The 72,089-nt window shown below is 52.0% G+C and overlaps 2 protein-coding genes across 2 annotated transcripts; both read right to left on the reverse strand.

Moving 5' to 3' along the window:
- Positions 1-4,229: 4,229 nt before the first annotated feature.
- Positions 4,230-18,713, reverse strand: LOC137313284 (zinc finger protein 436-like). The gene is made up of 2 exons (XM_067979409.1): positions 18,474-18,713; positions 4,230-6,138 (listed from the first exon to the last, which is right to left on the reverse strand). Exons 1-2 carry the CDS (start codon positions 18,503-18,505, stop codon positions 4,575-4,577), a joined length of 1,596 nt encoding a protein of 531 aa, XP_067835510.1. The 5' UTR covers positions 18,506-18,713; the 3' UTR covers positions 4,230-4,574.
- A 9,870-nt stretch (positions 18,714-28,583) lies between these two features.
- Positions 28,584-42,437, reverse strand: LOC137313283 (nuclear factor of activated T-cells, cytoplasmic 4-like). The gene is made up of 7 exons (XM_067979408.1): positions 42,229-42,437; positions 39,707-39,879; positions 38,875-39,015; positions 36,017-36,072; positions 31,818-31,944; positions 29,690-31,114; positions 28,584-28,994 (listed from the first exon to the last, which is right to left on the reverse strand). Exons 1-7 carry the CDS (start codon positions 42,390-42,392, stop codon positions 28,918-28,920), a joined length of 2,163 nt encoding a protein of 720 aa, XP_067835509.1. The 5' UTR covers positions 42,393-42,437; the 3' UTR covers positions 28,584-28,917.
- Positions 42,438-72,089: the final 29,652 nt, after the last annotated feature.

Here is a 72,089-nt window from a genome sequence, read left to right on the forward strand (position 1 = left end):
ACCTCGGGCAGGAATCGGGGCAGCCCGTTTACCGCGCACTGCGCCCGGTTTTCCGACCCGCTGACATCAAACTCGGGCGGAGTGCAAACCGGACGGGGGTGGGGGGGAGATGAGGAGACATTTTCTTTTTTTACGCAGCGAGTTGTGATGATCTGGAACGCGCTGCCTGAAAGGGCGGTGGAAGCAGATCCAATAATAACTTTCAAAAGGGGAATTGGATAAATACTTGAAAGGGAAAGAATTACAGGGCTTTGGGGAAAGAGCAGGGGGGCAGTGGGACTAATCGGACAGCTCTTTCAGAGAGCCGGCACAGGCACGATGGGCCGAATGGCCTCCTCCTGTGCTGTAAGATCCTACGATTCTTTGATAAAGATGGATGGGATGTGATCCAAACTGTGAAGGGTTTCGATAAAGTAAATAAGGAGAAACCGTTTCCACTGGCAAGAGGGTCGATTAACCAGAGGACACATTTCAGATAACTGGCAAAAGAACCAGAGGGGAGATGATTTTAACGCAGCGAGTTGTGATGATCTGGAATGCGCTGTTTGAAAGGGCGGTGGAAGCAGATCCAACAATAACTTTCAAAGGGGAATTGGATAAATACTTGAAAAGGAGAGATTTTCAGGGCTGCGGGGAAAGAGCAGGGGGGCAGTGGGACTAATTGGACAGCTCCTTCAGAGAGCCGGCACGGGAAGGATGGGCCGAATGGCCTCCTCCTGCGCTGTACGATGCTATGATCCCGCTGTCGCCCATTTTCCGAGGCCAGTTTATACCCCAGAGGACGTGAAGGGCCAAAGGGAAAAGATCCATACGTGGACGGCAAGATATCGGTGGGACGTTTCGAAGGGGAGATGGTGGTCTCGAGGGGAATTTATGATTTCCTGGGGAACTGATGATTTTTTTTTTAAAAGCTAAAGATGATGCATTCTGGTTAAACTAAGAATAAATAGATTTTTAATATTAATGAAAATAAAGTGACGTTTGGATTTTCACCAGTCAAACCTGGCCAACACTCCCCTCAGCAGCCACTCTCCCATATTCAACCCCCCCTCCCCCCCCCGGCTAGTCTCTACGTCAGCCCCGGTTCACATAGGCACGCTACCCACCTCCCCCTTCTGGACCCAGCACACACACACACACACACACCCCTTCCCAATCTCCACCCTTTCACCCAGACACCCTCTTCTCCCATTTCATCGTAATCATCACGCTCTCCTCCCACCCCCACCACAAGTTAATGCTGTCTCCCCTCCCACCCCCAGTTAATGCTGTCTCCCCTCCCACCCCCACCCCCCAGTTAATGCTGTCTCCCCTCCCACCCCCACCACAAGTTAATGCTGTCTCCCCTCCCACCCCCAGTTAATGCTGTCTCCCCTCCCACCCCCACCCCCCAGTTAATGCTGTCTCCCCTCCCACCCCCACCACAAGTTAATGCTGTCTCCCCTCCCACCCCCAGTTAATGCTGTCTCCCCTCCCACCCCCACCCCCCAGTTAATGCTGTCTCCCCTCCCACCCCCACCCCCCAGTTAATGCTGTCTCCCCTCCCACCCCTCCCCCAGTTAATGCTGTCTCCCCTCCCACCCCCACCCCCCAGTTAATGCTGTCTCCCCTCCCACCCCTCCCCCAGTTAATGCTGTCTCCCCTCCCACCCCTCCCCCAGTTAATGCTGTCTCCCCTCCAACCCCCCAGTTAATGCTGTCTCCCCTCCCACCCCTCCCCCAGTTAATGCTGTCTCCCCTCCCACACCCCCAGTTAATGCTGTCTCCCCTCCCACTCCCCAGTTAATGCTGTCTCCCCTCCCACCCCCCAGTTAATGCTGTCTCCCCTCCCACCCCCCCCCACAAGTTAATGCTGTCCCCCCTCCCACCCCCCAGTTAACGCTATCTCCCCACCACCGCCCCCCCCCAGTTAATGCTGTCTCCCCTCCCACCCCCCAGTTAATGCTGTCTCCCCTCCCACCCCTCCCCCAGTTAATGCTGTCTCCCCTCCCACCCCCCCCAGTTAATGCTCCCCTCCCACCCCCCCCAGTTAATGCTGTCTCCCTTCCCACCCCCCAGTTAATGCTGTCTCCCCTCCCACCCCCCAGTTAATGCTGTCTCCCCTCCCACCCCCCCCAGTTAATGCTGTCTCCCCTCCCACCCCCCCAGTTAATGCTGTCTCCCTTCCCACCCCCCAGTTAATGCTGTCTCCCCTCCCACACCCCCAGTTAATGCTGTCTCCCCTCCCACCCCCCCCAGTTAATGCTGTCTCCCCTCCCACCCCCCCCAGTTAATGCTGTCTCCCTTCCCACCCCCCAGTTAATGCTATCTCCCCTCCCACCTCCCCAATTAATGCTGTCTCCCCTCCCATCCCCCAGTTAATGCTGTCTCCCCTCCCACACCCCCAGTTAATGCTGTCTCCCCTCCCACACCCCCAGTTAATGCTGTCTCCCCTCCCACACCCCCAGTTAATGCTGTCTCCCCTCCCACACCCCCAGTTAATGCTGTCTCCCCTCCCACACCCCCAGTTAATGCTATCTCCCCTCCCACCTCCCCAATTAATGCTGTCTCCCCTCCCACCCCCCAGTTAATGCTGTCTCCCCTCCCACACCCCCAGTTAATGCTGTCTCCCCTCCCTTCCCCTAGATAATGCTGTCTCCCCTCCCTCCCCCCAGTTAATGCTGTCTCCCCTCCCACACCCCCAGTTAATGCTGTCTCCCCTCCCACACCCCCAGTTAATGCTGTCTCCCCTCCCTCCCCCCAGTTAATGCTGTCTCCCCTTCCACCCCTCCCCAGTTAATGCTGTCTCCCCTCCCACCCCCCAGTTAATGCTGTCTCCCCTCCCACCCCCCATCGTAGTTAATGCAACTCTCTCCCCTCCCCCCCGTAGTTAATGCAACTCTCTCCCCTCCCACCCCTCCCTCGTAGTTAACCCCCCCCTCGTAGTTAATGCAATTCTCTCCCCTCCCACCACCCCCCCCCGTAGTTAATGCAATTCTCTCCCCTCCCACCCCCCCCCGTAGTTAATGCAATTCTCTCCCCTCCCACCCCCCTCGTAGTTAATGCAACTCTCTCCCCTCCCACCCCCACTAGTTAATGCAACTCTCTCCCCTCCCACCCCCCCTCGTAGTTAATGCAATTCTCTCCCCTCCCACCCCCCCCGTAGTTAATGCAATTCTCTCCCCTCCCACCCCCCCTCGTAGTTAATGCAACTCTCTCCCCTCCCACCCCCACTAGTTAATGCAACTCTCTCCCCTCCCACCCCCCCCCCGTAGTTAATGCAACTCTCTCCCCTCCCACCCCCCCCCGTAGTTAATGCAACTCTCTCCCCTCCCACCCCCCCATAGTTAATGCAATTCTCTCCCCTCCCTCCCCCCCCCGTAGTTAATGCAACTCTCTCCCCTCCCACCCCCCTCGTAGTTAATGCAACTCTCTCCCCTCCCACCCCACCATAGTTAATGCAATTCTCTCCCCTCCCTCCCCCCCCCTGTAGTTAATGCAACTCTCTCCCCTCTCACCACCCCCCCCGTAGTTAATGCAACTCTCTCCCCTTCCACCCCCCCCCCCTGTAGTTAATGCAACTCTCTCCCCTTCCACCCCCCCCTGTAGTTAATGCAACTCTCTCCCCTCCCACCCACCCCCTGTAGTTAATGCAACTCTCTCCCCTTCCACCACCCCCCCCTGTAGTTAATGCAACTCTCTCCCCTTCCACCACCCCCCCTGTAGTTAATGCAACTCTCTCCCCTCCCACCCCCCCTCGTAGTTAATGCAACTCTCTCCCCTCCCACCCCCCCTCGTAGTTAATGCAACTCTCTCCCCTCCCACCAACCCCCCTGTAGTTAATGCAACTCTCTCCCCTCCCACCACCCCCCCCTGTAGTTAATGCAACTCTCTCCCCTCTCACCACCCCCCCTGTAGTTAATGCAACTCTCTCCCCTCCCACCCCCCACTGTAGTTAATGCAACTCTCTCCCCTCCCACCCCCCCTCGTAGTTAATGCAAGTCTCTCCCCTCCCACCAACCCCCCTGTAGTTAATGCAACTCTCTCCCCTCCCACCCCCCCTCGTAGTTAATGCAACTCTCTCCCCTCCCACCAACCCCCCTGTAGTTAATGCAACTCTCTCCCCTCCCACCACCCCCCCCTGTAGTTAATGCAACTCTCTCCCCTTCCACCACCCCCCACTGTAGTTAATGCAACTCTCCCCTCCCATCCATTTATCTCCCCTCCCATCCATTTCCCTCCCCTGTCATCCAATCCCCTCCATTGCCATTCAGTTCCCTCAATCGGCATCCATTCCCCTCTATTGCCATCAATTCCCCCTCCTTTCCTCTCCCTTCCCCACCTGCACCTACCCGAGTCCACGGGCCACGACCCAGCAATAATGTCCTTGACCTGAACCCTGGGAAGTGGCACTGAAAGGCACCCCTCCCGGTGGACTAGCAGGTGGCCTGGGGCAGAACGAGGGTGGTGGGAGAAGGGGGTCGGGCGGGTCGTTTGAGAGAGGGGTCGGTGGGGGGGGGGGTGGGGGGCGGTGGTGGTGGAGGGCCATGGTTCGGGACAACGGCCGTCGGGTATGGAGTCTAACCCGCTGCGCGGTCACGGGTGAACCCGCTGGTGTTTGAGGAGGTGGGAGGACTGGCTGAAGGCCTTGCCGCAGACGGGGCAGGCGAAGGGCCGCTCGCCGGTGTGGACCCGCTGGTGCCGCCGCAGGTTGGAGGAGACGGTGAAGCGCTTGCCGCACAGCGGGCAGGCGAAGGGCCGCTCGCCGGTGTGGACCCGCCGGTGGGTCAGCAGGCAGTCAGCCCCGCTGAAGGCCTTGCCGCAGTCGGCGCAGGCGAAGGGCCGCTCGCCGGTGTGGACCCGCTGGTGGGTCAGCAGGCTGGAGGAGACGGTGAAGCCTTTGCCGCACAGCGGGCAGACGAAGGGCCGCTCGCCGGTGTGGAGCAGCCGGTGGGCCAGCAGGTGGGCTGACTCGCCGAAGCCCCTGCCGCAGTCGGAGCAGACGTAGGGCCGCTCGCCGGTGTGGACCCGCTGGTGCCGCAGCAGCTTGGAGCTCTGGCCGAAGCGCTTGCCGCACAGGGCGCAGGCGAAGGGCCGCTCGCCGGTGTGGGTGCGGCCGTGCACCTTGAGCTCGCCGGCGCTCTTGAAGCGCTTGCCGCACTCGGCGCAGCCGAAGGCCCGCTCCTCGGTGTGGACCCGCCGGTGGGTCAGCAGGTGGGAGGAGCTGGCGAAGGCCTTGCCGCACTCGGCACAGGCGAACGGCCGCTCGCCCGAGTGCACCCGCCGGTGAATCTCCAGCTCCGACGGGTAGATGAAGCCCCGGCCGCACTCACCACACTTGTAGGGCAGGCCGGCCGGCGTGTGGCTGCTGCACCGGTGCCGGGCCAGGCTGGACGGGCGGCTGAAGGCCAGGCCGCAGACGGGGCAGGCGTGCGGCCTCTCGCCGCTGTGGACCAGGCGGTGGGCCTTCAGCCCGTGCGGTTGGCCGAAGCGCTTGCCGCAGTCGGCGCACTCAAAGACCCTGGCGTGGGCTTCCCGGTGCTTCTCCAGCCACAGCCAGGTCTTGAACCTCTTCCCGCAGACGGGGCAGTCGAACGCCCTCCCTCCCGCCCGATATTCGGCTCCGGCCGTCTTCCCTCCCGTCCGATATTCGGCTCCGGCCGTCTTCCCTCCCGTCCGATATTCGGCTCCGGCCGTCTTCCCTCCCGTCCGATATTCAGCTCCGGCCGTCTTCCCGCCCACCCGATATTTGGCTCCGCCCGTCTTCCCTCCCATCCGATATTCGGCTCCGGCCGTCTTCCCTCCCGCCCGATATTTGGCTCCGCTCGTCTTCCCGCCCGCCCGATATTCGGCTCCGGCCGTCTTCCCTCCCGTCCGATATTCGGCTCCGGCCGTCTTCCCTCCCGTCCGATATTCGGCTCCGGCCATCTTCCCTCCCGTCCGATATTCGGCTCCGCCCGTCTTCCCTCCCGCCCGATATTTGGCTCCGGCCGTCTTCCCTCCCATCCGATATTCGGCTCCGGCCGTCTTCCCTCCCGCCCGATATTCGGCTCCGGCCATCTTCCCGCCCGCCCGATATTCAGCTCCGGGCGAATCGAGCAGCTCCTTGGGCTCTTGAAGTGACGACTCGTCCGGGCTTCCCGCCTCCCCGTCGAACACCCTGTGAAAGGAGACGACAAAAGAACAAACGCAAACATGATTGCTATAACTGCAGGGAGAGAAATCCAGAACAGCCGTGGGGGCCGATAATCAGAGGGGTAGGAGGAGGGGGAGCGTAAGTACCAGGTGAAGAAAGAAAGGACTTGCATTTCTATAGAGCCTTTCGCCACCTCAGGTCATCTCAAAGCACTTTACAGCCAATTAAGTACTTTTTGAAGTGTAGCCACTGTTGTAAGGTAGGAAACATGGCAGCCAGTTTGTGCTCAGCAAGATCCCACAAACAGTAACGTGATCAATGACCAGTTCATTTGTTTTTAGTTGTTGGTTAAGGGATCAGTATTGTCCGAGGCCCCCCTGCTCTTCTTCCAGTAGTGACCGTGGGTTCTTTTACATTTACTTGAGAGGGGCAGATGGGACCTCGGTTTTAACGTCTCATCCGAAAGACGGCACCTCCGGCAGTGCAGTGCTCCCTCAGTACTGCCCTGGATTCTGTGCTTAAGTCTCTGGAGTGGGACTTCAACCCACAACTCAGAAGCGAGAGAGCTACCAACTGAGCCGTGGCTGATACCTTAATGTTAAGGTTAGGGTTGGGGTTAAATTTAAATTTAAGGTTGGGGTTAGGATTAAGGGTGGGGTTAAGATTATGGTTGGGGTTAGGGTTACAGTTGTGGTTGGAGTTAGGATTACAGTTGTGGTTAGGATTAAGGTTGGGGTTAAGATTATGGTTGGGGTTAGGGTTACAGTTGTGGTTGGAGTTAGGATTACGGTTGGGGTTAGGATTACGGTTGAGGTTAGGATTACGGTTGAGGTTAGGATTACGGTTGGGGTTAGGATTATGGTTGAGGTTAGGATTACGGTCGGGGTTAGGATTATGGTTGAGGTTAGGATTACGGTCGGGGTTAGGATTATGGTTGGGGTTAGGATTATGGTTGAGGTTAGGATTACGGTCGGGGTTAGGATTATGGTTGGGGTTAGGATTATGGTTGAGGTTAGGATTACGGTTGGGGTTAGGATTATGGTTGAGGTTAGGATTATGGTTGAGGTTAGGATTACGGTTGGGGTTAGGATTACGGTTGAGGTTAGGATTATGGTTGAGGTTAGGATTATGGTTGAGGTTAGGATTATGGTTGAGGTTAGGATTATGGTTGAGGTTAGGATTATGGTTGAGGTTAGGATTATGGTTGAGGTTAGGATTACGGTCGGGGTTAGGATTACGGTTGGGGTTAGGATTACAGTTGGGGTTAGGATTACAGTTGTGGTTAGGATTATGGTTGAGGTTAGGGTTAGGATTACGGTTGAGGTTAGGGTTAGGATTACGGTTGAGGTTAGGATTACGGTTGAGGTTAGGGTTAGGATTACGGTTGGGGTTAGGGTTAGGATTACAGTTGAGGTTAGGATTACGGTTGGGGTTAGGATTACAGTTGAGGTTAGGATTACGGTTGGGGTTAGGATTACGGTTGAGGTTAGGGTTAGGATTACGGTTGAGGTTAGGGTTAGGATTACGGTTGAGGTTAGGGTTAGGATTACGGTTGGGGTTAGGATTACGGTTGAGGTTAGGGTTAGGATTACGGTTGGGGTTAGGGTTAGGATTACGGTTGAGGTTAGGATTACGGTTGGGGTTAGGATTACGGTTGAGGTTAGGGTTAGGATTACGGTTGAGGTTAGGGCTAGGATTACGGTTGAGGTTAGGGTTAGGATTACGGTTGAGGTTAGGGTTAGGATTACGGTTGGGGTTAGGATTACGGTTGGGGTTAGGATTACAGTTGGGGTTAGGATTACGGTTGAGGTTAGGGTTAGGATTACGGTTGAGGTTAGGGCTAGGATTACGGTTGAGGTTAGGGTTAGGATTACGGTTGAGGTTAGGGTTAGGATTACGGTTGAGGTTAGGGTTAGGATTACGGTTGAGGTTAGGGTTAGGATTACGGTTGAGGTTAGGGTTAGGATTACGGTTGAGGTTAGGCTCGGGACTGCAGGCAGGGTCACCTCTTATTCTCATCTATTGCACGAGTTTCAGTTGCAAAGGGCCCTGCCACTTCTATTGGTCTCATGATTTCTATTGCTTCTTGTCCTGTTTCTCGTGCCAATGTCTTTTCTTGGTAGCTTTTTTTTAAATCCCTGGCTGGGGTTGTGGTAGTGGGGTCGGTCCATCAGGTTATGGCTCCCTACATTGGGATTGTTTGCTCATCAGTTTCTGTTTATTGAGTGTTGTGGGTTGGAGTTGGGGGCATAATCTGCATCCTTCAACCGGGTAGGGGGGGGGGGTGGAACTGGTTCAGGTTAGGATCATGGTTGGGGTGGGAGTTTCGGTTTGGGGGCACTTTTAGGTTAGGGTTTTGGGCTAAAGTCCGCATCCAGATCAGGGTCCGGGGGTAGTTAGGATTAGGGCTGGTGGTGAGAGATGGTAGGGTTAGAGTCCGGGGTTCGGGTTTAGAGGATTAGAGTTAGAGATTAGGGGTCAGGGGTTGGGATTAGGGTTTAGGTTTAGGGTTAAGGTTACAGTTGGGATTAGGGTTAGCCTTAAATTTAAAATTAGGATTAAGATTAGGGTTAAAGTTAAGGTTAGGTTTGGGGGTCAGGTGTTAAGGTTATATTCAGGGTTAGGATCATGGTTAGGGTTTAGTTTAAATTTATGATTACATAGAATGTACAGCTCAGAAACAGGCCATTCGGCCCAGCTGGTCCATGCCGGTGTTTATGCTCCACACGAGCCTCCTCCCTCCCTACTTCATCTCACCCTATCAGCATCTCCTTCTATTCCTTTCTTCCTCATGTGTTTATCGAGCTTCCCCTTAAATCCATCTACACTATTCGCCTCAACTACTCCTTGTGGGAGCGAGTTCCACATTCTCACCGCTCTCTGGGTAAAGAAGTTTCTCCTGAATTCCCGATTGGATTTATTAGTGACTATCTTATATTTATGACCTCCAGTTCTGGTCTCCCCCCACAAGTGGAAACATTTTCTCTTCGTCTACCCTATCGAACCCTTTCATTATCTTAAAGACCTCGATCAGGTCACTCCCTCAGACTTCTTCTACTCCTGCTCCTATTTCTTATGTTCTTATGTTTTCTTTTCTACAGAAAAGAGCCGCAGCCTATTCAGCCTTTCCTGATAAATATGACCTCTCAGTTCTGGTATCATCCTCGAAAACCTTTTTTGCACCTTCTCCAGTGCCTCTATATCAATTTTATCTTATGGAGACCAGAACTGTGCACAATACTCCAAGAGTGGCCTAACCAAGGTTCTGTACAAGTTTAACATAACTTCTCTGCTTTTCAATTCTATCCCTTTAGAAATGAACCCCAGTGCTTGGCTTGCTTTTCCTTTGGCCTTAATAACCTGCGTCGCTACTTTTAGTGATTTGTGTATCTGTACCCCCAGAACAATTGGATGAGAACAGATCTGGCCTGGGTAAATTGGAATCAAAGAAAGGCAGGCAAAACTGTAATTGAACAGTGGGCAGCCTCTGAGGAGGAGAAGGTTCGGGTACAGTCTAGGCACGTTCCCACGAGTCAGAAAGGCAGGGCAACTAAAGCCAGAGCTCCCTGGATGACAAAAGAGATAGTGAGTAAGGTGAAACGGAAAAAAGGGGTGTATGACAGATGTCAGGTTGATAACACAAGTGAGAACCAGGCAGAATATAGAAAGTTCAGCGGGGAAGTGAAAAAGGAAATCAGAGGAGCAAAGAGAGAGTATGAGAATAGACTGGCAGCCAACATAAAAGGGAATCCAAAAGTCTTCTACAGGCATGTAAACAGTAAACGGGTAGTAAGAGGAGGGGTGGGGCCGATTAGGGACCATAAAGGAGATCTACTCATGGAGGCAGAGGGGATGGCTGAGGTACTATATGAGTACTTTGCTTCTGTCTTTACCAACGAAGAAGATGCTGCCGCGCTCTCAGTAAAGGAAGATATAGTTGAGATACTGGATGGGCTAAAAATTGAGAAAGAAGAGGTACTAGAAAGGCTGGCTGTACTCAAAGTAGATAAGTCACCCGGTCCGGATGGGATGCATCCTAGGTTGCTGAGGGAAGTAAGGGTGGAAATTGCAGAGGTACTGGCCATAATCTTCCAAACATCTGTAGATATGGAGGTGGTGCCAGAGGACTGGAGAATTGCAAATGTTACACCCTTGTTCAAAATAGGGTGCAAGGATAAACCCAGCAACTACAGGCCAGTCAGTTTAACCTCGGTGGTGGGGAAACTTTTAGAATCGATAATCCGGGACAGAATTAGCAGTCACTTGGATGAAGGTGGATTGTTTAGGGAAAGCCAGCATGGATTTGTTAAAGGCAAATCGTGTTTAACTAACTTGATAGTTTTTTAATGAGGTAACAGAGAGGGTGGATGAGGGCAATGCAGTTGATGTGGTCTATATGGACTTTCAAATGGCGTTTGATAAAGTGCCGCATGGTAGGCTCATCAAGATTGCGGCCCATGGAATAAAGGGGGCAGTAGCAACATGGATACAGAATTGGCTGAAGAGACAGGAAACAGAGAGTAGTGGTGAACGGTTATTTCTCGGACTGGAGGGAGGTGTACAGTGGTGTTCCCCAGGGGTCGGTACTGGGACCACAGCTTTTCTTGATATATATTAATGACTTGGACTTGGGTGTACAGGACACAATTTCAAAATTTGCAGATGAAACAAAATTTGGAAGTGTAGTGAACAGTGAGGAGGATAGTGATAGACTTCAAGAGGATATAGACAGGCTGGTGGCATGGGCGGACACGTGGCAGATGAAATTTAACACAGAAAAATGCGAAGTGAGACATTTCGGTGGGAAGAACGAGGAGAGGCAATATAAACTAGAGGGCACAACTCTAAAAGTGGTACAGGAAGAGAGAGCTCTGGTGGTGTATGTTCACAAATCATTGAAGGTGGCAGGGCAGGTTGAGAAAGTGGTTAAAAAAGCATACGGGATCCTGGGCCTTATAAATAGAGGCATAGAGTACAAAAGTATGGAAGTCATGATGAACCTGCAGCGGTTCAAGAAGGCGGCTCACCACCACCTCCTCGAGGGCAATTAGGGATGGGCAATAAATGCCGGCCTCGCCAGCGACGCCCACATCCCGTGAACGAATAAAAAAAAACCTTTATAAAACACTGGTTCCGCCACAACTGGAGTATTGTGTCCAATTCTGGGCACCGCACTTCAGGAAAGATGTGAAGGCCTTGGAAAGGATGCAGAAGAGATTTACTAGAATGATTCCAGGGATGAGGGACTTTAGTTACATGGATAGACTGGAGAAGCTGGGCTTGTTCTCCTTGGAACAGAGACGGTTGTGAAAAGATTTGATCGAGGTTTTCAAAATCATGAAGGTTGTAGACAAGAGTAGATAGGGAGAAACTGTTCCCATTGGCAGAAGGGTCAAGAAGCAGATGGATTAGATTTAAGGTGATTGGCAAAAGAGCCAAAGGTGACATGAGGAAATACTTTTTTATACAGCGAGTGGTTAGGATCTGGAATGCACTGCCTGAGGGGGTGGTGGAGGCAGATTCAATCATAGTCTTCAGAAGGGAACTTAGATAAGTACTTGAAAGGAGAAAATTTGCAGGGCTACGGGGAAAGGGCGGGGGAGTGCGACCAGCTGGATTGCTCTTGCAGAGAGCCGGCGTGGACTCGATGGGCTGAATGGCCTCCTTCCGCCTCCTTATTCTTCCTACCAAAATGTACCACCTCACACTTATCTATATTGAAATTCATTTGCCAATTACACGCCCATTCTGCTCGTTTATTAATGTCTTCCTGTATTTTGTCGCAGTCCTCCTCAGTATTAACTATAACCCACAATTTGGTCTTGCCGGAAATTTTGAAGTTGTACTTCCGATTCCCGAGTCCAAATCTTTTAAGGAAATGGTGATCAACAGTGGTCCCAGCACCGATCCCTGTGGAACACCACTTCCCACCTTTTGCCAGTCTGTGTAGCTACCTTTAACCCCTACTCTGTGTTTTCTGTTTTGTAGCCAGCTTGCTATCCATTCTGCTACTTGTCCCCTGACTCCACGTGCTCTGACCTTATCCATGAGTCGACAATGCGGCATCTTATCGAAGGCCTTTTGAAAATCCAAATATATTACATCTACTGCGTTACCCTTGTCTACCCATTGGTAGGATTGTGAGCAGTGTAGATAGAAGCATAAAATTACAGAGAGATATTAATAGATTAAGCGAAGGGGCAAAACAGTGGCAAATGGATTTCAGTGTAGGCAAGTGTGAGGTCATCCACTTTAGACCTAAAAAGGAGAGATCAGAGTACTTTCTAAATGGTAAAAAGCTCGAAACAGTGGAGGTCCAAAAAGACTTAGGAGTCCATGTACATAGATCATTAAAATATCACGGACAGGTACAGAAAATAATCAGAAAGGCTAATGGAACGCTGGCCTTTATATCTAGAGGACTAGAATACAAGGGGAGTAGAAGTTATGCTGCAGCTATACAAAGCCCTGGTTAGACCACACCTGGAGTACTGGGCACTGCACCTTAGGAAGGATATATTGGGCTTGGAGGGAGTGCAGTGTAGATTTACTAGAATTATACCTGGACTCCAAGGGTTAAATTACGAGGCGAGATTACACAAACTAGGGTTTTATATTCCCTGGAATTTAGAAGATTAAGGGGTGATTTGATCGAAGTCTTCAAGATATTAAGGGGCACTGATGGGGTAGATAGAGAGAAACTATTTCCGCTGGTTGGGGAGCCTAGGACTCGGGGACATTGCCTAAAGATTAGAGCCAGGACTTTCAGGAGTGAAGTTAGGAAACACTTCCATACGCAAAGGGTGGCAGAAGTTTGGAACTCTCTTCCGCAAACTGCAGTCAATGCGAGCTCAGTCGTTAATTTTAAATCTGAGATTGAAAGCTTTTTGTTAACCGAAGGTATTAAGGGATATGGGGCTAAGGCGGGAAGATGGAGTTCGGTCACAGATCAACCATGATCGCATTGAATGGCGGAAGAGCCTCGAGGGGCTAGATGGCCTCCTCATGTTCTTACCCTTTCTGTTACTTCTTCAAAGAATTCAATAAGGTTGGTCGAGCATGACCTTCCCTTTTGAAATCCGTGCTGAATATTCTTTATTATATTTTAGTTTCCTAGATATTTTTCTATTCCATCTTTGAGTAAAGCTTCCATTATCTTTCCCACCACCGACGTTAAGCTAATTGGTCTATAGTTCCCTGGACTTGTTCCATCTCCCTTTTTAAATATAGGAATCACATTAGCTGTCCGCCAGTCCTCTGGCACTATTCCCTTTTCTAATAAATTTTTATAAATATCTAATAGTGCCATTGCTGCCTCCTCCCTAACTTCTTTTAATATGCACAGACACAATCTGTCCGGACCAGGGGTTTCATCCTCTCTAAGTTTGATTAGTTTATCAATTATCTTCCCCCTATCTATATTAAATGTCTTTATATCTTTTTTGATCCCTGCTTCTAATGTCTTGCCCACCAGGTTAGTCTCCCTGGTAAATACTGAGGCAAAGTAATTGTTTAATATTTCTGCCATTTCGCTGTCATTGCCTGTGAGTTTATCATGTGTATCCCTTAGGGTTAGGGTTAAGATTAGGTTTGGGGGTTAGGCTCTGGTTTGGGTTACAGTAAGGGTTCGGGGTCAGGGTTAGCTGCTAGGGTTAAGGTCACAGTTAGGATTAGGGATAAGTTTAAATTTATGATTAGTTTTAAGGTTAAGGATAGGTTTGGGGTTAGAGGTAAGGGTTAGAGGTTGGGTTAGGTGTTAGGGTTAAGGTTATAGTTGGGGTTAGGATTAATGTTAGGGTTACATCGAGTTACATCAAAACTACAGCACAGAAACAGGCCATTCGGCCCAACTGGTCTCTGCTGGCGTTTTTGCTCCACACAAGCCTCCTCCCTCCCTACTTCATCTCACCCCATCAGGATATCCTTCTATTCCTTTCTCCCTCATGTACTTCTCTACCTTCCCCTTAAATGCATCAATGCTATTTGTCTCAACTACTCCTTGTGGGAGCGAGTTCCACATTCTCACCACTCCCTGTGTAAAGAAGTGTCTCCTGAATTCTCTATTTGATTTATTAGCGACTATTTTATATTTATAACCTCTAGTTTTGGACTCCCCATAAGTGGAAACATTTTCTCTATGTCTACCCTATCAAACCCTATCATTATCTTAAAGATCTCTATCAGGTCACCCCTCAGCCTTCTCTTTTCCAGAGAAAAGAGCCCCAGCCTGTTCAGCCTTTCCTGATAAGTATATCCTCTCAGCTCTGGTATCATCCTTGTGAAGCTTTTTTGCACTTTCTCCAATGCCTCCTTTCTATAACATGGAGACCAGAACTGTGCACAATACTCCAAGTGTGGTCTAACCAAGGTTCTGTGCAAGTTTAACATAACTTCTTTGCTTTTCAATTCTGACCCTCTAGAAAGTGCTTGATTTGCTTTTTTTTATGGCCTTAATAACCTGCGTCGCTACTTTTAGTGATTTGTGTATCTGTACCCCCAGATCCCTCTGCTCCTCTACCCCATTTAGACTCTTATTATCCAAGCAGTATGTGGCCTCCTCACATTTATCTATATTGAAATTCATTTGTCAATTACACTCCCTTTCTGCAAGTTTATTAACGTCCTCTTGCATTTTGATACACTCTTCCTCTGCATTAACTACACCCCCCAATTTGGTGTTGTCCGCAAATTTTTGAAATTGTACTTCCGATTCCCGAATCCAAATCGTTGATGTAAATTGTGAACAACAGTGGTCCCATCACCGATCCCTGTGGAACACCACTTCCCACCTTTCGCCAAACTGAGTGACTACCCTTAACCCCTACTCTGTGTTTTCTGTTTTGTAGCCAGCTTGCTATCCATTCTGCTACCTGTCCCCTGACTCCACATGCTCTGTCCTTAATCATGAGTCTACAATGCAGTATCTTATCGAAGGCCTTTTGAAAATCCAAATATATTACATCTACTGCATTGCCCTTGTCTACTCTTTCTGTTACTTCTTGAAAGAATTCAATTAGGTTGGTCAAGCATGACCTTCCCTTTTTGAATCCGAGCTGACTATTCTTTATTATATTTTCGGTTTCTAGATGTTTTTCTATTACATCTTTGAGTAAAGATTCCATTATCTTTCCCACCATCGATGTTAAGCTAACTGGTCTATAGTTCCCTTGGACTTGTTCTATCTCCCTTTTTAAAAACAGGAATCACATCAGCTGTCCGCCAGTCCTCTGGCACTATTCCCTTTTCTAGTGAATTTTTATATATACGTAATAGTGCCTCTGCTATCTCCTCCCTAAGTTCTTTTAATATTTGTGGATGCAATCCATCCAGACCAGGGGTCTTACCCTCCTTACGTTTGATTAGTTTATCAATTATCTACCCCCTTTCTATCTTAAATATTTTAATATCTTTTTTGATCTCTTCTTCTAATGTCATGCCCACCTTGTTAGTCTCCCTGGTAAATACTGAGGCAAAGTAACTATTCAATATTTCTGCCATTTCACTGTTGTTACATATGAGTTTATCATGTGCATCCCTTTATGGCCCTATCCCTACTCTGATTTTTCTTTTGTTATTTATGTGCCTGTAGAATATTTTACTGTTTGTTTTTATAATTTAATCTCGTCATTCCTCTTTGCTTTCCTAATTGTTTTTTTTTACTTCTTTCCTAACCTCTTACATAAAAACATAAGAAACAGGAGCAGGAGTAGGTCATACGGCCCCTCGAGCCTGCTCCACCATTCAATAAGATCATGGCTGATCTTCCACCTCAACTCTACTTTTCCGCCTGATCCCCATAATCCCTTGATTCCTTTAGTGTCGAAAAATCTATCGATCTCAGTCTTGAATATATTCAACGACTGAGCATCCACAGCCCTCTGGGGTAGAGAATTCCAAAGGTTCACAACCGTCTGAGTGAAGATATTTTTCCTCATCTCAGTCCTGAATGGCCGACCCCTTATCCTGAGACTGTGACCCCTAGTTCTAGACTCTCCAGCCAGGGGAATCATCATCTCAGCATCTACCCTGTCAAGCCCTCTAAGAATTTTATACATTTCAATGAGATCACCTCTCATTCTTCTAAACTCCAGAGAGTATCGGCCCATTCTACTCAATCTCTCCTCATAGGACAACCCCTCTCATCCCAGGAATCAATCTAGTGAACCTTCATTGCACCGCCTTTAAGGCAAGTACATCCTTCCTTAGATAAGGAGACCAAAACTGGACACAGTACTCCATGTGTGGTCTCACCAAAGCCCTGTGTAATTGCAGCAAAACCTCCTTACTCTTGTACTCCAACCCCCTTGCAATAAAGGCTAACATACCATTTGCCTTCCTAATTGCTTGCTGAAGCTGCATGTTAACTTTCTGTGATTTGTGGACAAGGACGCCCAAATCCTTCTGAACATCAACATTTAATAGTCTCTCACCTTTTAAAAAATTGTCTGCGTTTCTATTCTTCCTACCAAAGTGAATAACTTCACATTTCCCCACATTATACTCCACCTGCCACCTTCTTGCCCACTCATTTAACCTGTCTATACAGACTCTTTGCGTCCTCCTCACAGCTTACTTTCCCACCTAGCTTTGTATCGTCAGCAAACTTGGATACATTACGCTCGGTCCCTTCATCCAAGTCATTAATATAGATTGTAAATAGCTGAGGCCCGAGCACTGATCCTTGAGGCACCCCATTAGTTACAGCCTGCCAACCTGAAAATGACCCGTTTATCCCTACTCTCTGTTTTCTGTCCATTAACCAATCCTCTATCCATGCTAATATATAATACCCCCCAATCCCATGAGTCCTAATTTTGTGTAACAACCTCTTCCTATTCCCTTTTGTCATCCTCTCCTTTATTGTCTATGTACTTACAGAATGCCTTTTTCTTTAGTTTCAATTTTACCCTTATTTCTTTATTCATTCATGGTGTTTCATTATTGGCTAGTTTGTCCTTGGTTTTTTAGAGGAATATATTTCTCCTGCACTCGACCGATCACTGTTTTAAATATTTCTTTGTCTGTCAAATTTTTTTCCAGTTTACCTGCCCAAATTCCATTCTCATTCCTTCAAAATTAACTTTGTTCCAATCTATTACTTTGGTCTTTGTCTTCCTTATGTCTTTCTCAATCATTATTTTAAACCTTGTTATGTTATGATCGCTATTGCCCAGATGTTCCCCTATGCTTACTTCTCTTATCTGTTGTGGTTAGGGTTATGGTTACGTTTAAGTTTCTGATTAGGATTAAAGTTAAGGGTTGGCGTTGGGGTTGAGATTGGGATTACAGTTAGGGTAACACTGCATTTTGGTTAGGTTAGGGGTCGGGGTAAAAATTAAAGGTTAGGGGTTAGGGTTAAGGTTATAGTTGGGGTTAGGGTTAAGTTTAAGTTTACTATTAGGATTAAGGTTAGATTTGGGTCCGGGTTAGGGTTGGGTTGGCATGTAGGACGGGGGGCGTTGGAGTTAAGGACGAACAGGAGAGTGAGTTGTGAAAGACCCTTGCTCCCGTCACAGATGCTGTGTCTGTTACCGGGTAGCCCTTTACCGCAGTGTTCAGTCATTGGGCTGCCACGGTTCCCCATGGGAATAAAGGGGCCGAATGGGCTTCACTGATCGCCGCTGAATGAGTTGCTGCAAGGTGAAGGCAGCCAATCAGGACAGCCGGCTGCCCACACTTTGAGAGGGGTAAGAGGGCGGGGGGGGAGGTAATGTGGGCAATTCCGGAGGCGGGGCCTTGGGCCAGCTTTGCTCACGTACCTCAGGTTTGAGCAGGGACAGGTCAGGGGGCAGGGGTCAGACAACCAGTGAAGGCAAATCGAGGGATAGCTCTGTACAGGACCCTTCTCCCGACCCCAGCACACCATCCCCTGTTCTCAGCCTGGGATCATCCGAAGATTGAGTGCTTCCGCTCCCAACTCCGCCTACGTCAACTAAAGGGACAGACAGAGAGAGAGAGAGACAGATGGAGAGAGAGAGAGAGAGACAGACAGACAGAGAGGGAGAAAGAGAGAGTGACGGAGACAGAGACAGACAAAGAGAGCGACTGAGAGAGGGAGGAGAGAGAGAGAAACAGAAAGGGAGACAGAGACACAGCAAGAGAGAGAGAGAGGGAGAGAGGGAGAGAGACAGAGAGGGAGGAGAGAGAGAGATAGAGAGACAGATAGAGCGACAGAGAATGAGATAGAGAGGCGGAGGGAGAGACAGAGAAGGAATTGTGAGAGAGACAAAGAGGGAGAGAGACAGAGGGAGATAGAAGGAACTAAGGGAGAGTGAGAAAGGGACAGATGGACAGAGAAGGAGGGAGAGATAGAGAGACAGACAGTTGGAGAAAGAGGCACAGATGGACGAGCTCCTTACCCCAGTGGTGACACTCCTCCTTTGTGCTCCATGGGGCTGGTCTGGCTCTCTGTCTCTCTGTCTCTCTCTCTGCGGCCTGGTCCGGCTCACTCAGGCCTGCTAATCCCAGGCTCGGGTTCTGCGTCTGTCTGCGGCACAAAAGAGGGCAGAGGACAATCTGTGGAGGCTGCTTCTTTGTGCCGATGAAGTGTTAATCCCTGTGACTGGGAGGAAGGGATCTCCGGAGCCCCTCCCCCTCCCCATCCCCCTCCCCCTCAGGTACCCAGTGCTGCCGGATCACAGCCTCTTCCAGATGTCCGGCTCCTGATTCCGTGTTCAAGGGAAGGCTGGAGGAGAGCGAGGGCCAGAGCTTCATCTTAAAGGGGAGTCGTAGGGTCCCAGGCCGGGGAGAGGGGAGAGGGAGCTTTATATCGACAGGTCCCACCGAGCTTAAGAACAGGAGACGGGCACTGGTTTTGTTTTATTTTAAATATTCCGAGGGACAGATTTGGGTTTCCTGAGAAGGTCTAAAGGAGCGACAAGGAGCAGGGACCCTGGGTGATCCACATCCTCCCTCCCCTCCCAACCCGAGCCCAGCAAACTCAGCAGGGACTATGGGCGGTGGAGGGGGGGCCTCCCACCCCGGTCCCTCCCTTCCCCCCACCCCACCCAACACCGCGGTCTATTTTAAAGGGGAGGGGAAGATTTGGGGACAGGATATTTGAAAACAAATGTCACCGCCCCTTTAAACACAGCCTCCGCCACTCACTGCAAGAATTCTGCGATGTTTAGAACTGAAACGAGGATCTTTATTCAGACTGGAGGTTGTTTTAGAAACGCTGATGCCCCCAAACTAGACGGGTTTACGGCCATTTCACTGAGTACAGAGGGGAACCACTGCAGACAGGAAGGCTGTTGGCTACCGACTGCAGCCAGGCAAGAGAGAGATATCGTCAGCGGCCCCTTAACCGCAAACCTGCAGACAGGCACCTTCCCTTTAAATACCTGTCACCCACAGGTAACGAGAGACACTGTCGCTTTAACTATTAGTCACCCACAGGCGAGGAGAGACACTATCCCTTTAAATGTCTGTCACCCACAGGTAAGGAGGACACTGTCCCTTTAACTATCTCTCACGCATTGGTAAGTAGAGACACTATCCCTTTAAATATCTATCTCCCCCAGGTCACAAGAGACACTGTACCTTTAAATATCTGTCACCCACAGGTCACGAGGGACACTATCCCTTTAAATATCTGTCACCCACAGGCAAGGAGGTTATTTAAAGGTACAGTGTTGCTCGTTACTGTGGGTGACAGATATTTAAAGGGTTTTAAAGGGACAGTGTCCCACCTTGCCTGTGGGTGACAGATTTTTAAAGTGACAGTGTCTCTCGTTACCTGTGGGTGACTAATAGTTAAAGCGACAGTGTCTCTCGTTACCTGTGGGTGACAGGTATTTAAAGGGAAGGTGCCTGTCTGCAGGTTTGCGGTTAAGGGGCCGCTGACGATATCTCTCTCTCGCCTGGCTGCAGTCGGTAGCCAACAGCCTTCCTGTCTGCAGTGGTTCCCCTCTGTTCTCAGTGAAATGGCCGTAAACCCGTCTAGTTTTGGGGCATCAGCGTTTCTAAAACAACCTCCAGTCTGAATAAAGATCCTCGTTTCAGTTCTAAACATCGCAGAATTCTTGCAGTGAGTGGCGGAGGCTGTGTTTAAAGGGGCGGTGACATTTGTTTTCAAATATTCTGTCCCAAAATCTTCCCCTCCCCTTTAAAATAGACCGCGGTGTTGGGTGGGGTGGGGGGAAGGGAGGGACCGGGGTGGGAGGCCCCCCCTCCACCGCCCATAGTCCCTGCTGAGTTTGCTGGGCTCGGGTTGGGAGGGGAGGGAGGATGTGGATCACCCAGGGTCCCTGCTCCTTGTCGCTCCTTTAGACCTTCTCAGGAAACCCAAATCTGTCCCTCGGAATATTTAAAATAAAACAAAACCAGTGCCCGTCTCCTGTTCTTAAGCTCGGTGGGACCTGTCGATATAAAGCTCCCTCTCCCCTCTCCCCGGCCTGGGACCCTACGTCTCCCCTTTAAGATGAAGCTCTGTCCCTCGCTCTCCTCCAGCCTTCCCTTGAACACGGAATCAGGAGCCGGACATCTGGAAGAGGCTGTGATCCGGCAGCACTGGGTACCTGAGGGGGAGGGGGATGGGGAGGGGGAGGGGCTCCGGAGATCCCTTCCTCCCAGTCACAGGGATTAACACTTCATCGGCACAAAGAAGCAGCCTCCACAGATTGTCCTCTGCCCTCTTTTGTGCCGCAGACAGACGCAGAACCCGAGCCTGGGATTAGCAGGCCTGAGAGAGCCGGACCAGGCCGCAGAGAGAGAGAGAGACAGACAGAGGGAGAGAGAGAGAGAGACAGAGGGAGAGAGAGTTAGAGAGACGGAGGGTGAGACGGAGAGAGAGAGACAGAGAGCGAGAGAAAGAGAGAGAGAGGGGCAGAGAGAAAGAGAGACAGAGGGAGAGAGACAGAGCCAGAGAGAGAGAGAGACAGAGGGAGATAGGGGTTAGAGAGACAGAGGTGAGACGGAGAGAAAGACAGAGAGAGAGAGAGACAGACAAGAAGAGAAACAGAGAGAGACAGAGAAAGAGAGAGAGAGAGAGAGAGGGGCAGAGAGAAAGAGAGAGAGAGAGAGAGACGGGGAGAGAGAGAGAGAGAGAGAGACGGGACAGAGAGAGAGAGACAGAGAGAGAGAGACGGGGAGAGAGAGAGAGAGAGAGACGGGACAGAGAGAGAGAGAGAGAGACAGAGAGAGAGAGACGGGGAGAGAGAGACGGGGAGAGAGAGAGAGACGGGACAGAGAGAGAGAGGCAAAGAGAGAGACAGAAAGAGAGAGCGACAGAGGCAGGGAGAGAGAGAGTGAGACAGAGAGAGAAGGAGAGAGAAACAGAGCAACAAAGCCAGAGAGTGAGACAGACTGAGAAACAGAGCGAGAGACGGAGAGAAACAGAGAGAAAGAGGGAGACGGAGCCAGAGAGAGAGAGGCAGAGAGAGACAAGAGAGAGAGAGGCAGAAAGATAGAGAGAGAGAGCTAGAAAGCGAGTGGCAAAGTCAGGGAGAGAGACAGAGAGAGACCTAATGACAGAGAGAGACAGACAGACAGACAGATAGAGAGAGACAGAGACAGACCTGGAGTCAGAGACCGAGACAGAGCGGAGAGGAGAGCTGCGAGAGGGGTTCAAAAGGTTTTGATAAAGCGAATTGGGAAAAAATATTCCCATTGTCCGGTGAGTGGGTTCATGGAGGGTATCAAGTTAAGGTCAGCAGCACCAAGAGAACGAGGGAGAGGTTAGAAGGATTTTTTTTTTACACGGACATGGAATGTCGGACCAGAAACTGTGGGGGAAGCGGAATCCAGAATAGCTTCCAGAGTGGATAGAAAAACTTTAAAGGGTCTGGGGAAAGGGGAGGCGATGGGACGCTAGAATCATAGACATTTACGGCACAGAAGGAGGCCATTCGGCCCATCGTGTCCGCGCCGGCTGAAAAAGAGCCACCCAGCCTAATCCCACTTTCCCCGCACTTGGTCTGTAGCCCTGCAGGTCAGGGCACTTCAGGTGCACATCCAGGTACTTTTTAAATGAGTTGAGGGTTTTTGCCTCTGTCACCCTTTCAGTCAGTGAGTTCCAGACCCCCCACCACCCTCTGGGTGATAAAATTGCACCTCAGCTCCCCTCTACTCCTTCTACCAATCACTTCAAATCTATGCCCACTGGTTATTGACCTCTCTGCTAAGGGAAATAGGTCCTTCCTATCCACTCTATCTAGGCCCCTCATAATTTTGTACACCTCAATTAAATCACCCCTCAGCCCCCTTTGTTCCAAAGAAAACAACCCCAGCCTATCCAATCTTTCCTCATAGCTAAAATTCTCCAGTCCTGGCAACATCCTCGTAAATCTCCTCTCTACCCTCTCTAGTGCAATTGCATCCTTCCTGTAATGTGGTGACCAGAACTGTACCCAGTACTCAAGCTGTGGCCTCACTAGTGTTTTATACAGTTCCACCATAACCTCCCTGCTCCTATATTCTATACCTCGGCTAATAAAGGAAAACATCCCATCTGCCTTCTTTTAACCACCTTTTCTACTACCATCAGGGATCTGTGGACATGCACTCCGAGGTCCCTCACTTCCTCCACACTCTTAGTATCCTCCCATTTATTGTGTGCTCCCTTGCCTTGTTTGCCCTCCCTAAATGCATTACCTCACACTTCTCCGGATTGATTTCCATTTGCCACTTTTCTGCCCACCTGACCAGTCCACTGATATCTTCCTGCAGCCTACAGCTTTCCTCCTCACCATCAACCACACGGCCAATTTTTGTATCATCTGCAAACTTCTTAATCATGCCCTTTACATTTAAGTCTAAATCATTGATATATATACCACAAAAAGCAAGGGACCCAGTACTGAGCCCTGTGGAACCCCACTGGAAACAGCCTTCCAGTCACAAAAACACCCGTCGACCATCACCCTTTGCTTCCGGCCACTGAGTCAATTTTGGATCCAATTTGACACTCTCCCTTAGATCCCATGGGCTTTTACTTTCCTGACCAATCTGCCATGTGGGACCTTGTCAAAAGCCTTGCTAAAATCCATGTAGACTACATCAAACGCGCTACCCTCATCGACCCTCCTTGTATAGATGTCATTAATGCCCCATTTTAAAGTCATATATTCTCTCCTTATATTTTGTATGATGCTTTTACAAGTGCAATTTGGGAAGCAGAGTTGGTTGAAACATTGGAGTTTCTCTGCAGTGCAGGTGGAGGAGAAGCAACCCTGAGGCGCCAGGGTGCCGCCACTGGCAGGAGGGCGCCATTGCAGCGTGACAAGTTTACATATGATAAATGTAGACACAGGAACGTATAGTGGGAACGGCTGGCACAGGAAGTGCGTGCAGGTCTAAGATAGAGACACGTTCAAATAAATCCGGCTTTGATTTAAACGCACAAGGAGAGTGAGATTTTCGCCCGGAGTTCCGCCACATTCCTGACGCCTGGAAAGTCGGGGTGGGGGGGTGGGGGGTGGTGTGGGAAACATGTGTTAGGGGCTGCTTCCTCCCCCTGCCACTTCCGAGGGCGAACTTCCCCCCCAGACTCCACCCGCCGGACGTCCCCCCCCGTTTGCCCGCGGAAAGTAACGGCGGGGCGTATGCAAATGACAGGAGTGCGTCATCCGACGTTCCCCCCCCCCCCCCCCCCCGCCTGGCGAGGCTGGGCGCCGAGGGACGGCAGCGAGATCCCACTGCCCGGGGTCGCTACGGCGCGCAGTGGGCGGGGCTTAAACGTATAAAGGGGCCACCTCCGCCCACCACAGGGTGGTCAGTTCTCCTCTTAAGAAAAAAAAAACCAAACTGGCTCACTCATGTTCCTCTATGGTAAGGAAACCTGCCATCCTTACCCGTTCTGGGCCTTACGTGTGACTCCAGTCCCGCACCGACGTGATTGTCTCTTAACCGCCCTCTGAAGTGGCCGAGCGAGCCACTCAGTTGGATCGAAACCAGTTCAAGGAGAAGGCCCACAGCCACCAACCTTCTTCTCGGGATGGGTGGGGTGGGGGGTAACCAGGGACGGGCAATAAATGCCGGGGGTGGGGGGCCTTGCCAGCAACGACCACAATTGACAGTTAAAAAGAATTTTCCTTTTAAACGTTGCAGTCGTCCTCTCCACCCCCCCCCCCACCCCGGAGCCATGTTTCTCCCTCCCCGACCGACATGGGACGACCTCCCCCACCACCCCATACAACGAGAGTCCTGTTTAAAATATGGTGATGAACCACGCGCTGGGAAAGTGGGTCGGGGTCCGCAGTGATGCGGAGAGGAACCCACGCCCCCCCTGCCCAGGGAGGCATCGGATTCTCCCTCCAAGTGTCGAGTCCTCGATGACTGGCTTTATTAATAGAGGCATAGAGTACAAAAGCAAGGAAGTTATGCTGAACCTTGATAGATCACTGGTTCGGCCCCAGCTGGAGTATTGTGTCCAATTCTGGGCACCGCACTTTAGGAAGGATGTCAAGGCCTTGGAGAGGGTGCAGAGGAGATTTACTAGAATGGTCCCAGGGATGGGGGACTTTAGTTATGTGGAGAGACTGGAGAAGCTGGGGTTGTTCTCCTTAAGAACAGAGAAGGTTAAGGGGAGATTTGATCGAGGTGTTCAAAATCATGAAGGGTTTTGAGAGAGTAAATAAGGAGAAACTGTTTCCAGTGGCAGAAGGGTCGGTGACCAGAGGACACGGATTTAAGGTAATTGGGAAAAGAGCCAGAGGGGGAGATGAGGAAACATTTTTTTACGCAGCGAGTTGTGATGATCTGGAACGCGCTGCCTGAAAGGGCGGTGGAAGCAGATTCAATAGTAACTTTCAAAAAGGGAATTGGATAAATACACAAAGGGAAAAAATTTACAGAGCTATGGGGAAAGAGCAGGGGAGTGTGACTAATCGGATAGCTCTTTCAAAGAGCCAGCACAGCACGATGGGCCGAATGGCCTCCTCCTGTGTTGTACCTACAACGTACTGTGATAGGGACGGGAGCTGCTTGATGACCTGTCGGGGGCCGCACTGTCCCTTTAAGAAGTGATGTCTGGTGACCTATCCCCCTTTAATTCAGTGATTGAATTTATTTTCCAATAAAGCTGTTGACTTGCAGCACCCATCGAAAATCAACCTTTGGTGCGAGACCCACAGTTCTGTGCGTGAAAGCCTCTACTAATTAAAACTTTGCATTGAAAAGTGCGAACTGATACCCATGGCTGATTTGCACATCACCCGAGAGCAGGACCCTCAACAAATTTAGGGTCTGCTCCAGATATTGACTTGGATTCATAAGAACATGGGACCAGAAAGGAGGCCATTCAGCCCCTCGAGCCTGCTCTGCCATTCAATTAGACCATGGCTGAATTCTTTACCCCAAAAAGCTGTGGAGGCCGAGTCATCGAATATGTTCAAGGCCGAGTTAGACAAATTTTTGATCAGCGAGGGAGTCAAAGGATATGGGGAAAGGGCGGGAAAGTGGAGTTGAGGTAAAAATCAGATCAGCCATGATCTCATTGAATGGCGGAGCAGGCTCGAGGGGCCGAATGGCCTACTCCTGCTCCTATCTCTTATGCTATTATGATCTGTATCTTAACTCCATCTACCCGCCTTGGTTCTGTAACCCTTAATACCCTCGCCTAACAAAAATCGATCAATCTCAGTATTGAAATTTTCAATTGACCCCCAGCCTCAACAGCTTTTTGGGGGAGAGAGTTCCAGATTCCCACTCCCCTTTGTGTGAAGAAATGCTCCCTGACGTCACCCCTGAACGGCCTAGCTCTAATTTTAAGGTTCTGCCCCCTTGTTCTGGACTCCCCCCACCAGAGGAAATAGTTTCTATCTACCCTATCAAATCCTTTAATCATCTTATACACCTCAATTAGATTCACCCCCTAATCTTCTATACTCGAGGGAATACAGGCCTAGTCTATGCGACCTGTCCTCATAATTTCACCCTTTTAGCCCTGGTAACATTCTGGGGAATCTGCACTGCACCCCCTCCAAGGCCCATATATCCTTCCTGAGGTTGTGATTCAGCTCCCATAAGTGGACCTGAAGTCCTTTACGATCAGGAGTCCGCCAATACCTAGTCCTGAGACAGCACGATCTGGCAGCACACCCTTGTTATAATGAAATGCTTACTGTCATCCCCCACGCCCACTAGTCCAATCCTTCGAAAGGCAGGCTGATTAAAACCTGTGAAATGAGGCCAATTAAGAATCGACGGTTGATTTATTTATATATATATTTTTACAAACAATACCGAGCAGAGTAAAAATTTATCAGTAAATGCCGCCTTACTTCAACTTATTTCGGTAACACTGCTGGCAGCCTAGAAACTAACAGACACGGCACACCGCCCCAGTCACGGGGGCTAATTGCACTCTTCCGACCATGAAACCTTCTGAAACTGGTTAGCCCTGAATTTAAAAAGGGAGCACCTTCAGTCTCAATCGAGACTGTCCTAGGTCGTCTGCGTTGTCGTTTCTCTGTCCCTCGGCTGGACAGGAAGCCACCGGCGTGACCCCACAGCCCGCCCCCCAGCTCCCCGAGTTGGGTGGCTTGGCCAGTTCAGTCACCGGTGGAACCGGCTGCCGGGCCCCCCCTTGGTGTAGATTCCCCCGGCAACTGCTGAGCTCAGTCAAATAAGTCCATTCCAACATCTCACGTGATGGTTCACTGGGCTGTTTTGACGAACCCTTCATTGTCTCGAGCACTCTGGATGGACACTGCCTCTGAATTATAAACCACACCCCGCCCCCCACCCCCCCCCACCCCCCCGCCCCCAGAAAATGGCTGTCGAGCGGACTTCATCCGTTCTCAGCAAATTTAAGTTAACAGTGACATTTTAACAAATATTGCAGGGAAGTCCACGCCTGGCCTCAACAGTCAACAATTCCAAAACACCAAGTGAGAAGGGGAGCGGGCGGGTTTGAAGGGTTTGGAGAGAAGGTGGGGGTGAGGGTGAGGGGTACGATGAGAAGGTGGGCTTGAGGGATAGGGTGAGAAGGTGGGATCGAGGGATATGGTGAGAAGGTGGGATTGAGGGATACGGTGAGAAGGTGGGTAGGTGGGGTTGAGGGATATGGTGAGATGGTGGGGATGAGTGATAAGGTGGGTAGGTGGGATTGAGGGATATGGTGAGATGGTGGGGATGAGTGATATGGTGAGATGGTGGGGATGAGTGATAAGGTGGGTAGGTGGGATTGAGGGATATGGTGAGATGGTGGGGATGAGTGATATGGTGAGATGGTGGGGATGAGTGATAAGGTGGGTGGGTGGGATTGAGGGATATGGTGAGATGGTGGGGTTGAGGGATATGGTGAGATGGTGGGGATGAGTGATATGGTGAGATGGTGGGGATGAGTGATAAGGTGGGTGGGTGGGATTGAGGGATATGGTGAGATGGTGGGTAGGTGGGGTTGAGGGATATGGTGAGAAGGTGGGTAGGTGGGATTGAGGGATATGGTGAGAAGGTGGGTAGGTGGGATTGAGGGATATGGTGAGAAGGTGGGTAGGTGGGGTTGAGGGATATGGTGAGATGGTGGGTAGGTGGGATTGAGGGATATGGTGAGATGGTGGGTAGGTGGGGTTGAGGGATATGGTGAGAAGGTGGGTAGGTGGGATTGAGGGATATGGTGAGAAGGTGGGTAGGTGGGGTTGAGGGATATGGTGAGAAGGTGGGTAGGTGGGATTGAGGGATATGGTGTGATGGTGGGTGGGTGGGGTTGAGGGATATGGTGAGAAGGTGGGTAGGTGGGATTGAGGGATATGGTGAGAAGGTGGGTAGGTGGGGTTGAGGGATATGGTGAGAAGGTGGGTAGGTGGGGTTGAGGGATATGGTGAGAAGGTGGGTAGGTGGGATTGAGGGATATGGTGTGATGGTGGGTGGGTGGGGTTGAGGGATATGGTGAGAAGGTGGGTAGGTGGGATTGAGGGATATGGTGAGAAGGTGGGTAGGTGGGGTTGAGGGATATGGTGAGATGGTGGGGATGAGTGATATGGTGAGATGGTGGGGATGAGTGATATGGTGAGATGGTGGGGATGAGTGATATGGTGAGATGGTGGGGATGAGTGATATGGTGAGATGGTGGGGATGAGTGATAAGGTGGGTAGGTGGGATTGAGATCCAGCATGAAGGGGGAGGCGTGCATGACCGAGTGACCTGTTCCAGCCCAACGCAGCGGCAGTACCGCAACTAATAACTGGACGGCACACCGCAGGGCCAACGGAGGTATCACACATGAGCGAAATACAAAGAGAGGGATCCATAGTGTCAACTCAGATCAACACCTTTTATTGTCCCAGGGGTGTAACGGATTCCACAGGCGCCCTCCGGTACCTCACGTCCGAGCGGCCCCACCCTTCATGCGCGAGCCCACAAAATGAGCATCGGCGAGATATTCGATCTTGGGAGGAGGGCACCCGCTGCTCCAGGCCGTCCCGCACGGTGATCGTTGCTCCTCTGCCCATCCACCGAGTATGACGATCCAGGCTGGTTGTCCCCTTCCGCTAACCCTAACCCCCATCCACCCCCCCGCCCCACCCCAAAACCCCCCACCAGCCCAGGAGACTCCGAGGCCCCAATCTGACCCACATTGAGCTGAGGTAACTCAGCGCAGGCCAGCAAACGGAACGTGGGACCTTCCCGCTCTGTGCAGCTCAGTACCGCACCGATTGGTACAAAGGCCGGGGTGGGGGAGCCCCTTGAGTTTCCAGAGTCGGGTGAAAACAGAGGGAGAACGGTCTGTGATCTTTAGCTGCATTTCAACACGCTCCCGGATGACCCATAAGGCCGCGACCCGATTCCGGCCGGCCGGAGGAGCGCAAAGTGTGGGCAGCTCGGGCACCTCCTCCTCACCAGCGAGCCCCGTCGCCCAAATCACGGATTGTCCATGGCACCGTCTGCCCGAAGGGATTCAGGGACTTCCGTGAGATCCCGTCCAATGATTTCATTCACTGCAGGGACAGAGCAACCAACAGGAATCAGACAGAATCAAATTAATTAGAAACAATTTTACAACACCAAGTTATAGTCCAGCAATTTTATTTTAAATTCACAAGCTTTCGGAGATTTTCTCCTTCCTCAGGTAAATGTTTCAAGATACAGAGTAAAGCTCCCTCTACACTGTCCCGTCAAACACTCCCAGGGCAGGTACAGCACGGGTTAGATACAGAGTAAAGCTCCCTCTACACTGTCCCGTCAAACACTCCCAGGGCAGGTACAGGGTTAGATATAGAGTAAAGCTCCCTCTACACTGTCCCATCAAACACTCCCAGGACAGGTACAGCACGGGTTAGATACAGAGTAAAGCTCCCTCTACACTGTCCCATCAAACACTCCCAGGGCAGGTACAGTATGGGTTAGATACAGAGTAAAGCTCCCTCTACACTGTCCCATCAAACACTCCCAGGGCAGGTACAGGGTTAGATACAGAGTAAAGCTCCCTCTACACTGTCCCATCAAACACTCCCAGGACAGGTACAGCACGGGTTAGATACAGAGTAAAGCTCCCTCTACACTGTCCCATCAAACACTCCCAGGGCAGGTACAGCACGGGTTAGATACAGAGTAAATCCAATGCCTGACCCACAACAGTCACCAGAACTCTGAAAGGCACTATTTCCTGTCGGGTTCATGGTTCCCCACCTACCATCGTCCAGTGTGATGCCTTGGATGGGAATGGTGCTGAAGGTCAGGTCGCACTCCATGGTCTCCCCCTTGGCATCCACTGCTGGTGTCTCCGGAGGGGCTGTCGCTTCCCCCCCGCCTTGGTCCTGTCCGCGAGCAGGCGGGGGAGGGGGCTGCTCCAGGAATGGGCGGTGCTGGCGGGAAGGCGAGGATTCGGGGGGAGCTGCAGCCGTGTCCGCCTCCGCCTGCCCGGTGTCCTGGAAGACGCCCGAGGTGGGCACAGAGCCCGATGGAAAGGACGGCCTGTGCGGCGCCAGGCGGCAGCTCGAAGGAGCGTGGGCAGCCGGCAGCTCCGGCGGGTACAAGGCTCGACCTCGCGGCGGCGCCAAGGGAGGGGGTGGGCCCAGCCCATTGCCCAGCGACTGAGCTGGCGGGGAGCAATGTCCGAGGGCCTGGGATGGTGTTGGGTAGAAAGGGCCGGCGGGGGGCACTGGCAGGTGGAGGTCGGCTCCCGACGGCCAATCGGGAGGCGAGTAGGAACAGGAAGGACCCAATGGGAGGTGGGTCAAGGGGTGACCTTGGTTGAGTGGGGTCAAAGGGTGACCTTGGTTGGGTGGGGCCAAGGGGTGGCCATGGTTGGTTGGGTTCAAAGGGTGACCGTGGTTGGTTGGGGTCAAAGGGTGACCTTGGTTGGTTGGGGTCAAAGGCTGACCTTGGTTGAGTGGGGTCAAGGGCTGACCTTCGTTGAGTGGGGTCAAGGGATGACCTTGGTTGGTTGGGGTCAAATGGTGACCTTGGTTGAGTGAGGTCAAGGGGTGGCCTTGTTTCGGTGGGGTCAAGGGATGACCTTGGTTGGTTGGGGTCAAATGGTGACCTTGGTTAGGTGGGGTCAAGGGGTGACCATGGTTGGGTGGGGTCAAGGGGTGACCATGGTTGGGTGGGGTCAAGGGGTGACCATGACTGGGTGGGGTCAAAGGGTCACCTTGGTTGGGTGGGGTCATGGGGTGACCATGGTTGGGTGGGGTCAAGGGGTGACCATGTTTGGGTGGGGTCAAGGGGTGACCATGGTTGGGTGGGGTCAAGGGGTGACCATGTTTGGGTGGGGTCAAGGGGTGACCATGGTTGGGTGGGGTTAAGCAGCAGCCAAAGCCAGGCGGGACCTGCTTGCAGGCCTCGTTCCACTCCGCATCGAGCAGGAACGCAGGCAGCCCAGGGACGGGCGATGGATGGGGGCAGGCGTCACCGAAGGCCTTGGGCGCCGGGCACCCTGGATTCGAGGGCAGGGGTACCGACGGCGAGGCTGGTGCAAACACCCCCGGGTCAGAGAGCGTCGAGGGCGGCTGGCAGAGGCCAGCAGTGGGCACGCTGGGGGGGTATTCGAGCGGGGAACGGAGCGGGGAGTCGGGCTCCACCTCAAACCCCTCGTAAGGTTCTTCCTTGATGAGAACTGGAGAGAAAAAAAAACAAAAGAGGAACACGGGATTAGGCACTGGGATTCATTCAACCTCTCCCTTTCATGTCAGCTTTTTCTGGCTTAATCGGTAGCAACCTCCTCCCTGAAACAGACAGGTCATGGGTTCCAGTCCCCACTCTGCTCCAGCCCCCATAATCCAGGGCCAACACTCCCCCCCCCCCCCCCGGTGCCAGTACTGAGGGAGCGCCGCTCTGTCGGAGACGCCGTCTTTCGGATGAGACGTTAAACCGAGGGGCCCCCGTCTGCCCCTCTCAGGTGGGACGCAAAAGATCCCACGGCCACTATTGGAAGAAGAGCAGGAGCGGGGAGTTCTCCCCGGTGTCCTGGGGCCAATGTCTATCTCTCAAACCAACATCACTTAAAAAAAAAACAGACGATCTGGTCATTTATCACATTGCTATTTGTGGGATCTTGCTGTGCGCAAATTGGCTGCTGAGTTTCCTCTTTTATAACAGTGACCACACTTCGAAAGAAACACTTAATTGGCTGTAAAACACTTATTGAGGACGTCCTGAGGTCGTGAAAGACGCTGTATGAATGCAAGTTTTTCTTTTCTTTCAGGCCATCCCACCCCACAAACTCCGTTCAGGAATGTAAGGAGACAATCGAGGAGCTCCCTCCAGGAAGCCCAGGAGGTCCCGCGACCCGCTGGACGGCAGCCGGTAGCGGCACTCACCGGGCAGGTACTGGAAGCACTGGCACGGGCTCCTCTTCCTCTTGCCGTTGCAGACAAGGAAACACACCTGGGCCGCCCTGGTGAGGCTCTGGTTGCGATACGGAGGCACCTCAGCCACGATCAGAGTCTGCGAGAGAGGAGGGAGAAGGTGTTAGTGCTTCGAGCTCACCACCAGGGGACGATCACACACAGGAGAGCACCAGGCTGCACATCACAGAGAGCGAGTGACAGGCTGGAATCTAATCGAGGGGGTTCATATAAAGAATAACAGACACCCAGGAGTGAGTTACAGGCTGGAATCGAATCGAGGGGTTCGGGGGGTTCATATAAAGAATAACAGACACCCAGGAGTGAGTTACAGGCTGGAATCGAATCGAGGGGGTTCATATATAGAATAACAGACACCCAGGAGTGAGTGACAGGCTGGAATCTAATCGAGGGGGTTCATATAAAGAATAACAGACACCCAGGAGTGAGTTACAGGCTGGAATCGAATCGAGGGGGTTCATATAAAGAATAACAGACACCCAGGAGTGAGTTACAGGCTGGAATCTAATCGAGGGGTTCGGGGGGTTTATACAAAGAATAACAGACACCCAGGAGTGAGTTACAGGCTGGAATCTAATCGAGGGGTTCGGGGGGTTTATATAAAGAATAACAGACACCCAGGAGTGAGTTACAGGCTGGAATCTAATCGAGGGGTTCGGGGGGGTTTATATATAGAATAACAGATACCCGGGAGTGAGTTACAGGCTGGAATCTAATCGAGGGGTTCGGGGGGGTTTATATATGGAATAACAGATACCCGGGAGTGAGTTACAGGCTGGAATCTAATCGAGGGGTTCGGGGGGTTTATATATAGAATAACAGATACCCGGGAGTGAGTTACAGACTGGAATCTAATCGAGGGGTTCGGGGGGTTTATATATAGAATAACAGATACCCGGGAGTGAGTTACAGACTGGAATCTAATCGAGGGGTTCGGGGGGTTTATATATAGAATAACAGATACCCGGGAGTGAGTTACAGACTGGAATCTAATCGAGGGGTTCGGGGGGTTTATATATAGAATAACAGATACCCGGGAGTGAGTTACAGACTGGAATCTAATCGAGGGGTTCGGGGGGTTTATATATAGAATAACGGATACCCGGGAGTGAGTTACAGGCTGGAATCTAATCGAGGGGTTCGGGGGGTTTATATATAGAATAACCGATACCCGGGAGTGGGTTACAGGCTGGAATCTAATCGAGGGGTTCGGGGGGTTTATATATAGAATAACAGATACCCGGGAGTGAGTTACAGACTGGAATCTAATCGAGGGGTTCGGGGGGTTTATATATAGAATAACAGACACCCAGGAGTGAGTTACAGGCTGGAATCTAATCGAGGGGTTTGGGGGGGTTTATATATAGAATAACAGATACCCGGGAGTGAGTTACAGGCTGGAATCTAATCGAGGGGTTCGGGGGGTTTATATATAGAATAACAGATACCCCGGAGTGAGTTACAGGCTGGAATCTAATCGAGGGGTTCGGGGGGTTTATATATAGAATAACAGACACCCAGGAGTGAGTTACAGGCTGGAATCTAATCGAGGGGTTTGGGGGGGTTTATATATAGAATAACAGATACCCGGGAGTGAGTTACAGGCTGGAATCTAATCGAGGGGTTCGGGGGGTTTATATATAGAATAACAGACACCCAGGAGTGAGTTACAGGCTGGAATCTAATCGAGGGGTTTGGGGGGGTTTATATATAGAATAACAGATACCCGGGAGTGAGTTACAGGCTGGAATCTAATCGAGGGGTTCGGGGGGGTTTATATATAGAATAACAGATACCCGGGAGTGAGTTACAGGCTGGAATCTAATCGAGGGGTTCGGGGGGTTTATATATAGAATAACAGATACCCGGGAGTGAGTTACAGGCTGGAATCTAATCGAGGGGTTCGGGGGGTTTATATATAGAATAACAGATACCCGGGAGTGAGTTACAGGCTGGAATCTAATCGAGGGGTTCGGGGGGTTTATATATAGAATAACAGATACCCGGGAGTGAGTTACAGGCTGGAATCTAATCGAGGGGTTCGGGGGGGTTTATATATAGAATAACAGATACCCGGGAGTGAGTTACAGGCTGGAATCCAATCGAGGGGTTCGAGGGGTTTATATATAGAATAACAGATACCCGGGAGTGAGTTACAGGCTGGAATCTAATCGAGGGGTTCGGGGGGTTTATATATAGAATAACAGATACCCGGGAGTGAGTTACAGGCTGGAATCTAATCGAGGGGTTCGGGGGGTTTATATATAGAATAACAGATACCCGGGAGTGAGTTACAGGCTGGAATCTAATCGAGGGGTTCGGGGGGTTTATACATAGAATAACAGATACCCAGGAGTGAGTTACAGGCTGGAATCTAATCGAGGGGTTCGGGGGGTTTATATATAGAATAACAGATACCCGGGAGTGAGTTACAGACTGGAATCTAATCGAGGGGTTCGGGGGGTTTATATATAGAATAACAGATACCCGGGAGTGAGTTACAGACTGGAATCTAATCGAGGGGTTCGGGGGGTTTATATATAGAATAACGGATACCCGGGAGTGAGTTACAGGCTGGAATCTAATCGAGGGGTTCGGGGGGTTTATATATAGAATAACCGATACCCGGGAGTGGGTTACAGGCTGGAATCTAATCGAGGGGTTCGGGGGGGTTTATATATAGAATAACAGATACCCGGGAGTGAGTTACAGGCTGGAATCTAATCGAGGGGTTCGGAGGGTTTATATATAGAATAACAGATACCAGGAGTGAGCCACAGGCTGAAATATAATCGAGGGGTTCGGGGGGTTTATACATAGAATAACAGATACCCGGGAGTGAGTTACAGGCTGGAATCTAATCGAGGGGTTCGGGGGGTTTATATATAGAATAACAGATACCCGGGAGTGAGTTACAGGCTGGAATCTAATCGAGGGGTTCGGGGGGTTTATATATAGAATAACGGATAATTGGGAGTGAGTTACAGGCTGGAATCTAATCGAGGGGTTCGGGGGGGTTTATATATAGAATAACAGATACCCGGGAGTGAGTTACAGGCTGGAATCTAATCGAGGGGTTCGGGGGGTTTATATATAGAATAACAGATACCCGGGAGTGAGTTACAGGCTGGAATCTAATCGAGGGGTTCGGGGGGTTTATATATAGAATAACAGATACCCGGGAGTGAGTTACAGACTGGAATCTAATCGAGGGGTTCGGGGGGTTTATGTATAGAATAACAGATACCCGGGAGTGAGTTACAGGCTGGAATCTAATCGAGGGGTTCGGGGGGTTTATATATAGAATAACAGATACCCGGGAGTGAGTTACAGACTGGAATCTAATCGAGGGGTTCGGGGGGTTTATATATAGAATAACAGATACCCGGGAGTGAGTTACAGGCTGGAATCTAATCGAGGGGTTCGGGGGGTTTATATATAGAATAACAGATACCTGGGAGTGAGTTACAGACTGGAATCTAATCGAGGGGTTCGGGGGGTTTATATATAGAATAACAGATACCCGGGAGAGAGTTACAGGCTGGAATCTAATCGAGGGGTTCGGGGGGTTTATATATAGAATAACAGATACCCGGGAGTGAGTTACAGGCTGGAATCTAATCGAGGGGTTCGGGGGGGTTTATATATAGAATAACAGATACCCGAGAGTGAGTTACAGGCTGGAATCTAATCGAGGGGTTCGGGGGGTTTATATATAGAATAACTGATAATTGGGAGTGAGTTACAGGCTGGAATCTAATCGAGGGGTTCGGGGGGTTCATTTATTGAATAACGGATAATTGGGAGTGAGTTACAGGCTGGAATCTAATCGAGCTGTTTGTTTGGGGGCATCAGTCTCTGGAGAGGGACTGGGTGGGGGGCAGTGGGTCAGACACTGACCTTTCACCCTCTGGGACCTAGGGTCAAATCCAGCCCCAGACAGAGGGGGTGAAGGCCTCTCCTCTCTCTGATGGGGGGGGGACTGGGCGGTAAACTGGTCTCTTGCTGTGCAGTCTCGCCATCCACAGGCTGCGAGCGGCTTGACACTGTGCACCAGCGTCCCCCCCTGCAGAGCGTGCCGAACGTGGTGCCTAAAGCACGTCACTGGACTTGGGTTCTTCCAAATGGAGACGGTTACCGCCAGACCTCACCTCTGTGCTCCTCACACTGTTGATCTTGGCGTCTACCTCCCACTGCGGGCGCCCATCTAGCGGAGGAAAGAAAAGATGCTGAGAGACGTCGGAGAGCCGTAGAAAAATTCCCCCACCCACCAACCTGATGTGGTCCTGAGGCCCACAGAGCAGGAAGAGCCCAGGTTCTATCCCTTTGTTCTTTGTTGAGCTGCATGATCCCAACTGGGGCGGGGTGTGTTGGGGGGGGGGGGTGCTTTAGGGTGGCAGGCGGACAGTGCAATTCAAAAAGTTGCCAATCAGACACAAAAGAGAGCCGCACTGCACGTTTGTAGTTGAATTGAGTGACCTGGATCCTCCCTCAAGTAACTGCTCGGCAACCACCTGAATCAATCTGTTAAGTAAAGCCGGGACGTGACTTTCCTATGTATTAAGCTGTTTTTTTAAACTCCTAAAGTGCCGCTACAGAAGTGAACAAACCAAATCTCTTAATGCTAATTCTCCTGCGGGCTTCAGATCTTTGGTGGGACAGAACCTCTGTGCAACATTTATCTGACCCCGGCAAATTGCACACTTGTGATGTCCGGGACACACAGGAGTTCCTCACGCTTCGGGTTTCGAGCGTTTGCTGGTAAAATGCCTCGTATAACATGATTTGCGTCCCACCCCTCCATCTTCAGTATAGGTAGCTGGTGTGAGGCAGAAAACTGTGTGACCACATTAAAAGAAACAAAACACCTCAGAAGATCTTTGTTGTTGTTGTTTTGAGAGAAACAATTTTGAACTAACAGAGAAATTAAGGACTGGTTTATGCCTGCCTCTGCGTAATCTTACTTTTTAATAAAAATGAGGTAGCGACTTTAGCCTGATGCTTTCCATCAGTTTCCCCTCTTTCCATGGCGAGTTAGTCATGTTTTTTTTTATTCGTTCATGGGGATGTGGGCGTCGCTGGTGAGGCCGGCATTTATTGCCCATCCCTAATTGCCCCTCGAGAAGGTGGTGGTGAGCCGCCTTCTTGAACCGCTGCAGTCCGTCTGGTGACGGTTCTCCCACAGTGCTGTTAGGAAGGGAGTTCCAGGATTTTGACCCAGCGACAATGAAGGAACGGCCGATATATTTCCAAGTCGGGATGGTGTGTGACTTGGAGGGGAACGTGCAGGTGGTGTTGTTCCCATGTGCCTGCTGCTCTTGTCCTTCTCGGTGGTAGAGGTCGCGGGTTTGGGAGGAGCTGTCGAAGAAGCCTTGGCGAGTTGCTGCAGTGCATCCTGTGGATGGTACACACTGCAGCCACAGTGCGCCGGTGGTGAAGGGTGTGAATGTTTAGGGTGGTGGATGGGGTGCCAATCAAGTGGGCTGCTTTGTCCTGGATCGTGTCGAGCTTCTTGAGTGTTGTTGGAGCTGCACTCATCCAGGCAAGTGGAGAGTATTCCATCACACTCCTGACTTGTGCCTTGTAAATGGTGGAAAGGCTTTGGGGAGTCAGGAGGTGAGTCACTCGCCGCAGAATACCCAGCCTCTGACCTGCTGTCGTAGCCACAGTATTTATATGGCTGGTCCAGTTAAGTTTCAACAGGGTCAATGGTGACCCCCAGGATGTTGATGGTGAGGGATTCGGCGATGGTAATGCCATTGAATGTCAAGGGGAGGTGGTTAGACTCTCTCTTGTTGGAGATGGTCATTGCCTGGCCCTTATCTGGTGCGAATGTTACTTGCCACTTATGAGCCCAAGCTTGGATGTTGTCCAGGTCTTGCTGCATGCGGGCTCGGACTGCTTCATTATTTGAGGGGCTGCGAATGGAACTGAACACTGTGCAGTCATCAGCAAACATCCCCATTTCTGACCTTATGATAGAGGGAAGATCATTGATGAAGCAGCCGAAGATGGTTGGGCCTAGGACACTGCCCTGAGGAACTCCTGCAGCAATGCCCTGGGGCTGAGATGATTGGCCTCCAACAACCACTACCATCTTCCTTTGTGCTAGGTATGACTCCAGCCACTGGAGAGTTTTCCCCCTGATTCCCATTGATTTCAATTTTACTCGGGCTCCTTGGTGCCACACTCGGTCAAATGCTGCCTTGATGTCAAGGGCAGTCACTCTCACCTCACCTCTGGAATTCAGCTCTTTTGTCCATGTTTGGACCAAGGCTGTAATGAGGTCTGGAGCCGAGTGGTCCTGGCGGAACCCAAACTGAGCATCAATTTACCAATGACATAAGGGTCCATTGCATGACCCTGGCAAAACTAGCCCAGATATCTTTTCACGTAACGTGTGGGCCTGCTAATAGAAACCCATTAGGAAATGTAAAAGGAGCGACTAGTCTCGATTTCAACATGCTGAGGGAGTGCGGGGAAGAAGGAGGGGAGACCGAGGGAGGGGAGGAGTCCCACAGTGCTGAGGGAGGGGAGACTGAGGGAGGGGAGACTGAGGGAGGGAGGGGAGGAGTCCCACAGTGCTGAGGGAGGGAAGACTGAGGGAGGGGAGGAGTCCCGTAGTGCCGAGGGAGGGGACACTGAGGGAGGGGAGGAGTCCCGCAGTGCTGAGGGAGGGGACACTGAGGGAGGGGAGGGGAGGAGTCCCACAGTGCTGAGGGAGGGGAGACGGAGGGAGGGGAGGAGTCCCACAGTGCTGAGGGAGGGGAGACGGAGGGAGGGGAGGAGTCCCACGGTGCTGAGGGAGGGGAGATTGAGGGAGGGGAGGAGTCCCGCAGTGCCGAGGGAGGGGAGATTGAGGGAGGGGAGGAGTCCCGCAGTGCTGAGGGAGGGGAGACTGAGGGAGGGGAGGAGTCCCGCAGTGCCGAGGGAGGGGAGACTGAGAAACCCTGGGAGAGGTCGAGACACGTCCGCACCCGTGAAAGGAAACGGTAAGGGAAGCAGTTACCTGGACCTTTCTCGATAAAGACGACCTTCGACTCAGGAAGGAAGTTACAGCCGGTGAGCAGCAACTCATCTCCGCCGGTAACGGGGCTCGAGTTCACGTTGTAACTTTCCACCTGCGGCAGCTCGTGAGCCGAGCGCTGGGCTGCGGAAGGAAGGGCGGCACGAGGTAGGTTAGGAAAACGTGAGCTTAACAAGAGGAGAGACAAGTGACGCACAACAAGCATACGGGTGCCTGGGCTTCATAAACAGAGGCATGGAGTATATATCAGAGTGAGTTACAGTGACAGAGGTGTTCAAAATCAGGAGGGGGTTTGACAGAGTAAATAAGGAGAAACTGTTTCCAGTGGCAGAAGGGTCGGTGACCAGAGGATACAGATTTACGTTGATCGGCAAAAGAACCAGAGGGGGAGATGAGGGAACATTTTTTTACACAGCGAGTTATGATGATCTGGAATGCGCTGCCTGAAAGGGCGGTGGAAGCAGATTCAGTCGTAGCTTTCGAAAGGGAATTGGATAAATACTTGAACTTACATAATTTTTGCAGGACATTGGGGAACGAGCAGGGGGGCGTGGGGCTAATTAGTCAGCTCTTTCAGAGAGCCGGCACAGGCAGGATGGGCCCAATGGCCTCCTCCTGTGCTGTAACATTCTATGACTTTATGAACAACGATCGCGGCACAGGGTCGGACACTGACCTTTCACCCGTTGGGACCTGGGGGTCAAATCCAGCCCCAGACGGAGGGGACGAAGGGCGCCTCTCCATTGATTGTGCTACTGAAATGGGCCTCGTGGGTGAGAGGAATGAAGAGCCAGGACCTTTATTATATACTCACAGCACTCAATGGGCACTGAGGCCACCTGCAGGGAGACAACCTTCCCATTCGGCTGAGGAACGTGAACCCGGAAGACCAGTTTCACTCTTGTGTTCTTCCTCCCAATGTCCGTTTCACCTTTCCGTAACTCGATGTCGGAATTGCGAAGCTTCAGGATTCCAGCACAATCAATACTGCGGGGGACAGGACACCATGGGTTAGATACAGAGTAAAGCTCCCTCTACACCGTCCCGTCAAACACTCCCAGGGCAGGTACAGGGTTAGATACAGAGTAAAGCTCCCTCTACACCGTCCCGTCAAACACTCCCAGGGCAGGTACAGGGTTAGATACAGAGTAAAGCTCCCTCTACACCGTCCCATCAAACACTCCCAGGGCAGGTACAGGGTTAGATACAGAGTAAAGCTCCCTCTACACCGTCCCATCAAACACTCCCAGGGCAGGTACAGGGTTAGATACAGAGTAAAGCTCCCTCTACACCGTCCCATCAAGCACTCCCAGGGCAGGTACAGGGTTAGATACAGAGTAAAGCTCCCTCTACACTGTCCCGTCAAACACTCCCAGGGCAGGTACAGGGTTAGATACAGAGTAAAGCTCCCTCCACACTGTCCCATCAAACACTCCCAGGGCAGGTACAGGGTTAGATACAGAGTAAAGCTCCCTCTACACTGTCCCATCAAACACTCCCAGGGCAGGTACAGCACGGGTTAGATACAGAGTAAAGCTCCCTCTACACCGTCCCGTCAAACACTCCCAGGGCAGGTACAGCACGGGTTAGATACAGAGTAAAGCTCCCTCTACACTGTCCCATCAAACACTCCCAGGGCAGGTACAGGGTTAGATACAGAGTAAAGCTCCCTCTACACTGTCCCATCAAACACTCCCAGGGCAGGTACAGGGTTAGATACAGAGTAAAGCTCCCTCTACACTGTCCCATCAAACACTCCCAGGGCAGGGACAGGGTTAGATACAGAGTAAAGCTCCCTCTGCACTGTCCCATCAAACACTCCCAGGGTCAGGTACAGGGTTAGATACAGAGTAAAGCTCCCTCTACACTGTCCCATCAAACACTCCCAGGGCAGGTACAGGGTTAGATACAGAGTAAAGCTCCCTCTACACTGTCCCATCAAACACTCCCAGGGCAGGTACAGGGTTAGATACAGAGTAAAGCTCCCTCTACACTGTCCCGTCAAACACTCCCAGGGCAGGTACAGGGTTAGATACAGAGTAAAGCTCCCTCGACACTGTCCCATCAAACACTCCCAGGGCAGGTACAGGGTTAGATACAGAGTAAAGCTCCCTCTACACTGTCCCGTCAAACACTCCCAGGGCAGGTACAGGGTTAGATACAGAGTAAAGCTCCCTCTACACTGTCCCGTCAAACACTCCCAGGGCAGGTACAGCACGGGTTAGATACAGAGTAAAGCTCCCTCTACACTGTCCCATCAAACACTCCCAGGGCAGGTACAGCACGGGTTAGATACAGAGTAAAGCTCCCTCTACACTGTCCCATCAAACACTCCCAGGGCAGGTACAGCACGGGTTAGATACAGAGTAAAGCTCCCTCTACACTGTCCCGTCAAACACTCCCAGGGCAGGTACAGCACGGGTTAGATACAGAGTAAAGCTCCCTCTACACTGTCCCATCAAACACTCCCAGGGCAGGTATAGGGTTAGATACAGAGTAAAGCTCCCTCTACACTGTCCCATCAAACACTCCCAGGGCAGGTACAGGGTTAGATACAGAGTAAAGCTCCCTCTGCACCGTCCCATCAAACACTCCCAGGACAGGTACAGGGTTAGATACAGAGTAAAGCTCCCTCTACACCGTCCCGTCAAACACTCCCAGGGCAGGTACAGGGTTAGATACAGAGTAAAGCTCCCTCTACACTGTCCCATCAAACACTCCCAGGGTAGGTACAGGGTTAGATACAGAGTAAAGCTCCCTCTACACTGTCCCATCAAACACTCCCAGGGCAGGTACGGGGTTAGATACAGAGTAAAGCTCCCTCTGCACTGTCCCATCAAACACTCCCAGGGCAGGTACAGGGTTAGATACAGAGTAAAGCTCCCTCTGCACTGTCCCATCAAACACTCCCAGGGCAGGTACAGGGTTAGATACAGAGTAAAGCTCCCTCTGCACTGTCCCATCAAACACTCCCAGGGCAGGTACAGGGTTAGATACAGAGTAAAGCTCCCTCTGCACTGTCCCATCAAACACTCCCAGGGCAGGTACAGGGTTAGATACAGAGTAAAGCTCCCTCGACACTGTCCCATCAAACACTCCCAGGGCAGGTACAGGGTCAGATACAGAGTAAAGCTCCCTCTACACTGTCCCATCAAACACTCCCAGGGCAGGTACAGGGTTAGATACAGAGTAAAGCTCCCTCTACACTGTCCCATCAAACACTCCCAGGGCAGGTACAGGGTTAGATACAGAGTAAAGCTCCCTCTACACTGTCCCATCAAACACTCCCAGGGCAGGTACAGGGTTAGATACAGAGTAAAGCCGTCGAGTCACTACCTTGCTGTCATGTTGTTTTCAGGCAGTAGCGACACCTCCAGGACCTTGGTGGTACTGACGACAGCTTCCTGACTGGAGGTGGCCACCATCTTGCCGGTGATGCGGTGAACCTGGTAGAAGGCGTGCGGCCGGAGGTTTCGGTCGTCCGCTGTGCCGATGAACATCTGAAGGGTGAGCGGCTTCTCCAGGTAGCCTTGCAGCTGCGGGGAGAAATGGCGGAGGTGGATTGACGCAGAGAAACGTTTACAAGCTCCCCCACCTTTCCCCCAACTCCTCCCCGTCCTCCATCCCTTGACCGAGCTCCATCCGTCTGGGGTTGGATTTGACCCCAGTCCCCAGAGGGTGAGAGGTCAATGTCTGACCCCGCCCAGTTAATTCTGCCATTGGAGCATGTCTGAGAGACAAAGTTGCTCAGTCCCTTCGTATCTTATGGAAGAATTATCTTGTAATTTCACACTTGAATTCCACCTCTCTGCCCAAACCTCATCCAGCTCATTTCTGCGGTTCTTCGCAGCGCACTGAAAGCTTAAGTTAAACTCCAGGCTTAACAGGACCTCCGGAACCGACACTGGATCGGGCCCGAGTCGGGGCTACGATTCTGGTGCACTCACAAAGCCAGCAGCAGGACCACGGCCGGCTGCCTACGTGACAACAAAAGCGGCGGCCAATTTGCGCACAGCAAGATCCCAGAAGCAGCAGTGCGATAGATGACCAGATAATCTGTGGGGTTTTTTTAAGCGATGTTGGTTGAGGGATAAATATTGGCCCCACGACACCGGGGAGAACTCCCCCCCCACCCCCCGCTATTCTTCCAAATAGTGGCCACGGGATCTTTTACGTCCCACCCGAGAGGGGCAGGCAGTGCTCATCAGAAGTGTGCGTGTGACGTACTTTGGGATGTTCAGCAGAGATGTGATAAAGACCCTGTTTCGATCCCATCTCCCCCCAAACCCCACCCCACCCCCGGTGTATGAACACTCGTATCACCTTGTCTCCGACTCCCTTCACATAATCTACAAAATTTCCAGGAGTTAAAGAGAAAGAGAGACCTGGGGGTGTGTGCACACAAATCTTTGAAGGTGGCAGGACAAGTTGAGAAGGCTGAAACAAAAGCATCTGGGATCCTGGGCTTTATTAATAGAGGCATAGAGTACAAAAGCAAGGAAGTTATGCTAAACCTTCATAAAACACTGGTTAGGCCCCAGCTGGAGTATTGTGTTCAATTCTGGGCACCGCACTTTAGGAAGGATGTCAAGGCCTTGGAGAGGGTGCAGAGGAGATTTACCAGAATGGTACCAGGGATGAGGGACTTCAATTTCTTGGAGAGACTGGAGAAGCTGGGGTTGTTCTCCTTAGAGCAGAGAAGGTTAAGGGGAGATTTGATCGAGGTGTTCAAAATCATGAGGGGTTTTGAGAGAGTAAATAAGGAGAAACTGTTTCCAGTGGCAGAAGGGTCGGTAACCAGAGGACACGGATTTAAGGTGATCGGGAAAAGAGCCAGAGGGGGAGATGAGGAAACATTTTTTTTACGCAGTGAGTTGTGATGATCTGGGACGCGCTGCCTGAAAGGACGGTGGAAGCTGATTCAATAATAACTTTCAAAAGGGAATTGGATAAATACTTGAAGGGAAAAAATTTATCGGGCCACCGGGAAAAAGCAGAGGGAGTGGGACTGATTGGATAGCTCTTTCAAAGAGTCGGCATAGGCACGATGGGCTGAATGGCCTCTTCCTGTGCTGTGTATGATACTATGAAAGAACTTGCATTTATACAGCGCCTTTCATGACCTCAGGAAGCACTTCACAGCCAATGAAGTATTTTTGACGTGCGGTCACTGTAGGAATCGCGGGAGGTAATTACATCCATAGAATGACGTAGAATGTAGAGCACAGAAACAGGCCATTCGGCCCACCTGGTCCGTGCCGGTGTTTATGCTCCACACGAGCCTCCTCCCGCTCCTCTTCGTCTAACCCCATCAGCATATCTTTCTATTCCTTGCTCCCTCGTGTTTATCCAGCTTCCCCTTAAATGTATCTACACTGGTTGCCTCAACCACTCCCTGTGGTAGCAAGCAAGCTCCCACAAAGAGCAATGTGGCAAATGACCAGATAATCTGGTGGGTTTTTTTTTAGTGATGTTGGTTGAGGGATAAATATCGGCCCCAGGACACCAGGGGGAGAACTCCCCCCCCTGCTCTTCTTCCAAATAGTGGGCCGTGGGATCTTTCACGTCCACCTGAGAGGGGCAGACGGGGGGCCTTCGGTTTAACGTCTCGTCCGAAGGGCGGCCCCTCCGGCAGTGCGGCGCTCCCTCCGTGCTGGCAGTGGGAGCGTCGGCCCCTGGATTACGGGGCTCGAGTCTCTGGAGTGGGGACTGGTACCCACGAAACTTCCGACTCAGGGGCGAGAGTGAGACCGACTGAGCCACCTCAAAGCCCGCTGTTTCCCATGTGCAACACATATACATATACCTCCCTATCAAGCTCAGCTTCCTGCATCATTCCTCAGAATTCAAACCCCCGATGACGCGCAGTCTATTCGGTTTTCCCAGCTGCCTCCCCAGTCGGCCATGTGGAGGGGGTGCGGGGGATCTTGTGGGAAGTCCTGCTCTCCCTGCGAAGGGGTTTGCCCAGAGCTGCTTCTGATTCACCAGATAGAATCTGTTGTACCTCCTCCTCCCCCCACCCCCGACCCTCTGCAGTGACAACGAAACTTCTCCGCAAAGGCCCCCAAGAAGCAGATCAGACCGCGCCACGACACGCAAGGCTTCCCCAACCCATCGCTGCGCACTGTTCCATCTCGGAGAAGTCGACTGCGCTGTGCAGTGCAGTTGGGACCACACCAGCGGGCGACAGGGGTTTCGCTGTGACCGAGTTCACCTCGGAAGTGTCGCGTGGGTTCGAGCCCCCACTCCAGAGACTCCAGCCCCATAATCCAGAGCCGACACTCCCGGTGCCAGTACTGAGGGAGCGCCGCACTGTCGGAGGGGCAGTACTGAGGGAGCGCCGCACTGTCGGAGGGGCGGTACTGAGGGAGCGCCGCACTGTCGGAGGGGCAGTACTGAGGGAGCGCCGCACTGTCGGAGGGTCGGTACTGAGGGAGCGCCGCACTGTCGGAGGGGCAGTACTGAGGGAGCGCCGCACTGTCGGAGGGGCAGTACTGAGGGAGCGCCGCACTGTCGGAGGGGCAGTACTGAGGGAGCGCCGCACTGTCGGAGGGTCAGTACTGAGGGAGCGCCGCACTGTCGGAGGGGCAGTACTGAGGGAGCGCCGCACTGTCGGAGGGGCGGTACTGAGGGAGCCCCGCGCTGTCGGAGGGTCAGTACTGAGGGAGCGCCGCACTGTCGGAGGGTCGGTACTGAAGGAGCGCCGCACTGTCGGAGGGTCAGTACTGAGGGAGCGCCGCACTGTCGGAGGGGCAGCACTGAGGGAGCGCCGCACTGTCGGGGGGTCAATACTGAGGGACGCTGCACTGTCGGAGGGTCGGTACTGAGGGAGCGCCGCACTGTCGGAGGGTCAGTACTGAGGGAGCGCCGCACTGTCGGAGGGGCGGCACTGAGGGAGCGCCGCACTGTCGGAGGGTCAGTACTGAGGGAGCGCCGCACTGTCGGAGGGTCAGTACTGAGGGAGCGCCGCACTGTCGGAGGGGCAGTACTGAGGGAGCGCTGCACTGTCGGAGGGGCAGTACTGAGGGAGCGCCGCACTGTCGGAGGGTCGGTACTGAGGGAGCGCCGCACTGTCGGAGGGGCGGTACTGAGGGAGCGCTGCACTGTCGGAGGGTCAGTACTGAGGGAGCGCCGCACTGTCGGAGGGTCAGTACTGAGGGAGCGCCGCACTGTCGGAGGGTCAGTACTGAGGGAGCGCCGCACTGTCGGAGGGTCAGTACTGAGGGAGCGCCGCACTGTTGGAGGGGCATCTTTTACGTCCGCCTGAGAGGGGCGGATGAGTCGATAAACCGAGGGCCCCGTCTGCCCCTCTCAGGCGGACGTAAAATATCCCACGGCCACAATTGGAAGAAGAGCAGGAGTGGGGGGAGCTCTCCCCGATGTCCTGGGGCCGATATTTATCCCTGAACCAACATCACTTAAAAAAAAAACCAGACGCTCTGGTCATTTATCACATTGCTGTTTGTGGGATCTTGCTGTGCGCAAATTGGCTGCCGCGTTTCCTACATCACAACAGTGACTGCACTTCGAAAGTAGCCCATTTGCTGTGAAGCGCTTTGGGACGTCCTTGGGTCGAGAAAGACGCTGTAGAAATGCAAGTTCGTTCTTTCCTGGCTGATCCCTAACTCAGGGGCCCTGAGGCCCAATTTGTATCCCCCCTGAACTATTGCCCGCCCCCCCCCACCGCCGGCTGCGATCAGCTCACTCAGCACAGTCCGGGGTGGGTGAAGGCGGGGCGGGGAGGGGGGGGTTAAACTGCTCTCTGCTGGGCTCAGTACCGGGACCCTAGTAAGTACCCGACTGAGGGAGAGGAGGCGATGGACTTAATTTTGGAAAACAGTCTTCTCATCGACAAGTCAGCTCTCGACATCTGTTTCAGTTTTTCAGAAAGTACAGATGATTCTGGAGCTGAAAGTGCGGTGCGCTAGCAGCCAAGTCTATCGAGCGTTGAGGGTAAGGCATTCACTGTGAGCAACAGGGCACACACACAAAGGAGAAGGAAAAAAAACGGTTCAGTGCAAACGCAGCCAAAGCAAGCAAGAACTGCATGCAAACTTTAATACCACAGTGCAGAACGGACATCAATAACAAGCTTAGCGTCCTCCCCTCCACTGTAAATAAACCCCAAACCCCCCCCACCGTAAACAAACCCCACCCCGCCCAGTGTAAACAAACACCACCACGCCCAGTGTAAATAAACCCCACCCCGCCCAGTGTAAACAAACACCACCCCGGCCAGTGTAAATAAACCCCACCCCGCCCAGTGTAAATAAACCCCACCCCGCCCAGTGTAAACAAACACCACCCCGCCCAGTGTAAATAAACCCCACCCCGCCCAGTGTAAATAAACCCCACCCCGCCCAGTGTAAATAAACCCCACCCCGCCCAGTGTAAACAAACACCACCCCGGCCAGTGTAAACAAACCCCACCCCGCCCAGTGTAAACAAACCCCACCCCGCCCAGTGTAAACAAACCCCACCCCGGCCAGTGTAAATAAACCCCAAGCCCCCCTCCACTGTAAACAAACCCCACCCCGCCCAGTGTAAACAAACCCCACCCCGCCCAGTGTAAATAAACCCCACCCCGCCCAGTGTAAATAAACCCCACCCCGCCCAGTGTAAACAAACACCACCCCGCCCAATGTAAACAAACCCCACCCCGCCCAGTGTAAATAAACCCCACCCCGCCCAGTGTAAACAAACCCCACTCCGCACAGTGTAAACAAACTCCACCCCACCCAGTGTAAACAAACCCCACCCCGCCCAGTGTAAACAAACCCCACCCCGCCCAGTGTAAACAAACCCCACCCCGCCCAGTGTAAATAAACCCCACCCCGCCCAGTGTAAACAAACCCCACCCCGCCCAGTGTAAACAAACCCCACCCCGCCCAGTGTAAATAAACCCCACCCCGCCCAGTGTAAATAAACCCCACCCCGCACAGTGTAAACAAACCCCACCCCGCCCAGTGTAAACAAACACCACCCCGCCCAGTGTAAATAAACCCCACCCCGCCCAGTGTAAATAAACCCCACCCCGCCCAGTGTAAATAAACCCCACCCCGCCCAGTGCAAATAAACTCCAGCCCCCACTCCCCAACGTAAATAAACCCCAGGCCCCCCCACACTGTAAATAAAACCCACGCCGCCCAGTGTAAATAAATTCCAGCCCCCACCCCCCACTGCAAATAAACCCCAGCCCCCCACTGTAAACAAATCCCACCCCGCCCAGTGTAAATAAATTCCAGCCCCCACCCCCCACTGCAAATAAACCCCAGCCCCCCACTGTAAATAAACCCCACCCCGCCCACTGTAAATAAAGCCCAGCCCCCCACTGTAAATAAACCCCAGCCCCCCACTGTAAATAAACCCCAGCCCCCCCCACTGTAAATAAACCCCAGCCCCCCACTGTAAATAAACCCCAGCCCCCCCCCAATGTAAATAAACACCAGCCCCCCACTGTAAATAAACAGCAGCCCCCCACTGTAAATAAACCCAAGCCCCCCCCACTGTAAATAAACACAAGGCCCCCACTGTAAATAAACCCCAGCCCCCCACTGTAAATAAACACCAGCCCCCACTGTAAATAAACCCCAGCCCCCCACTGTAAATAAACACCAGCCCCCCACTGTAAATGAACACCAACCCCCCCACTGTAAATAAACCCCAGCCTCCCCCCCACTGTAAATAAACCCCACCCTGCCCAGTGTAAATAAACACCAGCCCCCCAATGTAAATAAACCCCAGCCCCCCCACTGTAAATAAACCCCAGCCCCCCACTGTAAATAAACACCAGCCTCCCCCACTGTAAATAAACACCAGCCCCCCCACTGTAAATAAACACCAGCCCCCCACTGTAAATAAACCCAAGCCCCCCCACTGTAAATAAACACCAGCCCCCCACTGTAAATAAAACCCAGCCCCCCACTGTAAATAAACCCCAGCCCCCCCACTGTAAATAAACACCAGCCCCCACTGTAAATAAACACCAGCCCCCACTGTAAATAAACCCAAGCCCCCCCCCCACTGTAAATAAACACAAGGCCCCCACTGTAAATAAACCTCAGCCCCCCACTGTAAATAAACACCAGCCCCCCACTGTAAATAAACCCAAGCCCCCCCCACTGTAAATAAACCCCAGCCCCCCACTGTAAATAAACCCCAGCCCCCCACTGTAAATAAACACCAGCCCCCCACTGTAAATAAAACCAAGCCCCCCCCCACTGCAAATAAACCCCAGCCCCCCACTGTAAATAACCACCAGCCCCCCACTGTAAATAAACACCAGCCCCCACACTGTAAATAAACACCAGCCCCCCCACTGTAAATAAACCCAAGGCCCCCACTGTAAATAAACACAAGCCCCCCCACTGTAAATAAACACCAGCCCCCCCACTGTAAATAAACCCAAGGCCCCCACTGTAAATAAACACAAGCCCCCCCACTGTAAATAAACACCAGCCTCCCCCACTGTAAATAAACACCAGCCCCCCACAATGTAAATAAACACCAGCCCCCCACAATGTAAATAAACACCAGCCCCCCCACTGTAAATAAACCCAAGCCCCCCCACTGTAAATAAAACCCAGCCCCCCACTGTAAATAAACACCAGCCCCCCACTGTAAATAAACCCCAGCCCCCCACTGTAAATAAACACCAGCCCCCCACTGTAAATAAACCCCAGCCCCCCCACTGTAAATAAACACCAGCCCCCCACAATGTAAATAAACACCAGCCCCCCCACTGTAAATAAACCCCACCCTGCCCAGTGTAAATAACCACCAGCCCCCCACTGTAAATATACACCAGCCCCCCCCACTGTAAATAAACACCAGCCCCCCCACTGTAAATAAACACCAGCCCCCCACTGTAAATAAACCCAAGCCCCCCCCCCACTGTAAATAAACCCCAGCCCCCCACTGTAAATAAACACCAGCCCCCCACTGTAAATAAACACCAGCCCCCCCACTGTAAATAAACACCAGCCCCCCACTGCAAATAAACACCAGCCCCCCCACTGTAAATAAACACCAGCCCCCCACTGTAAATAAACCCCTGCCCCCCACTGTAAATAAACACCAGCCCCCCACTGTAAATAAACACCAGCCCCCCCCCACTGTAAATAAACACCAGCCCCCCACTGTAAATAAACACCAGCCCCCCACTGTAAATAAACCCAAGGCCCCCACTGTAAATAAACACCAGCCCCCCCACTGTAAATAAACACCAGCCCCCCACTGTAAATAAACCCCAGCCTCCCCCACTGTAAATAAACACCAGCCCCCCACTGTAAATAAACACCAGCCCCCCAGAATGTAAATAAACACCAGCCCCCCACAATGTAAATAAACACAAGCCCCCCACTGTAAATAAACCCATGCCCCCCCACTGTAAATAAAACCCAGCCCCCCACTGTAAATAAACACCAGCCCCCCCACTGTAAATAAACACCAGCCCCCCACTGTAAATAAACACCAGCCCCCCACTGTAAATAAACCCCAGCCTCCCCCACTGTAAATAAACACCAGCCCCCCAGAATGTAAATACACACCAGCCCCCCACTGTAAATAAAACCAAGCCCCCCCACTGTAAATAAAACCCAGCCCCCCACTGTAAATAAACACCCGCTCCCCCACTGTCAATAAAACCCAGCCCCCCACTGTAAATAAACCCCAGCCCCCCACTGTAAATAAACACCAGCCCCCCACTGTAAATAAACACCAGCCCCCCCCCACTGTAAATAAACACCAGCCCCCCACTGTAAATAAACCCAAGCCCCCCCCACTGTAAATAAACCCCAGCCCCCCACTGTAAATAAACACCAGCCCCCCACTGTAAATAAACACCAGCCCCCCCACTGTAAATAAACACCAGCCCCCCACTGTAAATAAACACCAGCCCCCCACTGTAAATAAACCCCTGCCCCCCACTGTAAATAAACACCAGCCCCCCACTGTAAATAAACACCAGCCCCCCCACTGTAAATAAACACCAGCCCCCCCACTGTAAATAAACACCAGCCCCATACTGTAAATAAACACAAGGCCCCCACTGTAAATAAACCCCAGCCCCTCACTGTAAATAAACACCAGCCCCCCACTGTAAATAAACACCAGCCCCCCCACTGTAAATAAACCCAAGGCCCCCACTGTAAATAAACACCAGCCCCCCCACTGTAAATAAACCGAAGTCCCCCCCACTGTAAATAAACACCAGCCCCCCCACTGTAAATAAACCAAAGCCCCCTCCCACTGTAAATAAACACCAGCCCCCACACTGTAAATAAACCGAAGCCCCCCCACTGTAAATAAACACCAGCCCCCCAACTGCAAATAAACACCAGCCCCTCAACTGCAAATAAACACCAGCCCCTGACTGTAAATAAACACCAGCCCCCCCACTGTAAATAAACACCAGCCCCCCACTGTAAATAAACCCCACCCTGCCCAGTGTAAACAAACCCCAACCCGCCCAGTGTAAACAAACCCCACCCCGCCCAGTGTAAATAAACCCCACCCCGCCCAGTGTAAACAAACCCCACCCCGCCCAGTGTAAATAAACCCCACCCCGCCCAGTGTAAACAAACCTCACTCCGCCCAGTGTAAATAAACCCCACCCCACCCAGTGTAAATAAACCCCACCCCGCCCAGTGTAAATAAACCCCACTCCGCCCAGTGTAAATAAACCCCACCCCGCCCAGTGCAAATAAACCCCACCCCGCCCAGTGTAAATAAACCCCACCCCGCCCAGTGTAAATAAACTCCACCCCGCCCAGTGTAAATAAACTCCAGCCCCCACTCCCCAACGTAAATAAACCCCAGGCCCCCCCCACTGTAAACAAACCCCACCCCGCCCAGTGTAAATAAATTCCAGCCCCCACCCCCCACTGCAAATAAACCCCAGCCCCCCACTGTAAATAAACCCCACCCCGCCCACTGTAAATAAACCCCAGCCCCCCACTGTAAATAAACCCCAGCCCCCCCCACTGTAAATAAACCCCAGCCCCCCCACTGTAAATAAACCCCACCCCCCCACTGTAAATAAACCCCACCCCGCCCACTGTAAATAAACCCCAGCCCCCCACTGTAAATAAACCCCAGCCCCCCCCACTGTAAATAAACCCCAGCCCCCCCCCACTGTAAATAAACACCAGCCCCCCCACTGTAAATAAACACCAGCCCCCCACTGTAAATAAACCCAAGCCCCCCCCACTGTAAATAAACACAAGGCCCCCACTGTAAATAAACCCCAGCCCCCCACTGTAAATAAACCCCAGCCCCCCACAGTAAATAAACACCAGCCCCCCACTGTAAATAAACTCCAGCCCCCCCACTGTAAATAAACTCCAGCCCCCCCACTGTAAATAAACCCCAGCCCCCCCCAACTGTAAATAAACACCAGCCCCCCACTGTAAATAAACACCAGCCCCCCACTGTAAATAAACCCCAGCCCCCCACTGTAAATAAACCCCAGCCCCCCACTGTAAATAAACACCAGCCTCCCCCACAGTAAATAAACACCAGCCCCCCCCACAATGTAAATAAACACCAGCCCCCCACTGTAAATAAACCCAAGCCCCCCCACTGTAAATAAACACCAGCCCCCCACTGTAAATAAAACCCAGCCCCCCCACTGTAAATAAACCCCAGCCCCCCCACTGTAAATAAACACCAGCCCCCCACTGTAAATAAAACCCAGTCCCCCCACTGTAAATAAACACCAGCCCCCACTGTAAATAAACACCAGCCCCCCCCCACTGTAAATAAACACCAGCCCCCACTGTAAATAAACCCAAGCCCCCCCCCACTGTAAATAAACACAAGGCCCCCACTGTAAATAAACCCCAGCCCCCCACTGTAAATAAACACCAGCCCCCCACTGGAAATAAACCCAAGCCCCCCCCACTGTAAATAAACACCAGCCCCCCACTGTAAATAAACACCAGCCCCCCCACTGTAAATAAACACCAGCCCCCCCACTGTAAATAAACACCAGCCCCCCACTGTAAATAAACCCCAGCCCCTCACTGTAAATAAACACCAGCCCCCCACTGTAAATAAACACCAGCCCCCCACTGTAAATAAACCCCAGCCCCTCACTGTAAATAAACACCAGCCCCCCCCACTGTAAATAAACACCAGCCCCCCCCACTGTAAATAAACACCAGCCCCTCACTGTAAATAAACACCAGCCCCCCCACTGTAAATAAAACCAAGGCCCCCACTGTAAATAAACACCAGCCCCCCACTGTAAATAAACACCAGCCCCCCCACTGTAAATAAACACCAGCCCCCCCACTGTAAATAAACCAAAGCCCCCTCCCACTGTAAATAAACACCAGCCCCCACACTGTAAATAAACCGAAGCCCCCCCACTATAAATAAACACCAGCCCCCCAACTGCAAATAAACACCAGCCCCTGACTGTAAATAAATACCAGCCCCCCCACTGTAAATAAACCCCAGGCCCCCCACTGTAAATAAACACCAGCCCCCCACTGTAAATAAACACCAGCCCCCCCACTGTAAATAAACCCAAGGCCCCCACTGTAAATAAACACCAGCCCCCCCCACTGTAAATAAACACCAGCCCCCACACTGTAAATAAACCGAAGCCCCCCACTGTAAATAAACACCAGCCCCCCAACTGCAAATAAACACCAGCCCCCCACTGTCAATAAACACCAGCCCCCCACTGTAAATAAACCCCAGCCCCCCACTGTAAATAAACACCAGCCCCCCAACTGCAAATAAACACCAGCCCCCCCACTGTCAATAAACCCCAGCCCCCACTGTAAATAAACACCAGCCCCCCACTGTAAATAAACCCCAGCCCCCACTGTAAATAAACCCCAGCCCCCACTGTAAATAAACTCCAGCCCCCACCCCCCACTGTCAATAAACCCCAGCCCCCACTGTAAATAAACACCAACCCCCCCCCCCACTGTAAATAAACCCCAGCCCCCCACTGTAAATAAACACCAGCCCCCCACTGTAAATAAACACCAACCCCCCCACTGTAAATAAACACCAACCCCCCACTGTAAATAAACACCAAACCCCCCACTATAAATAAACCCCAGCCCCCACTGTAAATAAACACCAGCCCCCCACTGTAAATAAACACCAGCCCCCCCACTGTAAATAAACACCAGCCCCCACTGTAAATAAACACCAGCCCCCCCACTGTAAATAAACACCAGCACCCCACTGTAAATAAACCCAAGCCCCCCCCCGCACTGTAAATAAACACAAGGCCCCCACTGTAAATAAACCCCAGCCCCCCCACTGTAAATAAACACCAGCCCCCCACTGTAAATAAACCCAAGCCCCCCCCCACTGTAAATAAACACAAGGCCCCCACTGTAAATAAACCCCAGCCCCCCCACTGTAAATAAACACCAGCCCCCACACTGTAAATAAACACCAGCCCCCCCACTGTAAATAAACCCAAGGTCCCCACTGTAAATAAACACCAGCCCCCCACTGTAAATAAACACCAGCCCCCCCACTGTAAATAAACACCAGCCCCCCCACTGTAAATAAACCCTACCCTGCCCAGTGTAAATAAACTCCAGAACCCCACTGTAAATAAACACCAGCCCCCCCACTGTAAATAAACCCAAGCCCCCCCACTGTAAATAAAACCCAGCCCCCCCACTGTAAATAAACCCCAGCCCCCCACTGTAAATAAACACCAGCCCCCCACTGTAAATAAACCCAAGCCCCCCCACTGTAAATAAACCCAAGGCCCCCACTGTAAATAAACCCCAGCCCCTCACTGTAAATAAACACCAGCCCCCCACTGTAAATAAACACCAGCCCCCCCACTGTAAATAAACCCAAGGCCTCCACTGTAAATAAACACCAGCCCCCCACACTGTAAATAAACACCAGCCCCCACACAGTAAATAAACACCAGCCCCCCACTGTAAATAAACCGAAGTCCCCCCCACTGTAAATAAACACCAGCCCCCACACAGTAAATAAACACCAGCCCCCCACTGTAAATAAACCGAAGTCCCCCCCACTGTAAATAAACACCAGCCCCCCCACTGTAAATAAACCAAAGCCCCCTCCCACTGTAAATAAACACCAGCCCCCCCACTGTAAATAAACCGAAGCCCCCCACTGTAAATAAACACCAGCCCCCCCATTGTCAATAAACCCCAGCCCCCCCCCCATTGTCAATAAACCCCAGCCCCCCCACTGTCAATAAACCCCAGCTCCCCCACTGTCAATAAACCCCAGCCCCCCAACTGTCAATAAACCCCAGCCCCCCCACTGTCAATAAACCCCAGCCCCCCCATTGTCAATAAACCCCAGCCCCCCACTGTAAATAAACCCCAGGCCCCCCACTGTAAATAAACCCCAGCCCCCCCATTGTCAATAAACCCGAGCCCCCCCATTGTCAATAAACCCCAGCCCCCCCATTGTCAATAAACCCCAGCCCCCCATTGTCAATAAACCCCAGCCCCCCACTGTCAATAAACCCCAGCCCCCCCACTGTCAATAAACCCCAGCCCCCCCACTGTCAATAAACCCCAGCCCCCCCATTGTCAATAAACCCCAGCCCCCCCCATTGTCAATAAACCCCAGCCCCCCCATTGTCAATAAACCCCAGCCCCCCATTGTCAATAAACCTCAGCTCCCCCATTGTCAATATACCCCAGCCCCCCCCATTGTCAATATACCCAGCCCCCCCATTGTCAATAAACCCCAGCCCCCCCATTGTCAATAAACCTCAGCTCCCCCATTGTCAATAAACCCCAGCCCCCCCATTGTCAATAAACCCCAGCCCCCCCCATTGTCAATAAACCCCAGCCCCCCATTGTCAATAAACCTCAGCTCCCCCATTGTCAATAAACCTCAGCTCCCCCACTGTCAATAAACCCCAGCCCCTCCCACTGTCAATAAACCCCAGCCCCTCATTGTCAATAAACCCCAGCCCCCCCCACTGTCAATAAACCCCAGCCCCCCCATTGTCAATAAACCCCAGCCCCTCATTGTCAATAAACCCCAGCCCCCCCATTGTCAATAAACCCCAGCCCCTCATTGTCAATAAACCCCAGCCCCCCCACTGTCAATAAACCCCAGCCCCCCCATTGTCAATAAACCCCAGCCCCTCATTGTCAATAAACCCCAGCCCCCCCATTGTCAATAAACCCCAGCCCCTCATTGTCAATAAACCCCAGCCCCCCATTGTCAATAAACCCCAGCCCCCCCATTGTCAATAAACCCCAGCCCCTCATTGTCAATAAACCCCAGCCCCCCCACTGTCAATAAACCCCAGCCCCCCCATTGTCAATAAACCCCAGCCCCCCCATTGTCAATAAACCCCAGCCCCTCATTGTCAATAAACCCCAGCCCCCCCCACTGTCAATAAACACCAGCCCCCCCATTGTCAATAAACCCCAGCCCCCCCATTGTCAATAAACCCCAGCCCCTCATTGTCAATAAACCCCAGCCCCCCCCCCACTGTCAATAAACCCCAGCCCCCCCATTGTCAATAAACACCAGCCCCCCCACTGTCAATAAACCCCAGCCCCCCCATTGTCAATAAACCCCAGCCCCCCCCCATTACTCAATAAACCCCAGCCCCCCCACTGTCAATAAACCCCAGCCCCCCCCCATTGTCAATAAACCCCAGCTCCCCCACTGTCAATAAACCCCAGCCCCCCCACTGTCAATAAATCCGAGCCCCCCATTGTCAATAAACCCCAGCCCTCCCATTGTCAATAAACTCCAGCCCCCCCATTGTAAACCCCAGCCCCCCCATTGTCAATAAACCCCAGCCCCCCCACTGTCAATAAACCCAGCCCCCCACTGTCAATAAACCCCAGCCCCCCCATTGTCAATAAACCTCAGCTCCCCCATTGTAAACCCCAGCCCCCCCCATTGTCAATAAACCCCAGCCCCCCCACTGTCAATAAACCCCAGCCCCCCCATTGTCAATAACCCCCAGCCCCCCCATTGTCAATAAACCCCAGCCCCCCCATTGTAAACCCCAGCCCCCCATTGTCAATAAACCCCAGCCCCCCCATTGTCAATAAACCCCAGCCCCCCATTATCAATAAACCCCACCCCCCCCATTGTCAATAAACGCCAGCCCCCCCATTGTAAACCCCAGCCCCCCCATTGTCAATAAACCCCAGCCCCCCCATTGGCAATAAACCCCAGCCCCCCCACTGTCAATAAACCCCAGCCCCCCATTGTCAATAACCCCCAGCCCCCCCACTGTCAATAAACCCCAGCCCCCCCATTGTCAATAAACCCCAGCCCCCCCATTGTAAACCCCAGCCCCCCCATTGTCAATAAACCCCAGCCCCCCCATTGTAAACTCCAGCCCCCCCATTGTAAACCCCAGCCCCCACCCCCACCCCACTGTAGGGGCTTTGTGGCTTTTCTGCCTAGGGAGAGCGGGTATTAGCACCTTCAGGAGGGGTGGGATGATGTTTGGCTCCGACACAAGTAAAGAAAGAACTTGCAACTTTCAACACCTCAGGAAGTCCCAGATCGTCCTACGACCAATGAAGGACATTATTTTGAGTGCAGTCACTGTTGTAATGCAGGAAACTGGGCAGGCAAGATCCCACAAACAGCAGTGCGATAAATGACCAGATCCTCTGATTTTTAGTGATGCTGGCTGAGAGAAAAAGATTGGCCCCAGAACACCGGGGAGAACTCCCCCCTCCTGCTCTTCTTCCATTAGTGGCCGTGGGATCTTTTACGTCCACCTGAGAGGGGCAGACGGGGGCCTCGGTTTAACGGTCTCATCCGATAAGACGGCCCCTCCGACAGTGCGGCGCTCCCTCAGTTACTGGCACCGGTGGGGAGTGTCAGCCCTGGATTATGAGGCTCGAGACTCTGGAGTGGGGACAGGAATCCACGAACCTCCCGACTCGGAGGGGGGAAGAGTGTGATGCAATACTCTCCACTTGCCTGGATGAGTGCAGCTCCAACAACACTCGAGAAGCTCGACACCATCCAGGACAAAGCAGCCCGCTTGATCGGCACCCCATCCACCACCCTAAACATTCACTCCCTTCACCACCGGCGCACCGTGGCCGCAGTGTGCACCATCCACAGGATGCACTGCAGCAACTCGCCAAGGCTTCTTCGACAGCACCTCCCAAACCCGCGACCTCTACCACCCAGAAGGACGAGGGCAGCAGGCACATGGGAACAACACCACCTGCACGTTCCCCTCCGAGTCACACACACCATCCCGACTTGGAAATATATCGGCCGTTCCTTCATCGTCGCTGGGTCAAAATCCTGGAATTCCCTTCCTAACAGCACTGTGGGAGAACCGTCACCACACGGACTGCAGCGGTTCAAGAAGGCGGCTCACCACCGCCTTCTCGAGGGGCAATAAATGCCGGCCTCGCCAGCGACGCCCACACCCCATGAACGGATAATAACAAAAAAAAGACCCACTGAGCCACGGCTGACTGCAAAATACAGACGGAATTTGCGAGATGGAGATCTTTGCCGGCCGGAAAGGGGTTAACAGATCTGGGCGGAGAGAGAGAGAGAGAGAGAGTGAAAGACTCAGATTACAAGAGCCCATCAATTTGCGGTTAATGACAGCTGTGTGCCATGCACGGCCGTGTCTCCCTGAGAGCGGTCCCTGGGAAAACTGCGGTGACGGAGCGCGGGACGGGAGGGCGGTGGGGACAACGGGGGAGCCGGAGACGGCGAGGCACTGGGAAGGGGAGAAGAAGTGGGGGCGGGGGGGGGGGAAGGGTCCCAGAAATAAGAGGTCAGGCACACAGCGCTGGGCTGCAGTGACTGCTCTTGGAACAGGCTGTAAACAAGAGAGCGTGGGAATAAAAACAAGAGAGAGGGAGATTCTTGGGTTTCGATGGGCCGTCGAACAGCTGCCTCCAATCAAGTCCCTTCGACAGGACAGAGCAGCAAAGGACCTGACGGAGTAACATCTTCGGAAATCTCCTCTCCCCTCCCCTCCCCCCACTCTTCAAATGACCAGATCATCTGGTTTTTTTTAGTGACGTCGGTTAAGGGATAAATATCGGCCCCAGGACACCGGGGAGAACTCCCACCGCCCCCCCCACCGCCGCCCGCCCCTGCTCTTCTTCGAAATGGTGGCCGTGGGATCTTTCACCTCCACCTGAGAGGGGCAGACGGGGGAGCCCCTCGGTTCAACGTCTCGTCCGAAAGACGGCACCTCCGACGGCGCGGCGCTCCCTCCGGGGGGCGGCGGGGGGGCGGGGAGAGTCGGCCCCTGGATCGCGGGGGCTCGAGCCTCCGGAACGGGGACCCGAACCCACGTAACCGCGCCGAGCCCAAGGGCGTGAGCGAGGCCGAAAGACGCCGCCTCGCGCTGGGCGACCAGTCCCACCCCCCCGCCGCGCCCCACCCGGGCACTGGGCGCCCGTTCCCGAGCCCCTCCGACTCGTCACAGCCCGGCGCCCGTGATCAGCGAACTCGGGATCAGGCCGGGAATGATGAACGAGATGTGCCAGGACACAAATTCAGATGGTTTTAATTTTTGTGGCGTCGGCCTGCGATTCTGGCACCGCTCCTGCCCGCCCGCAGAGAGCCTCGGAACAGGTTCAAGGTCGGAGGAGGGGGGGTGGGTGGAGGAAACGACCAGCCAGATCATTCCCGCCCGGCAGGCCAGTTCGAGGACGCACTGCGAGCGATCGATCCCGCTCCAGAGGCAACGGGGATGTCCCAGGAGCAGATCCAGGAGGGACCCCGCGGGGGGTTTGGGGGGGTGGGGATGGGCTGTTACGGGGGAGGTGGGGGGGGGGCCACTCTCAGGACATCTGTAACTCATTCACCAAAACAGATGTAGCATTCGATCAGCGAGAGGAGGCCAGAAGACCGAAAGACTGCGTGAGGCCACATACCCCTCACTATAAGACTCTCTGATATACCCCTCACCCCTCACTGTAACACTCTGATATACCCCACACCCCTCACTGTAACACTCTGATATACCCCACACCCCTCACTGTAACACTCTGATATATCCCACACCCCTCACTGTAACACTCTGATATACCCCACACCCCTCACTGTAACACTCTGATATACCCCACACCCCTCACTGTAACACTCTGATATATCCCACATCCCTCACTGTAACACTCTGATATATCCCACACCCCTCACTGTAACACTCTGATATATCCCACACCCCTCACTGTAACACTCTGATATATCCCACACCCCTCACTGTAACACTCTGATATACCCCACACCCCTCACTGTAACACTCTGATATATCCCACATCCCTCACTGTAACACTCTGATATATCCCACACCCCTCACTGTAACACTCTGATATATCCCACACCCCTCACTGTAACACTCTGATATATCCCACACCCCTCACTGTAACACTCTGATATACCCCACACCCCTCACTGTAACACTCTGATATATCCCACACCCCTCACTGTAACACTCTGATATACCCCACACCCCTCACTGTAACACTCTGATATACCCCACACCCCTCACTGTAACACTCTGATATATCCCACATCCCTCACTGTAACACTCTGATATATCCCACACCCCTCACTGTAACACTCTGATATATCCCACACCCCTCACTGTAACACTCTGATATACCCCACACCCCTCACTGTAACACTCTCTGATATACCCCACACCCCTCACTGTAACACTCTGATATACCCCACACCTCTCACTGTAACACTCTGATATACCCCACACCCCTCACTGTAACACTCTGATATACCCCACACCCCTCACTGTAACACTCTGATATATCCCACACCCCTCACTGTAACACTCTGATATACCCCACACCCCTCACTGTAACACTCTGATATATCCCACACCCCTCACTGTAACACTCTGATATATCCCACACCCCTCACTGTAACACTCTGATATATCCCACACCCCTCACTGTAACACTCTGATATATCCCACACCCTTCACTGTAACACTCTGATATACCCCACACCCCTCACTGTAACACTCTGATATATCCCACACCCCTCACTGTAACACTCTGATATATCTCACACCCCTCACTGTAACACTCTGATATATCCCACACCCCTCACTGTAACACTCTGATATATCCCACACCCCTCTCTGTAACACTCTGATATATCCCACACCCCTCACTGTAACACTCTGATATATCTCACACCCCTCACTGTAACACTCTGATATATCCCACACCCCTCACTGTAACACTCTGATATATCCCACACCCCTCTCTGTAACACACTGATATATCCCACACCCCTCACTGTAACACTCTGATATACCCCACACCACTCACTGTAACACTCTGATATATCCCACACCCCTCACTGTAACACTCTGATATACCCCACACCCCTCACTGTAACACTCTGATATATCCCACACCCCTCACTGTAACACTCTGATATACCCCACACCCCTCACTGTAACACTCTGATATACCCCACACCCCTCACTGTAACACTCTGATATACCCCACACCCCTCACTGTAACACTCTGATATATCCCACACCCCTCACTGTAACACTCTGATATACCCCACACCCCTCACTGTAACACTCTGATATACCCACACCCCTCACTGTAACACTCTGATATATCCCACACCCCTCACTGTAACACTCTGATATACCCCACACCCCTCACTGTAACACTCTGATATATCCCACACCCCTCACTGTAACACTCTGATATATCCCACACCCCTCACTGTAACACTCTGATATATCCCACACCCCTCACTGTAACACTCTGATATACCCCACACCCCTCACTGTAACACTCTGATATACCCCACACCCCTCACTAACACTCTGATATATCCCACACCCCTCACTAACACTCTGATATACCCCACACCCCTCACTAACACTCTGATATATCCCACACCCCTCACTGTAACACTCTGATATATCCCACACCCCTCACTGTAACACTCTGATATACCCCACACCCCTCACTGTAACACACTGATATACCCCACACCCCTCACTGTAACACTCTGATATACCCCACACCCCTCACTGTAACACCCTGATATATCCCACACCCCTCACTGTAACACTCTGATATATCCCACACCCCTCTCTGTAACACACTGATATATCCCACACCCCTCACTGTAACACTCTGATATACCCCACACCACTCACTGTAACACTCTGATATATCCCACACCCCTCACTGTAACACTCTGATATACCCCACACCCCTCACTGTAACACTCTGATATATCCCACACCCCTCACTGTAACACTCTGATATACCCCACACCCCTCACTGTAACACTCTGATATACCCCACACCCCTCACTGTAACACTCTGATATACCCCACACCCCTCACTGTAACACTCTGATATATCCCACACCCCTCACTGTAACACTCTGATATACCCCACACCCCTCACTGTAACACTCTGATATACCCACACCCCTCACTGTAACACTCTGATATATCCCACACCCCTCACTGTAACACTCTGATATACCCCACACCCCTCACTGTAACACTCTGATATATCCCACACCCCTCACTGTAACACTCTGATATATCCCACACCCCTCACTGTAACACTCTGATATATCCCACACCCCTCACTGTAACACTCTGATATATCCCACACCCCTCACTGTAACACTCTGATATATCCCACACCCCTCACTGTAACACTCTGATATATCCCACACCCCTCACTGTAACACTCTGATATATCCCACACCCCTCACTGTAACACTCTGATATATCCCACACCCCTCACTGTAACACTCTGATATATCCCACACCCCTCACTGTAACACTCTGATATATCCCACACCCCTCACTGTAACACTCTGATATATCCCACACCCCTCACTGTAACACTCTGATATACCCACACCCCTCACTGTAACACTCTGATATATCCCACACCCCTCACTGTAACACTCTGATATATTTCTGATATATCCCACACCCCTCACTGTAACACTCTGATATACCCCACACCCCTCACTGTAACACTCTGATATATCACACACCCCTCACTGTAACACTCTGATATATCCCACACCCTCACTGTAACACTCTGATATATCCCACACCCCTCACTGTAACACTCTGATATATCCCACACCCCTCACTGTAACACTCTGATATATCCCACACCCCTCACTGTAACACTCTGATATATCCCACACCCTCACTGTAACACTCTGATATACCCACACCCCTCACTGTAACACTCTGATATATCCCACACCCCTCACTGTAACACTCTGATATACCCCACACCCCTCACTGTAACACTCTGATATATCCCACACCCCTCACTGTAACACTCTGATATATCCCACACCCCTCACTGTAACACTCTGATATATCCCACACCCCTCACTGTAACACTCTGATATATCCCACACCCCTCACTGTAACACTCTGATATATCCCACACCCCTCACTGTAACACTCTGATATATCCCACACCCCTCACTGTAACACTCTGATATATCCCACACCCTCACTGTAACACTCTGATATATCCCACACCCCTCACTGTAACACTCTGATATATCCCACACCCCTCACTGTAACACTCTGATATATCCCACACCCCTCACTGTAACACTCTGATATATCCCACACCCCTCACTGTAACACTCTGATATATCCCACACCCTCACTGTAACACTCTGATATATCCCACACCCCTCACTGTAACACTCTGATATATCCCACACCCCTCACTGTAACACTCTGATATATCCCACACCCCTCACTGTAACACTCTGATATATCCCACACCCCTCACTGTAACACTCTGATATACCCACACCCCTCACTGTAACACTCTGATATATCCCACACCCCTCACTGTAACACTCTGATATATCCCACACCCCTCACTGTAACACTCTGATATATCCCACACCCCTCACTGTAACACTCTGATATATCCCACACCCCTCACTGTAACACTCTGATATATCCCACACCCCTCACTGTAACACTCTGATATATCCCACACCCCTCACTGTAACACTCTGATATATCCCACACCCTCACTGTAACACTCTGATATATCCACACCCCTCACTGTAACACTCTGATATACCCCACACCCCTCACTGTAACACTCTGATATATCCCACACCCCTCACTGTAACACTCTGATATATCCCACACCCCTCACTGTAACACTCTGATATATCCCACACCCCTCACTGTAACACTCTGATATATCCCACACCCCTCACTGTAACACTCTGATATATCCCACACCCCTCACTGTAACACTCTGATATATCCCACACCCCTCACTGTAACACTCTGATATATCCCACACCCCTCACTGTAACACTCTGATATATCCCACACCCCTCACTGTAACACTCTGATATATCCCACACCCCTCACTGTAACACTCTGATATATCCCACACCCCTCACTGTAACACTCTGATATATCCCACACCCCTCACTGTAACACTCTGATATATCCCACACCCCTCACTGTAACACTCTGATATATCCCACACCCCTCACTGTAACACTCTGATATATCCCACACCCTCACTGTAACACTCTGATATATCCCACACCCCTCACTGTAACACTCTGATATATCCCACACCCCTCACTGTAACACTCTGATATATCCCACACCCCTCACTGTAACACTCTGATATATCCCACACCCCTCACTGTAACACTCTGATATATCCCACACCCCTCACTGTAACACTCTGATATATCCCACACCCCTCACTGTAACACTCTGATATACCCCACACCCCTCACTGTAACACTCTGATATATCCCACACCCCTCACTGTAACACTCTGATATATCCCACACCCCTCACTGTAACACTCTGATATACCCCACACCCCTCACTGTAACACTCTGATATACCCCACACCCCTCACTGTAACACTCTGATATATCCCACACCCCTCACTGTAACACTCTGATATATCCCACACCCCTCACTGTAACACTCTGATATATCCCACACCCCTCACTGTAACACTCTGATATATCCCACACCCCTCACTGTAACACTCTGATATACCCCACACCACTCACTGTAACACTCTGATATATCCCACACCCCTCACTGTAACACTCTGATATATCCCACACCCCTCACTGTAACACTCTGATATATCCCACACCCCTCACTGTAACACTCTGATATACCCCACACCCCTCACTGTAACACTCTGATATACCCCACACCCCTCACTGTAACACTCTGATATACCCCACACCCCTCACTGTAACACTCTGATATATCCCACACCCCTCACTGTAACACTCTGATATACCCCACACCCCTCACTGTAACACTCTGATATACCCACACCCCTCACTGTAACACTCTGATATATCCCACACCCCTCACTGTAACACTCTGATATACCCCACACCCCTCACTGTAACACTCTGATATATCCCACACCCCTCACTGTAACACTCTGATATATCCCACACCCCTCACTGTAACACTCTGATATATCCCACACCCCTCACTGTAACACTCTGATATATCCCACACCCCTCACTGTAACACTCTGATATATCCCACACCCCTCACTGTAACACTCTGATATATCCCACACCCCTCACTGTAACACTCTGATATATCCCACACCCCTCACTGTAACACTCTGATATATCCCACACCCCTCACTGTAACACTCTGATATATCCCACACCCCTCACTGTAACACTCTGATATATCCCACACCCCTCACTGTAACACTCTGATATATCCCACACCCCTCACTGTAACACTCTGATATATCCCACACCCCTCACTGTAACACTCTGATATATCCCACACCCCTCACTGTAACACTCTGATATATCCCACACCCCTCACTGTAACACTCTGATATACCCCACACCCCTCACTGTAACACTCTGATATATCACACACCCCTCACTGTAACACTCTGATATATCCCACACCCCTCACTGTAACACTCTGATATATCCCACACCCCTCACTGTAACACTCTGATATATCCCACACCCCTCACTGTAACACTCTGATATATCCCACACCCCTCACTGTAACACTCTGATATATCCCACACCCTCACTGTAACACTCTGATATACCCCACACCCCTCACTGTAACACTCTGATATATCCCACACCCCTCACTGTAACACTCTGATATACCCCACACCCCTCACTGTAACACTCTGATATATCCCACACCCCTCACTGTAACACTCTGATATATCACACACCCCTCACTGTAACACTCTGATATATCCCACACCCCTCACTGTAACACTCTGATATATCCCACACCCCTCACTGTAACACTCTGATATACCCCACACCCCTCACTGTAACACTCTGATATATCACACACCCCTCACTGTAACACTCTGATATATCCCACACCCCTCACTGTAACACTCTGATATATCCCACACCCCTCACTGTAACACTCTGATATATCCCACACCCCTCACTGTAACACTCTGATATACCCCACACCCCTCACTGTAACACTCTGATATATCCCACACCACTCACTGTAACACTCTGATATATCCCACACCCCTCACTGTAACACTCTGATATACCCCACACCCCTCACTGTAACACTCTGATATATCCCACACCCCTCACTGTAACACTCTGATATATCACACACCCCTCACTGTAACACTCTGATATATCCCACACCCCTCACTGTAACACACTGATATACCCCACACCCCTCACTGTAACACTCTGATATATCCCACACCACTCACTGTAACACTCTGATATATCCCACACCCCTCACTGTAACACTCTGATATATCCCACACCCCTCACTGTAACACTCTGATATACCCCACACCCCTCACTGTAACACTCTGATATATCCCACACCACTCACTGTAACACTCTGATATATCCCACACCCCTCACTGTAACACTCTGATATATCCCACACCCCTCACTGTAACACTCTGATATATCACACACCCCTCACTGTAACACTCTGATATACCCCACACCCCTCACTGTAACACTCTGATATATCCCACACCCCTCACTGTAACACACTCTGATATATCCCACACCCCTCACTGTAACACACTGATATATCCCACACCCCTCACTGTAACACTCTGATATATCCCACACCCCTCACTGTAACACTCTGATATATCCCACACCCCTCACTGTAACACTCTGATATATCCCACACCCCTCACTGTAACACTCTGATATATCACACACCCCTCACTGTAACACTCTGATATACCCCACACCCCTCACTGTAACACTCTGATATATCACACACCCCTCACTGTAACACTCTGATATATCCCATACCCCTCACTGTAACACTCTGATATATCCCACACCACTCACTGTAACACTCTGATATACCCCACACCCCTCACTGTAACACTCTGATATATCCCACACCCCTCACTGTAACACTCTGATATATCCCACACTCCTCACTGTAACACTCTGATATATCCCACACCCCTCACTGTAACACTCTGATATATCCCACACTCCTCACTGTAACACTCTGATATATCCCACACCCCTCACTGTAACACACTGATATATCCCACACCCCTCACTGTAACACTCTGATATATCCCACACCCCTCACTGTAACACTCTGATATATCCCACACCCCTCACTGTAACACTCTGATATACCCCACACCCCTCACTGTAACACTCTGATATATCCCACACCCCTCACTGTAACACACTGATATATCCCACACCCTCACTGTAACACTCTGATATACCCCACACCCCTCACTGTAACACTCTGATATATCTCACACCCCTCACCGTAACACTCTGCTATACCCCACACCCCTCACTGTAACACTCTGATATACCCCACACCCCTCACTGTAACACTCTGATATACCCCACACCCCTCACTGTAACACCCTGATATACCCCACACCCCTCACTGTAACACCCTGATATACCCCACACCCCTCACTGTAACACTCTGATATATCCCACACCCCTCACTGTAACACTCTGATATATCCCACACCCCTCACTGTAACACTCTGATACACCCACACCCCTCACTGTAACACTCTGATATATCCCACACCCCTCACTGTAACACTCTGATATACCCCACACCCCTCACTGTAACACTCTGATATATCCCACATCCCTCACTGTAACACTCTGATATACCCCACACCCATCACTGTAACACCCTGATATACCCCACACCCCTCACTGTAACACTCTGATATATCCCACACCCCTCACTGTAACACTCTGATATATCCCACACCCCTCACTGTAACACTCTGATACACCCCACACCCCTCACTGTAACACTCTGATATATCCCACACCCCTCACTGTAACACTCTGATATACCCCACACCCCTCACTGTAACACTCTGATATATCCCACACCCCTCACTGTAACACTCTGATATACCCCACACCCCTCACTGTAACACTCTGATATACCCCACACCCCTCACTGTAACACTCTGATATATCCCACACCCCTCACTGTAACACTCTGATATACCCCACACCCCTCACTGTAACACTCTGATATACCCCACACCCCTCACTGTAACACTCTGATATATCCCACACCCCTCACTGTAACACTCTGATATACCCCACACCCCTCACTGTAACACCCTGATATACCCCACACCCCTCACTGTAACACTCTGATATACCCCACACCTCACTGTAACACTCTGATATACCCCACATCCCTCACTGTAACACTCTGATATACCCCACACCCCTCACTGTAACACTCTGATATACCCACACCCCTCACTGTAACACCCTGATATACCCCACACCCCTCACTGTAACACCCTGACATACCCCACACCCCTCACTGTAACACTCTGATATATCCCACACCCCTCACTGTAACACTCTGATATATCCCACACCCCTCACTGTAACACTCTGATACACCCCACACCCCTCACTGTAACACTCTGATATATCCCACACCCCTCACTGTAACACTCTGATATACCCCACACCCCTCACTGTAACACTCTGATATATCCCACATCCCTCACTGTAACACTCTGATATACCCCACACCCATCACTGTAACACCCTGATATACCCCACACCCCTCACTGTAACACTCTGATATACCCCACACCCCTCACTGTAACACTCTGATATATCCCACACACCTCACTGTAACACTCTGATATATCCCACACCCCTCACTGTAACACTCTGATATATCCCACACCCCTCACTGTAACACACTGATATATCCCACACCCCTCACTGTAACACTCTGATATATCCCACACCCCTCACTGTAACAATCTGATATACCCCACACCCCTCACTGTAACACTCTGATATATCCCACACCCCTCACTGTAACAATCTGATATACCCCACACCCCTCACTGTAACACACTGATATATCCCACACCCCTCACTGTAACACTCTGATATATCCCACACCCCTCACTGTAACACACTGATATATCCCACACCCCTCACTGTAACACTCTGATATATCCCACACCCCTCACTGTAACACTCTGATATACCCCACACCCCTCACTGTGACACTCTGATATATCCCACACCCCTCACTGTAACACACTGATATATCCCACACCCCTCACTGTAACACTCTGATATATCCCACACCCCTCACTGTAACAATCTGATATACCCCACACCCCTCACTGTAACACTCTGATATATCTCACACCCCTCACTGTAACACTCTGATATACCCCACACCCCTCACTGTAACACTCTGATATATCCCACACCCCTCACTGTAACACTCTGATATATCCCACACCCCTCACTGTAACACTCTGATATATCCCACACCCCTCACTGTAACACTCTGATATATCCCACACCCCTCACTGTAACACTCTGATATACCCCACACCCCTCACTGTAACAATCTCTGATCAGTAACCAATGACTCCCGCTGGAAAGGGCGTGGGAACCGGGGCCTCAGCTGTGGTGCTTCCTCCTGCAGTCGAGCAGCCCACCCCCCCCCCCCCCCCCCCGCCAGTCACCGTCTGCACAATGCCCGGGTCTGGGGCGAGGGATCGGAGTGCGGTCGTGGAAGCTGAACCCGAGCGCGTGAGGCCTTCAGGGGTGCGGGGGAGTGGGGGAGGCCTGGACGGTGGCTGGGGGCTGAGCAGACAACGCCCTGGACTCTCCCGAGAAGTGGGACGCAAGAGCGGCCCGCACGGAAAGAAAGGAGAGTCCTTTCCCGCCGCCTTTTTCCAGCGTTGGCCAAAATCGAGTGCAGAGGCCTGCGAGCCTAATCAACTCCAGCTGCCCAGCATGTTTCAGATTACAGCCGCAGAGCCAAGGCCATGACAGATTCTCTGCCGTCATCGCTCCCCTCGCACGGCAGGGAGCGAGAACAGCAGCCAGGGCCCCCCAGGATCGTGTCCCCCCACCGTGGACTCTTCCCCGCGCCCCCCCCCGCCCCTCCCCCCGCATCCAACCCACCGCAGAAAGTGGACGACAGGGGCCCCCCACCTCACTCACTCTCCTAACCACAGCTTGCATTTAAATCGCGGCCTTTAACGTAGTAAAACATCCCCAAGGCCCTTCACGGGAGCGATTATCAAACAAAATTTGACACCGAGCCGCATAAGTTGGGAGATATTAGGACAGGCGACCAAAAGCAAGAGGTAGGTTTTGAGGAGTGTCGTTAAGGAGGAGAGAGAGAGGCGGGGAGAGGTTTAGGGAGGGAATTCCAGAGCTCGGGGCCCAGGCAGCTGAAGGCACGACCGCCAATGGTGGAGCGACTGAAATCGGGGGATGTGCAAGAGGCCAGAACTGGAGGAGCGCAGAGATCTGGGAGGGTCGGAGGGGCTGGAGGAGGTCACAGAGATAGGGGAGGGAGCGGGGGCGAGGGCCGTGGAGGGATTTGAAAACAAGGATGGGAATTTTAAAATCGAGGTGTTCCCGGACTGGGAGCCGATATACCCCGGTCAGCGAGAACAGGGGGTGATGGGTGAACGGGACTCGGTGCGGGTTGGGATACGGGGGGGGGCAGCAGAGTTTTGGATGAGCTCAGGTTTATGGAGGGTGGAAGATGGGAGGCCGGCCAGGAGAGCATTGGAATAGTCCAACCCTTCCTTCTCTTCCTCCCCCCCAAGCCCCCTCTCATGACCCAGCCACCCGCCCAGCCCCTCGTTCTTTGCATGTCCCCGTTTCGGCAGGTTGTTCGACCTTGGGGGGAATTGCGGTCTGTCCCACACACCCCCCCTCCCCTTTCCAAGGCCGCTTTCCAGTCGGTGTCACTGGGTGGTTTAGCCCCCCCTGCCTGGTCCAGGGGGTGCTGAGGTCAATTGTCACCCCTCCCCTACCCTACCGTCCTTCCCCACCCCTGGGCTCTTCCTGCACCATGTCAGTGACTGGATGACTGAGAGGGTTAATCCCCTTCAGTTTCTGACTGTAACTGGCAAGTGGTGAGTGAGAGGGTTAATCCCCTCCGATAGGGACAGGCCGCCCGATGTCTGACTGTAACTGGGGAGAGGCGGAGGGAGAGAGGGTTAATCCCCTCCAATAGGGACAGGCTGCCCGATGTCTGACTGTAACTGGGGAGAGGCGGGGGGAGAGAGGGTTAATCCCCTCCAATAGGGACAGGCTGCCCGATGTCTGACTGTAACTGGGGAGAGGTGGGGGGAGAGAGGGTTAATCCCCTCCGATAGGGACAGGCTGCCCGATGTCTGACTGTAAGTGCGGAGAGACAGGGGGAGAGAGAGGGTTAATCCCCTCCGATAGGAACAGGCCGCCCGGTCTCTGACTGTAACTGGGAAGAGGCGGGGGAGAGAGGGTTAATCCCCTCCGATAGGGACAGGCTGCTCGGTGTCTGACTGTAACTGGGGAAGAGGCGGGGGAGAGAGGGGGTTAATCCCCTCCGATAGGGGGACAGGCTGCTCGGTGTCTGACTGTAACTGGGAAGAGGCGGGGGAGAGAGGGGGTTAATCCCCTCCAATAGGGACAGGCTGCTCGGTGTCTGACTGTAACTGGGAAGAGGCGGGGGAGAGAGGGGGTTAATCCCCTCCAATAGGGACAGGCTGCTCGGTGTCTGACTGTAACTGGGAAGAGGCGGGGGAGAGAGGGGGTTAATCCCCTCCAATAGGGACAGGCTGCTCGGTGTCTGACTGTAACTGGGGAAGAGGCGGGCGGAGAGAGGGTTA

This window comes from Heptranchias perlo, unplaced genomic scaffold (genome assembly GCF_035084215.1).
Source record: "Heptranchias perlo isolate sHepPer1 unplaced genomic scaffold, sHepPer1.hap1 HAP1_SCAFFOLD_459, whole genome shotgun sequence".
NCBI lineage: Eukaryota > Metazoa > Chordata > Chondrichthyes > Hexanchiformes > Hexanchidae > Heptranchias > Heptranchias perlo.

Coding starts and splice junctions, on each gene's coding strand:
- LOC137313284 (XM_067979409.1), bottom strand. CDS start 18,505: ATGGAGCACAAAGGAGGAGTGTCACCACTGGG. Junction 6,139..18,473: donor GGAGGAGTGTCACCACTGGG/GTAAGGAGCTCG, acceptor CTCCTTTCACAG/GGTGTTCGACGGGGAGGCGG.
- LOC137313283 (XM_067979408.1), bottom strand. CDS start 42,392: ATGTTCATCGGCACAGCGGACGACCGAAACCTCCGGCCGCACGCCTTC. Junction 39,016..39,706: donor CTCAGTGCCCATTGAGTGCT/GTGAGTATATAA, acceptor TTCCTTCCGCAG/CCCAGCGCTCGGCTCACGAG. Junction 31,945..36,016: donor ACAGTGTGAGGAGCACAGAG/GTGAGGTCTGGC, acceptor CCTCTCTCGCAG/ACTCTGATCGTGGCTGAGGT.